We start from the raw sequence: 72089 nt of genomic DNA, 5'->3' as shown, positions 1-72089 counted from the left end.
AAGTTCAAGAACATTTGAGGACCCAAGTTTGGGAACTACTGTGCTAAAAGCTTTTTATTTTTGCAGAATTTTGAATTTCTGTTAAAATTCTCTTTTTGCTGTGCAGTAGAAGTACAAAGATCCACAGAGGAACTCCAAATTCCCCAACATCCACCCCTTTCTCATTAACTGGCACTTAAAGTCTCCGTCATTCACCCTGAGACATTTCTAAGAAAGAATTAAAAAATAATTCTTTACTTACAGTTGTGTGAAATTGCAGATTTGTGTGTGGTACTGTTTTTACTGCACTTAGCAACCAACTGACCAGATCAACAGCAAAGGAACAACTGACCCTAACAGATGAAAGAATGGGAAAAGAACACTCAGCGCAAAGGCTCTCTTTGGATTTAAAGGCTGGAAGGAACGATTGGCTAATGCGAGAGAGACAATCACCCTAGTCCGGAAAAGTCCCTCCCTGTCACACAAACTGCAGAGCACATGTGAACAAGACTCCAACATGTATTGTGCCCAGTTTTTAGGGTGGGTAAATGTCTGCTCTTCCACCTTTTGTGCTGAAATATTCTTTCCATGTCCTAGGTTTTATAATACATGGAACAGATCTTAACTTCTCTGCAACGCAAGAATCCAATTCTTCTCCCAGGAGGAGAAATAAATGCAAAGCCAATACTGGCAAAGGTAAGAAGCGGACTTTCTATGATCAGAGTGCAAATATTTAAGTTTTCCTCATCTTCCTCATCTTTACTTTCTCTCCCTTTAACTGTACAGCAAGGACATTTACCTCTACTCCCCCTTTCCCTGCCAGCATTTCTGTCTAATTTCCTTTTTCTCTCAGATATAAGGGTTTCTCTCCCTTCACCCAGGTGGTCCCCAAATCCTCAGGGACATCATATTTTGAGGTCCTGCAGGCTGCACCCTTAGCATTTTGTCTGTCACCAAGACAGAATGCTTGGGTGGGCGCCATATTTGTGCTTATCCTAAAAGTATTTAGTTTTTCTGATATGGGTGATGTGAACTGTCCTTGAAATGGGGAGAAGACAAGGCATGTAGACAAGGATTTGGCCAGCTTTTGCACAGACATCTGCCTTGTCGGGTGGAAATGCTATTTTCTGCTGCTCAGCAACATCTAAACTCCTTGTACATTTGGAAGATGCATAAAGCACTCTCAGATGCTGCTTCCCAATGATATTAAATTCTGAGCACTCATGGGAAGTTTGGCACACATGCTGAATTTAAAATCCAGGTATTTGAATGACGGTGTATATATTATCCTAAGCTTAGTTCTCATTTTTAGTAGCTTACAGATGATCTTTTTCATGCTCAGGAGATGAATACAGCAAACTAATTTAGACATAGTAATCAGCTTGCCTCATATTCAGTGTGTTACAACTCACGCAGTAGCAATACTCCCAATACTAGTATAAGTGTTTTATAGCAGCATGTACTTGCAACCCTTTGGGTTTTAAATTAACACAAGTTTATGTTTAGTACATGCAGTGCATAGTACTTCTTTCTACCAAACCCTTGTAAAATGTGAGGAGCAATTTAAAAAACCAAGCCTGTAATTATGTTTGGCTATGGCTTCAAGAACAGCTTTGCATGAACCAAAACCCCAAACAGCCCAATTAGTTCACTGCCACATCCTAATTATGCCATAGGACATTTTTGCAGGTTTTCATTTTGGCAGAGTTGGCATTGCCTTTTGGGCCAATCACTGGCAGTTTCTCTGGCTTGCCTCACAGATCTGTTGGGGTGATTAAAAAATGAAGGGGAGAACCATTTCCATCATTGTGGAAAAAGGACAGGAAAAATATAATCAGATAAAATAATGTTTTATGACTTCATCAGGCAGAAAAAAAGCAAACCAGTCTGTTTTTAAATTGGTAAATCTACCTCAGTTTCACTTGTGTAATTGTGCATTTGTAGGCACTTTCTAGGAGACACACTCAGAAAATTGGGGTCAAATTCATGCAGAGAATCTGGTGATAGCGCATAATAGTGGACCTTATGGTTTTTTTTCACTGCTGCTTCCAGAGTTACCAAACCACCACAGACAATGTCAATTCTGGCTGAAGGATTCTGAGCCTTGTAATCACAAGAAGCATTTTTCCCTGCTCTGGGAATGGTTCATTTGAGGGAACACCTATTTTGATGGTGAAGAACAGAAGTCTTCTAATACAAATTAATTGAAATAATATCAACTGTGGGTCCTGATGGCAATTTTTAAAGTATCTATTTAAATTGTATTTTGTTTTATCTTTTTATTGTATTTTAATTGTATTTTAATTGTTGTGAGCCACCCAGAGACCTTTGAGTAGAGTGGGCGGCATATAAGTTAAATGATAGATAGATAGATAGATAGATAGATAGATAGATAGATAGATAGATAGATAGATAGATAGATAGATAGATAGATAGATAGATAGATAGATAGATAGATAGATAGATAGATAGATAGATAGATAGATGGATGGATGGATGGATGGATGGATGGATGGATGGATGGATGGATGGATGGATGGATAGATGGATAGATAGATAGATAGATAGATAGATAGATAGATAGATAGATAGATAGATAGATAGATAGATAGATAGATAGATAGATAGATAGATAGATAGATAGATAGATAGATAGATAGATAGATAAGAACTGAGTGAAGTATCCTCTTCAAAGACATGTAAACCATTCCAAGTAACTTTTAAAAAATTCAGTGTACCAGTCAGATTGACATGATATTTTTGTCCATTTCAATTTTTTATTTTTTGCTTTAGTTACTGCTTTTATCTTTCTGCCTTTTAAAAATGATTTCCCCCTCTTTGCAGTCAAGAGGGAAAAATCTCACAGTCGCTCTTGCGTCGTGATTTTTCAGAAGCAATACTTAACTGGTGGTTGTTGTTGTTGTTGTTGTTGTTGTTGTTGTTGTTGTTGTTGTTGTTGTTGTTGTTGTTGTTGTTGTGTGCCATCAAGTCAGAATTGACTTTATAGTAACCCTTATAAGGCTTTCAAGGTAAGCGAAATGTTTAAGGAGTGGATTTACCAATTCCACACCCCCAATAAGTTTCGATGGCCAAGCAGGTATTGAGATCCAGGCCCTTTGAATCCTAGTCCATCCTTCTGTTCACTACACCACGCTGGGAATCCCAGCTGATTCAAACAGTTTTATTCAGAGTTCTACATACATAGAGAGGGGGAGAGTCATGAGCAAAACACTGAGCATATATATATGCTACAACTCTTCTCCTTTTCATCATATATATATATATGTGTGTGCCTGGCTAAAATGGCTAAAAGTACAAAGGAAAGGAATGATGAAAAGGAGAAGAGTTGTAGAAATATGTGCCACTGTTTTGATTTGTTTTTCAATTTTCTGTGCAATACAGTGGTGTAGTTCTGTTACTTCGATATATTCCACAAACTGAAAACTGGGCAAAACACCAAGACCTCTGGAGATACTTGTGAAGTCAATGTCTGGAATGAATTAATTACTTTAATTTTAATTGTAATGTTTCTGGGCCCCTCTCATGACAGCTAAGTCTCAGAGTGGTGTTCCTATTATTTATGTGACTATCAGGTGTGTCAGAAGGAGTTCAGCTGTTTCTGAACAATGCAGTATGCAATAGCAAATAGGAAAAATGAAGCTTTTGAACTATTTTTTATCCGTGTGCAAAACCTGGGAGTTAGTAAGAGTTATACTGTCAATATGCCATTCTTCATGGTAAATTCCCCAAACTTCCACCATACGTGCATTGTCAGATGAAAGATATAAAACGTGAGCAGGGAGAAGTAAGGAATACAGGTGGAAAACAAGGGATGAAACTAATAACAAGCTGCTAAAAAACAAAAATGTTTTGTGCCATATGTTCTTGCTAAACAACGCCTGTCACCTAGAGAGAATATTACTTCCCTATTAGTCATTTGGAGCAGGGCAGACTGTTACATGAAACTGGCAAAAAAATAAATTACAATCAAAATTTCTGAGTGTGAAAAGTGTCCCTTGGTGAAAATGGTAATTATCAGCGTCAATGGAAATAGCAGACACTCTGAGAGCACCAGGATTGCTTAGTGTTCAGAAAATAACAATCTTGCATGCAATTTAACATTGGGTTTCACAGACTATGGAAAGTGCCACTATCCAGTTAACAATGTTCTTTTTCCTTCCTCTGGCTTAGGCCTCTTTTCTTCCTATTTGTTTGCTCCACTTCAGTTTGTTTGCTTCCTTTTTCCTCTTCTTTGACCTATGACCAAGGCAGACATGTAATTCTCTGCTCCTGACCGCTAACCATGTGACTCAGTCTCCCACATGGCTGAGATTGAAATTTCTTCCTTTTTCCTTTCTTTATACTTCTGACTGGTAACTGAAGGTTGCAGATGTAAGTAAATATGCTTTTTTCCCCCTACTAAATATGTTTAGAGTGATTTTTATTATGCAAAGGGCTAGTTACTTTGAAGGGGATGGATGCTGAGAACATGGGCTACTTCTGTGTCATACAAATATTTTTCAGCTGCCATTGCTGCTGTTGCTTGGGTTCACCTTACACTGTGCTAACTAAACTTTAAAAAAGTGGGAATTACCAAATTCACACAACACTTAACAAGCACAGAAAGGATAGGAGAGGCATTTTTACTATTTCTAGATACAAGCTGTTAAAAGAGAGGAGGTGTTGGGTCCAGGGTTCCACTGAATGGAATTCTGTTCACGGACTGCTTGTGCTGGAAGAAAGGAAGATAATTTTTGTGGACCCAATCTGTCTGTGGTCTCCAAAAAGCTACTCTGAATTAACTTGGAAAGTGTAGAATGTGGTTTCAGAAAGATGCAGGAAAAAGAGGAGATTGGCAGCAGTCAAGTTCCTTCGTCTGGTATGAGTCTCAGATGGCATTCTGCTGCTTCTGCCGAAAGAAGGCGCTTGTTTAGATCTGTTTCCTGACATCTGATGTTTACAATCATGCTTCGCTATGTGAAAGTAACATATCTGCATTCAGACTTTTCCTCCCTCAAGTTTTACAGAAATATATAGAGTCTCTAGACTAGAAATATCCTTGAACATAATGCAGGGTGTTCAACTTTTCAGAAGTCTCACGCTGGGCATTCTGCCAAAGAGTGCAAATGATTTTTCAGTTAAAAAGAAACCTTTTTCATAAGAACTGCAAATATTCGCATGAAGAGTTGCAGGAATGGCACAGTTCTCCAAAATACAAAAGTGGGCACAGGCAATCTGTGGACCTCTGAAGGGTGCCCACCCCTACTTTAGATGGTACTATGCATTACCATGTTGTTATATGCTGTCAAAGTGCTTCTGACTTACATTGTCCCTATGAATTATAACCTTCAAACAATGTTCCCTTTTTCCTGTTGCCTTTCATGTTTCTTAACTGCACCACATTTTCCAGTGTGTCCTTTTTTCTCATGAGAACAATTGCCTCAGTTTACTCCTTTTCGTTTCTAGTGAAACTTCAGCTTAGTTTGATCTGCAGCCTGTTTATTTATCTTTATTGTGGTCCAAAAAGCTCACCCACCATATTCTGAATGAATCCATTTCCCCACTCTTTTTAGTTAGAATAATGGATTTGGAAGGGTCCTATAAGGCCATCAGTTCCAACCCCCTGCTCAGTGCACAAATACAAATGATATCTGCCTTTTGGTTGTCTAGGTTTCTCTTGAATGCCACCAGCCTTGGAGCAATCACCACCTCTTGAGGTAGTTGGTTCCATGCAGTTCTATCATAGCTGCTCTTCCAAATGTCAATTTCCATCTCATTTCTTGGCTGCACTCTCTATTTACATTGATGCTTGAACCACAGTACAGATAATCTTTAACAATTTTGATTTCTTGTCAGTCCTAAGGTTAGATGATTCCTCTGTAGTCATGACTTTCTTCTTAATGTTCAGCTGTAATTCTGCTTTTCTGTATATTACTTTGCTTATTTAAAAATATGGTAAACCAGCCTTGCTGAATTTGAGGAGTCCTTTTGCTCTTTCTGTGGATTGAGGACCTGAAGGTTTGATCTAGTTTCCTACCCTGACAAACCACACAGGAGAAAGAGATGCACCATCCACTGTGATATCAATCTCTCCGCATTGTGCCCATGATGTAATACCTCCAATACGGGATATAGAAGGAGCCTCCCCAAAGAGTGGGAAAGCATTGTGAGCACACTTGGGTGTCCCCTGGACAATGGTGGACAGCCAACCAATCCTTCACTTCTAGAAGTGTTGCACTGGAAGAGCACCAAACCCATGTACTTAATGGACACGAACTCCCTGGACGAAGAAAGTTGAAAATACATTTCTACACACATCTGAAGCACCAACCACAATAGTTTGATTCTCTTGACATTTCAACTGGTTTTTTTTATTTTGTGTCCATGATTTTGAATTGTGCAATGCTCTGATAGGAATAAAGAAAGAAAATAATACTTCCAATACAAACACAAAGAATTTCTATTCTTCTGCTGTGTCCAGTGTGCACAGAGCATGACAGGCTTTTTCTCAATCTTTTGGATCACATGCACATGATAGGAGCCAGACTTACTTCCCTGCCTCCCACATAAATCCTGCATGGTGCTGGAACTCCCGAGACAGCCCAGCAAGATTTTCAAGAGCAATAACCTTACTGTGCGCCATTTACTTGACCATCAAAGAGTTCATAAGCCATTGAAGATAAATCAAGTAACATTTCTCAAGCAATACATAAAGTTTCATTTGGTCACATCATGAGAAAGTAAGACTTAGAGGGAAAGACAATAATAATGGGGAAATTTATTGTTGTTTAGTCATTAAGTCGTGTCTGACTCTTTGTGACCCCATGGACCAGAGCACGTCAAGCCCTCCTGTCTTCCAATGCCTCACGGAGTTTGGTCAAATTCATGTTGGTAGCTTCGATGACACTGTCCAACCATCTTGTCCTCTGTTATCCTCCTTTCCTCTTGCCTTCACACTTTCCTAACATTAGGGTCATTTCCAGGGAGTCTTCTCTTCTTATGAGATGGCCAAAATACTGGAGTCTCAGCTTCAGGATCTGTCCTTCCAGTGAGCACTCAGGCTTGATTTCCTTTGGAATGGAGGGGAAAGTTATAGGCAATAGAAAAAGAGGAAAACTGAAATTGGAATATTGATTCAGTAAAGGATAAGGGACATCTTATTATTCAGAAGACCCAAGAAGGGCTAAATATCATAGGACATTTTGGGGGTCATTAAACCATAGATTTGCCATAAGTCAGAAGCAACCTGATGGCACATACCAACAACAGAACAATGCAGTTTAGTGAAAGGCCTTTAAAAGAAACCTTTTCTTTAACTTCATGGCAATTAAGGACAATCTTCAGCTGTAGCAGCATTGAAAGTAACTGATTTCAGCTATATAAGGTGCAATCAGTGACATCCAGTAACTGAACTATCAACTGTCAGAGACATGAGGGTGAAAATGGTCCTTGGTGACAGCATGAAAATCCAGATTGCAGGGTTTGAGACTAGCTAGGCACAAAGAATGAATTAGGGCCCGTCCAGACAGGGGGCCTTGAGTGGCCTGATTCATGGTTAAATGGTTCTTATCATAAATATATCTGGGACTTTGTTCCTGCATCTCTTCAAAGAGACTCCTGCTCTAGTGTTGGTGAAAAGAACTCTGTGGTGTATAAATTGTAGCATACAGTTTTGGGCTGTATGTATATCACTGTTGTTGTTTTGTAGTTTAAAAAAACATTTTTGTAAAGTTTGTGCTTGCAGTCTCTCTCTCTCTCTCTCACACACACACACACACACACACACACACACACTCATAGTCAGGGTTACAAAAAAGGAAGAAATGAAAAATGAAGCGTGAGATTCTAAAATAGTTTACTCGTTCTTGGGCATCTTTACTTAGTGTTAAGTAGTTATAACACTTTCTGCCATGTATTATGTATGCCCAAGGCTGCAGTAGATATGGACAAGACTGCATTTTTAGGCATGACTTTATTACCACACAAGATGAGAAAGTGGAATATCCTTGGTTTGTAAATTGATTTGAATGGTTCGCCTCAGAAAACTAACAACTGTTTTGCAAGGTCAATTTGAAGAAGAAAAATGGTGTTTGGGGAAAGAATGAATCTTCTCCCAACTACACTATCATGGTTTAGATCCAAACAAGAGGCTCTGTCAATAGCTTTGTTTGTCATTTTTAATCCTCATCCAAGCAGATGGGACATTTTGGTATGCTGGAGTCACATTTTGTAGCAGAATTTACACATAATAGACCTTGCAATGTAGGCATTTAATGATGTGGTGGCGCTATGGGCTAAACCGCAGAAGCCTGTGCTGCAGGGTCAGAAGACCAAGCAGTCGTAAGATCAAATCTACGCGACGGAGTGAGCGACCGTCGCTTGTCCCAGCTCCTGCCAACCTAGCGGTTCGAAAGCATGCAAATGCGAGTAGATTAATAGGGACCACCTCGGTGGGAAGGTAACAGCGTTCCGTGTCTAAGACACACTGGCCATGTGACCACGGAAGATTGTCTTTGGACAAAACGCTGGCTCTATGGCTTGGAAACGGGGATGAGCACCACCCCCTAGAGTTGAACACGACTGGACAAACATTGTCAAGGGGAACCTTTACCTTTACCTTTTACAACTATTAATAAGTTAATGTCTCCTTGTTGTTGCTGCTGCTGCTAAACACAGCCACTCTCAACCTTTTTTTTTTTTTTTGCCACAGCCATAAACACAATAGTAAAGGCATATAGTCCAAATCAGGCATGTATAAATCACAAAACAAACCTTATAAGGTGTTGTGTTCTGGTTTGTGGCCCCCTTCAAATGTGCCAGGACACCCCCTCCAGAAGGCCCATATGGCCACCATTGAGAATGACCGATCGAACAGACCAAAGCAAAGCAAAACAAACAGCTGAATAAAAAGTGTTTGAAGACGAATCTACTGAATGTTGACACTGGATAATCTTTTTTGTCCCAGCCAATGTAATATATTAGAACATTATTTATTCTATGTGGAACTATAAGATCATGTGTAAATATAAACAAATGAAATACAAATGATATAACTAGTAGGGGAAACATGCTGGCAAAATGATTAATTAATAAGACAATGATTTGTTGTTTCTATTTTAAAATGCATATTTTCCCTTGAAACCAGAGGGAGTTTATTTTTTAGCTTATTTGGTGGTTTTAATCCTGATATATCAGGATAGGGTATTTAAATTCCTCAAAGACCCACATTGCACAGCATTGTCACTTGAAGACTTGTAAGCAATGTCCTAATGTTTCAGACACTGGCTATGTACAGTTGGAGTTGTGCTTAACAAATAAATGCATAGGCTGAGACAATAATGGTCCCATCAAACCTGCTGTGTATGACCACTGGGATACTTTTTTGTACCATACAAATGCAAGAGTAGGCAATACTTTTATAGACCACTAAAAAACTAATCATATGATAGGTGAGCTTTTGTGGACCGGGACCACTTCATCAAGCATGTACCAGTGTGAAGGACTGAAAGTCCAAAAGTTCACGTTAACATGGAATTTGCCAGGCACATCTTTCTTAGATGTAAACCAGGAAAGACACAAGCTGCATTAGAAATGTTGCTTTAAAGTTACAACTGAGGCAGCTGTGAATTGATATCACACCCAAATTCTTCAAACAAACAGGCACAGGGCATGCATCCACAGACCTTCCCATTTGGCCTTTCTTCGAAACGGACATGTTTCTGATTGGCCAGGGAATGGATAGGGGGGCAGAAGAGAAAACCTGAGTCCTCCATCTGAGAATTGGGGAGTTAACTGAGTATACTCACTAGGTTTAGCCAACTGGGGTAGTATTAAAGGCAAAATAAAATTATCTAGTGATTGCTGCACTGATGTTGAGAGCCTATGTGTCTTCTTGTTGGTACAGGTGGAGCATTTATTTCTTGGTATCCCCATAATTCTGTTAATATAAAAGGGAGACATGTGGTCAGTTCAAAATACAAATGGAAGAGTAGGCGATATTTTTATAAATCACTAAAAAATCATCATACAATATGTTGGGTTTTTTTCCACCAGACAATGTAAAATATCTGGATGAAAAGATCCCATGGCTTTTTGGTGAGTTGTGGTTGGTTGGTTGGTTGGTTGGTTGGTTGGTTGGTTGGTTGGTTGGTTGGTCGGTCGGTCGGTCGGTCGGTCGGTTGGTTGGTTGGTTGGTTCGTTCGTTGGTTCGTTGGTTCATTCAGTTCATTTCATTTCTACAATGTCTGTTTCCCATAAAGGGACTCAAGGCATCTAACAATAATTTAATATTAAATTATTCAATTTTAAATCAATCAGTAATTTAATAATTTAAAAGTAATCATCTAAAAACAGAAGAACCTTAGAAACATACATAAAAGTACGATAACCATTATTTCAGGGAAACAATCACCTGAATGCTTTATGTAGCTATTGAAAGCCTGTTTTTAAAAAGGAATATCTTTACCTAACACTGGAAAGGAGGACATTCCACAACCTGGGAACAGCCACATAGACAAGGTCCTCTCTCATGTTACCACGAAACATGCCTGTGAGGGCATGTTTCGTGGGAACATGAGAAAGGGCATGTGAGGGCATGACTGAGAGCAGATTTTGGGAGAGAAAAGACTGATACAATATATAACACTGAGATCAGAAGTGACATATTCTGATTCTTAGTAGGTTGGTTCCAATCAAGGGAAGTACACAGGAATTCTCATTGGCTTAGGATAATACAAGACCTGCTAACACTCATCCTCACCCCCTTTCTAACCCTATCCTTATGCTTCTGCTTGCCGTCAATGCATCAGAATTCTGTGGTGCCGCAAAATACTCCAGAGATCAGTTGAGTTTTTCAACCTGCTTGGATGAGGGTTGAACAAATGATAAGAAATGCCATCATGGGGTTCCAGCCGTCTTGTCTAATTGCACTCATAGACATTTTCATTATTAGTTCACAAATAAAAGGCATGTTTTGCCCATTAAAGAAAATGAGAATAGTGCCTGCAGTCTCTTTCTAAGGTCGTGGCCATCTTTAAAGAAAATTAGCATATTTTTCTTTCTAATACCTATTAGCAGAATTAAATATTAAGTATTTAATATTTAAAAGGGGAACAGATCTGTGGATTAAGCCTGTATCTTCACATAATTGAGTCTTAAATTAAAGAATGTATTACTTAGAAATATAGGGAAAACCATTAAAAACAGCTGTGTAGTCATTCCTGCTTGAATATCAACCAATCAGATTAAGACGAAGCAAAAGAGAAAGCACATCTGACAGTATATCATATTTTTTGGCTCAGATTTCTGTCACAATTAATAAGTCACTGGGAACAAATGTAACTTTGGACCAAAAGGAAGAAGAAGAAAAAATTAACCACAGGTTTCCATCTTGTATTTTCCTGCATGCTAGGAGGTGTTAACTTATAATTTGAAGCTTCTGCGGATTAGTCTGCAGGAAATGTGCATAATCACCCTTCTACCAGCACGAAATAAAGTATATAATGGCAGGATTTTCACTCCTGTATATGAATGCCAAAATTATTTATGGTACATGAAACTAAAACAGTGTGCTTCAAGACACACACCATGTTGCAACTGTTAATGTTTGCACTAGGAACTTTACATTAATAGATACATGGTGGGGGGGGCAACATAATTATAACTATCCATCTGTTTAGAAAAGCTGCAGCGATACAAACGAGGGCTGTCAGCTGATATTTCACGTAAGACAAGGAACAATGTTTTATTCATACATGCTTCAGGGACTGCCTTCCACACAGCATCTGAAAAAATAAAAGGGGAATAACGTTTATGGGGTGGGAATGCAAGCTGTGATGATTATATTTGCTTAGTTGTATTTAGTTTTCTGTACCATCTTTCAGGGCAAAGCCTTCCAAGGCAGGTCACAATTATGAGGAAAAACAGAAGATACATCTAAAATAATCTCCTTACAATTGCAATGTAAAACAGTAGTCTAAAACAGTGCACAGCATAGCTCTCATATAAAATAAAATTTGCAAATGGCAACAAAATTAAATTTACCCTGTAAAACCATTAGGTTTGTTGTTGTTGTTGTTGTTGTTGTTGTTGTTGTTGTTGTTGTTGTTGTTGTTGTTGTTGTTGTTGTTGTTGTTGTTGTTTACCATAAAGTCAGAACTGAATTACATAACCCTAAGAGGGCTTTTAAGGAGATATATGAGTGGTTTTACCAGTTCCACTCCCCCAGTGGGTTTTCATGGCTGAGTGGGGATTCAAACCCTGGTCTCAAGAGTCCTAGTCTACCACCCTATCACTAAATCACATTGGATATCAAAATAATTAAATATGAAGCTCCAAATCTTAACTAAAACCACACTGAAATAGGAACAGAGTCACGGCTACTTTGAAAGCTAGTAAGGTTGGGCCTTGGCAAATATCCTTTGAGAGGAAGTTTCATAAATACAAGGCTGCCACCGAAAAATTTTGCACTGTGTCCAGCTGCTGCTTTTGGCCAGCACAAACTCACTGAATGAATGGGACGTGTCAAGTTCCTTATGTAAATTCCATTGATTAAATGAGGTTACACCACCAGAAAACTAACAATAGGATTTTGTCTGCTTTGAATTCTCAGCAGACTGATTAATCTTTATTGAAGCATCATGAGGGAAATTTTAATATATTTTGGACACAGATAGTGCAGTTGCTGAGCTTCAGCCAGACATCCTGGAGAGTGAAGTCAAGTGACAGATTTTTACCTTCTTGAGCTCCATGATCACTGCAGATGGTGACAGCAGCCACAAAATTAAAAGACGCCTGCTTCTTGGGAGGAAAGCAATGAGAAACCTAAACAGCATCTTAAAAAGCAGAGACATCACCTTGCCAACAAAAGTCTGAATAGTCAAAGCTATGGTTTTTCCAGTAGCGATGTATGGAAGTGAGAGCTGACCACTGAAGAATTGATGCATTTGAATTGTGGTGCTGGAGGAGATTCTTGAGAGTCCCCTGGACTACAAGGAGAACAAACCTATCCATTTTCAAGGAAATCAACCCTGAGTGCTCACTGGAAGGACAGATCCTGAAGCTGAGGCTCCAATACTTTGGCCATCTCATGAGAAGAGTAGACTCCTTGGAAAAGACCCTGATGTGGAGAAAGTGTGAAGGCAAGAGGAGAAGGGGACGACAGAGGGTGTGATGGTTGGACAGTGTTACCGAAGCTACCAACATGAATTTGACCAAACCCCTGGAGGCAGTGGAAGACAGGAGGCCCTGGCATGCTCTGGTCCATGGGGTCACGAAGTTAACTACTAAACAACAACAACATTCCTTTAAAAAGAGGGGGAAGACCTTGCTTTGGCACTTGGTTCTGAAAATGAGAACTCAATAGAGCTCAGAAACCTTCGACACAGAAATCTTTGATTACTCTCAAAGTTTCTTTGTGTTAAAAGTATCGTTTAGGGTAGTAAGTATGTCATTTTGTTATTGTAGTTGCTCAGCAACTGGAAGGCAAAAATCCTTGTTCTTCTGCTACAAATCACCCAGACATCTACCAGAAATTTAGCTGGCAAGTCAGTAACATTCCCTGAGATCCAGAGCCACAAATTAAGACCAGGTAAGGCGTCCTTGTGATGTCAGCAAGCAAGGGTCTCTAGAACTTCCTCTGGGCCAAGTGATTATGCAAAGGGTCATGAGGAGGATCTAGGAAAACTCAGCTAACCAGATAGTATCACAACCAGATATTAGGGGTGAAAATGGATGGCTGAGCAGAGGCCAAAGTGTGCACTGCAGCTCCAGTGGCTGCTGGTATTCCCATTAGAGCTTAAGTCCTCCACAAGCTTTCCTGCAGCACATTTGACATGAGGGTTGCTTTTCCAGATCCGACATGGTTGTGGGGCCTGTGGAAGGTAAACTCCCAGCCTCCGGAGTGTCTTCTCAGGCCCAGGGCCACTGCAGCTAGAGCTATCTAACAAGAAGGCTCAGAAGCTTCAGTGTCAGTGCTCCTCTCTCTGCCTCACTCCAAATGGCATGACTGGCCCCAGTGCATGCATCCAGTTGCTCTCTCTGCATGCCTCTCCACATTATTCCCTTAGGACCACAATATTGGGCAAGCACAGCATGGATCCACACGACGGAGTGAGCTCCCGTCGCTTTGTCCCAGCTCCTCACCAACCTAGCAGTTTGAAACATGTAAATCTGAGTAAATAAATAGGTACCACCTCGGTGGGAAGGTAAAACGGCGCTCCCTAGTCACGCTGGCCACGTGACAATGGAAGCTGTCTTTGGACAAGCGCTGGCTCTATGGCTTGAAAAACGGGATGAGCACTGCCCCCTATAGTCGGACATGACTGGACTAAAACTGTCAAGGGGAACCTTTACCTTTACTTTTTTACAGCATGCATGCAGAGCAATCAAGCCGTAGGAATTAGTGGAGATGCCTGCCAGGGCTTTTAAGTGAATTTCCAATTCATACAAAAATCATAGCACTTCCTCCTCCAGCACTGGTCACCCTGAAGTTTGTTCGCTGCCTGGAGACCTGGGGAGGCATGCCAGTTCCTTGAGAATTCAGCTGGTACCTGGAGATTAGCAAGCCTAACCAAAAGATCTACATTTCCCTCGTGCCTGCCCTGTTGTACAGCTCTAGATGTTATTCTTAGCTCTTGAAAACACTGTCACTTTTAATTCAGGATAGGTTCATTTCTCCAGTGATTGTGAGGATATGTGACCAACAGCCACACTGACATATGTAGCACAAGGGCAAAAATGGACCATTTGGTTCAGGGAGGGGAATATCACATTCAGCAGTAAACTCTAGTTTTAATCTGTGCAGCCTAAAGGCAAAGTAAGGGAAAGAAATCTCACAAACTGTTCTGTGACACCAATGTTAATCAAGCAAGTGGTGCATAAGATGGAAACCACATTTACTTGACAAGAGTTTTACTTGCAGGAACTAGTCAACCATATACATTAGAAAACTATTGATTTGGAACAGTGCAAAGGAATGGGGCAATTTCTCCCTGCCACAAAATGTTGTGGTTTTTTTACTAGCTAGATTGCCATCTTGGGCTTTATTAGCAAAGCAGTAATAGCCAGAGAAATGTTACAAGAGCAAGAAAAGAAATCTTAGAGATAAATAAAATTCCATTTATGAAATTTTCTAGAGTAGGTGCTACAAGAAATTTTACAATCTCAATAAATAATGATACTAGGTAAGAAAGAAATAAAGATGCTAGTAATGACATGAAATAAATAATAAATAAAAAGCTCAGTGAGAAACATTATTTCTTCCCATTGGGACCATAAGACAGGAAGAAAATGTGAAAATTGAAGCACAAATAACAAATGAGGGAAGACATAATTGCAAAAAGGCACATTAATAAAACAAAGCTGTTATATTTATTCTTCATTAGTTTTCCTTGACACTTACAGATGCAGAAAATGTCAACAGAACTTTGTGTGTTTTCTTTTATGAGGTATTGGAACACATTATCATGGTATTACTGTTTTGTCCCAGCTGATATTTGGCATTGGGACAATGAAATTTGCTATGCCATTTCCCCACAAATCATTATGCCAAAAAGCAAAAATAACATACTTTTCCAAGGAAGTGGACTTCCACAAAACTCACATTAAAATATAGCAGATAGTCTTTAAGGTGGCACAGTTTTCTCTTATTTTTTTATTTTTATATTTTGTCCAATATGCTTGCACAGACTAACACAGCTATTCCTTCAAACCTTGTAACATACTCTGATATTTAGTAGTTGGTCACATCCACAGAGATTGCCAGGAAATAACTCGCACTGCATTGTCTTCTGATTGCCAGAAATAACTTGCACAGCACTGTGACAAGAGCAGTCCAAAACGCAAGCTGGTTGCCTGATTGCACCCTCCCATTCACCTTCCTACACACAGATGTGTTTTCCATCTCACCTTTTCTCTTGTGATTTTTTTACTTTTTAAAGTTGTTGATTGCTCTGAGGACTTTGGGCCTTAGTTTGTCTTCTTCTCTTTGAGAGAAACCTCTGTTTTGGCAAGGGTTGGTTAACTCATTTCGGGGGTGGGGTGGGATTCAACATTTCCATAATCAGTTTTGCCTTCTGTGTTTCACAAAGAGCTACATTTTCATGGGCTAAATTTCTGGTCCGTGGACTACTCTAAGTGAACTTCGATTCTCTTGCTTGCTTCTTTTATTTATTCCCTCAGCACATAAGACACACACACCAGTGAGATCCAGCCTTCCCTAATTTATTATACACTTTTTCTTCTGCTTTTCTCATCTGAATTTTTCTGGATCAATTTTCCTGCACATTTCCCTGAGGCTTCAGGAACCTGTTCATCATACTAGGTTGCTGTATGTCATCTTTTCTCAGCATTAAGGCCACAGACTATTAAAAGCTGGGAACACAGGAAACTTTAACTAGAGGGCTTATGGGCGATTAGGTGCAAATGTAATGTTTTATAAATGGATGTGGCTTAATTTTGCATGTTGTAATTTAATTTGATACTTTAAATCTGGGTTGTTCTGCATTACACTTTTTATTTTATCTTTGTATCACATAGCATTAAAAATGTGTTGATTTTCCTCTGACATTTTAAATATTGTCCCTTCATTTCATGAATCTTACTCCCTGTTTATCTGCTGTGATTTAAATAAATCTTCAAAATAATTGCACCTATGAATAGCCTCAGATCATCTCAGGTTGCACTCTCTTGCCAACTGGAGCAAATATTGCCAGAATTCATATGCACACATGCACTCACACACAACTTTGCAACCTTATATAAGTATGTATTCTAAACTATATAAATAACATGCCAAGAAATAAAATCAACACCTGATTTAACACAGCAGAGTCTTCAGTATATTATTATCATAAAATCCAGCTTGGGTGAATATTTATATTTGATCTGGGATTATTTTAGTATTTCTGTCTTCTTGTGATATGCCCTCAAGTCACTTCTAATTTATGGCAACCCTCTGAATGAACTATCTCCAAAATGTAGTCTTCATAATTTCAAATATTAGGGCATTCAAGGAAGGACATGTTCCTGTAAAGGATGCTTGTCCTGGAATCTCGTCTCTCTAGGAGACATTTTATTTCTTCTAAAATAAAACCTAACCCTAATGTCAACTAGCTCTTCTTTTATTGCTGGAAGCAGAGCAAATCACCAGTACAGGACAAAACAGGGAGGTCTGGTCATTAAAAGCATGCCAATTTACTTTGTTCTGTAGAAGTTCAGATTAGGCAGTGAACAGATATTCCAGGCTTTGCATTCATTTAATTTACATTCTGTTCATAATCTGTCCCATTAATTTGATTGCAGTTCCTTTTGATGAGTAAATGCATTTTACCATATGGGGTGTATCTGACTGGGTGACAATATCCCACATAAATCTGACTGGAAACAGTGGTATACATGCTAAGCAAGGCAGTAAACTTGTATCCCATGGCTCCTGGATGTGTGAGATCTCCAGGGAATTTATTAAAAAAGATGTCTGCTAAAGGTTTTTACGTTCAGCAACAGAAGCAAAGCTGCTGCTTGCAAAAAGATAACAATCAATAATCCTTATTGAACATCCGCAGTGCCATTTGAAGCAACTGTCAACATTTGACTTTGATAATGCTAATGTTGTAGACAAGTTAAACAGATTTCTATCAAACTGAAAAGGGACATCTTCCGATGAAAGTTTAGGTTATGGATCAGCATGTCTACCCTTGTTTCTTTTATAATTTGCTGTGGAAAATATCAAATTTAGCCACTCTGGGTGGAATCTACCGCAAGGGGGAACTGGCCAAAGGTTCAACATCCAACCACTAGGTTTGGTCTCAGATGATTTTTCAAAAAAAAACCCAAAAACCTAGTGCAAGCTTGTGGTTTTGATGTCACTGGAGCAGTGAATCTGTATCAGGTTTCAGTCCAAAATCTTTTGGAATAGGGTCAGCATCTTAGATAGCTCCCCCTGTAAAGTTTGGAGTAAATTCCTAGTAAATCCACCAGGCCACTGCACTGAAGTTTCCTGCCCCCATTGAGTGCAGCCGCTACAATTCAGTCTCCAGCTTTGCTTCTATAAAGACTGTCAAACACAATATTGAGGGAAACCACATCACTGAATAAGCTGCCTAATAAGCAATGGTCAATGGCTCAAGGTTTTTATCCGGAGAAAAATATGGCTGATAACTATCTAGAGTGAGTTTCTCCTCTGTTTCATATCCTTTTTATGAGGAGGGGGGCATAGAAGACATGGAAATGTGCGTGAAAAAGAATGGGGAAATTATTTCATTAATTATCATTTCTCATCACAGAGAGGCTATGTTGTACAGTAGAACCTCTGTATCCACAGAGGAATGGCACCACAATCCATGGTGGATACCTGAAACTGTGGATATAAGAACTGTATATACATATAAAACATACAAAGAGGCAGGACAAAGGCCACCCTTGTCTGTTCTATATAGGGCTGTGGCAAACTGTGGGGAAATGAAATCATGGATGTGAGTCCTGCAGATGCCAGGGCCCTGCTGTGTAGTGGTTATGGTTAGAGTTTGGAGGGAGGGTTAGGGAGACCAAGGTTCATCTCAGTACAGTATACACCATGAAGTACACTCATTCCAAGAATGTTACACATGGCATCACAGGGCTGTTTACTTGTTCCTCTGCTTATGTGAACTATGCTATCCTTTGCCAACAGTGACCTTCTGCACTCTACATATGACAAACAGGACAATCTATGTGCAAAAGAATTAGTGGATATGAATCAGACATCAAGAATAGCAATACACAAAAACTGATTTCAGAACATTTTGGTCTACCTGGATACTATCTGAATGACTTGAAAGTTGGTGGGGTTTTTTTTGGGGGGGGGGAGCTACACACAAAACTCTTCTCTCTCCCTACCTCTCTCTATCCTCTCTCTTGATCTCTGCACCACCACCACCACTCCATCCGTCCGCACAGTCCTTGTCAGGACAGCAGGGCTGTTGATGGACCAAGTACTAAGCCGCTTGAAAGAAAAAGAAACGTGCCTATATCTCTGTGTATGTGTTAAACAGAATAGCAATACTTGCCTCTACAGAATGAAAGAAATTTTCCTTCACTGAATCTTAGATATCTGAGGCACAAATGATAGCAAGATTTTGATGAATTACAAAATACCATACTAGAGAGTCAGGTCTATTTTTCTGCAGCCCTGCTGCTCATTCATGCAAAATCTCACCTGCACAGCTGAAAGCCATGGATGTGTCCGCCAAGCAAACAAGGATGCTGTACTGAAAATCCTGGTGCATACAAAGTCTGGGCAGGCGTTGCTTCTCCAGTGTGTCTCTCTTTCCATAGAAACCACCGCCTTCTCCATAAAGGAAACACAAGATTCAATAATTATGAACAATAATTTGTTTTTACCCATTTTTCGGGTGATGGCACTGATGTGCTAATGTTGGCAATATATTACATGTGGCAAATTGGACTGAAAGGTAGACATTTTCATTATGTGTTATATGGTATTGTTAATACTTTATGAGACCATTGAGGAAGGCAAATTATCATGAAAACCCATTTTATTATTTGCTAGACATGAAGTAATTTGTATTCATTTGCAGATAAGTCGGTGCTTGCTTCAAATGAACAGATCCATATCTATTATCCAAAAGTGCCTATTAGACTGTTTGCTTTTTCATCTTTGTTGTTTTACATCAATGTGAATACTGTTGCCAGTGTTTTATTGAGCTTCTGCTCAGCAGAACACCCCACCAATGTAACAACGCAGGATCCTGTCCCTTGCACAAGCATTGCTGTGTGCAAGTGATAACTCCATTTTTAAAAACACCTCTCTGCTCACACAATGCCAAAATGTGTGCAAATGGTGAGATTCCATGTTACTACACAGGTGGGAATTTCACCACAGCAGAAATTCAGAGTATGTTCACTCTGCCATCTGAGCAGAAACCCTTTTACTTTAAATAAGGCAAAGGCTGCTTGAATAACAGCAAGCCAAAGTTGCAAGGGTATCCTCCGCCTTCAAGCCAGAAGAATGCAATATATTTGTATTATAATCATCAGTCTGTACTGCAGGCAGGATTAAACTGCAAGCACTTTGAGGCACATAGAATTAATGCAATAGCCATCTCCAAGGCTGTCACATGGAAGGTGGAACAGGCTTGTTTTTTTGCTTCTCCAGAGAGCAGAATCCAAAACAGTGGATTCAAAATCAAATTACAAGAAAAGAGATTGCAGCTGAACTTTAGGAACAACTTTCTGATAGAAAGAGCCATTTGACAGTGGAGTGGACTCCCTCAAAATGTGGTGGGCTCTTCGCTGGAGGGTGAGGCTGCAGTTACATAACAGGGGAAACATGGTTTGATTCGGTGTACGTTTGCAGTTTATGAAATCAGGTTTTCCCAGGTGAATTGCTGTAGCTGTCCAGACAACAATTTACAGAAGTCAACAAGGCAGAGGCAGGGAGCTCCGTTTGCATGGAGCTCCAACAGCAGAACCTGCCTTAAGGTGCTAACAAGATGTTAAGTGGTGATGTCAACCTCTCTTTATTTCACTTTCCCAAGTGTCCTAGCAATAGTGTATTCCAGCGTTGAATTGAAACTTTTTTAAAAAGGAGGAGCACTTGGTTGAGGGGATCTGATATGCCTGTGAGCACACTTTTCATGAGATCAAGTGATTGCACTGGTAGAAATCAGACAAAACTGGTGTTGACCCCATTGCAACAAATTTAAACCAGCCCTGCGGGCTGAACAAAAACAGATTATTCACTGTTCTAAAAATATAGAAAATCCACAACGGGCTTCCAGACATTGAACTTTATACTGTTTAATGACTGGGTTTTAATTCATATTTATCTGTGTCCAAGATAAATTGCAGGGTAAATGTAGTCAATCCCTGAGCTGCATGCACTCCTAATCAGTGCTGATTTGCCACTGATGATGACATCACCCCATTGCACATGCAGAGCTACACAAGAGGATTTCAGCCATTGCTTTCTAAGACTGCATTTTTTGAGATTTTCTGAAAGCTAGGAGGATAATGGTTATAAGCATTGTCCTAGAACTGGGTGAGCTGGTTCAAATCTCCAGTTGACCAGAAAGCATGCTGCCTTTTATTAGGCTATCCTTCCTTATAGGGTTTTTGTGAGGGTAAAATTGGGAGCAGGTTAGTAGGAAAGTCAGTATACAGTGGGGTCTTGACTTAAGAACGGCTTGAGTTAAGAACATTTTGACTTAAGAACCACTCTCATAGGAAAATATTGACTTGACTTACATACTTAGATTTGAGTTAAGAACTGAAAAAAACCCACATGGGAGGCAGGGAAAGTGCAAAATTTGAACTTTCAGTTAACTGTTGGCCAGTGAAAAGGGTGCCTGTCTGCTTCCTCACTCCTCCCAGTGTTTAGAGAGTGGATTGGGAGACAGTCTTCGGACTGCCTGGTACTGGACTGCCTGGACTGTATTTTCCCTGCCTTCCCTGAACCTTTCTTGACCTAAGAAAAAAAGAAACAAAATATCCCCCTCTAGTGGTCGAAGGCGGAATAGCAGCTTCCCATTAGTTTCTATGGACGGAAAAGAGCAGATACGGATCAAATGGTTTTCAATGCATTCCTATGGGAAATGCAGATTTGACCTGAGAACTTTTTGACTTGAGAACCGCCTTCCAATACGGATTAAGTTCTCAAGTCAAGACCCCACTGTAGTATCATTCCCAATCCTGATTTTTCAACTGTTGCAATAATTGGCTTCATATCATTTCCAAAAAGATTTCAAAATCATTGATAACAATGTTCTTATTGTTTCATAGACTGAGAACTAAAAGTAGATACAGCTAAATTTTCTTCTCCCAGCTTTTCATGTAAATATTGTCTTTGATGCAGACTGCATTTGCATTGCTGTCTCTTGAACAGCACTTTGTATTTTTGATAATAAAAGGGCTTAAAACTTCATCACTATGAATTCCCCTCTCAAAAACACAACACACACAAAAACAGATCATCATCACCTCCATTAGTATCAAAGGTGTGAAATGAAGTTGCTAAACAAGCAGTTCCTAAATAGAATGTTGTTTACTTCAGAGAGCATTTTTCAGAGGTCTGTGAAGTATCTGAACATGGGGAACCTACACATTTCTGCTGCAATACCAAAGTAAATAGCTGCACTTGAAACAGTTTCTTCCAGCACACCTATTAGAGGCAGTATGCAAGGTGGTAAAAACTCCAACAGCAACTTTGTAAAAACATTGCAGCATTTTAATGTTGCACCTATGAAGTCATACTAAAGATTACAACAGTACTGCTTACATGGCTGACCATATCATTACACAGAGGTAATGGGTTTTGGGAGCCATGAAAGGGCAACCAATGGTAAGTTCTTTAATAATGCCTGGATTCCAGTTTGTTGCAACATAAAGTTTCGTCAGCGTAACTTTTCTGGGTGTTGGTCTAGACAAACCAGATTAAGAAATTTGATATCATAATTGGTCACATGGTTCCAATTGTGACCAATTGTGCAATGCACTGGTGGAATTGCTTTATGGACTTCCACCTTGATGCGTTTGTAGATATACAATAGGACTCCAATCATCATTATATTATATTTTTATTGCCAAGGACAGACAAAGACATTTGTGATATTCCCTGTCTCAGGTTACCTGCTTTGAGTGCTATGTATCTTGATACAAAAAAAGGGAGTGGGCGAATTTGCCACACAGCCTCAGGCAAGAAAATATATTGGACAGGCCCTGGGGGTGGGGGTGGGGGACCCCATTCTGATGGTGGAGTCTAAAGTCAGGCACTTGTCTAAGTAAAATGGACATTTGGTAGGCTGCCACCAGACCAAACCATGGCCCTGCCTCCAACCCTATGTTCACCTGCCCTTGTGAATTCTTCCAGTATTCAGGAGACTCAGAGTGAAAGTGATATAAGTGTAGCATATCTCTCCGGTACTCTTATGGGAAGTGGCACAGCTCTCCCTGCTCTCACAGAAAACGAAAAAGCCTCTTATCTGAGTATATTACTTACAAGCATCTTATCCAGCACATTAAAGAAATCTGGAGCCAGCTCCAGTCCTTCTTTCCTTTCTTCCTCTGCATTGAGTATAAACAAAATGGTGGTTGGTGCATTTTCCCCTAGAGAGGAGAAGGAACTGTGAAAGTGTTCCTTGCTTGTCTTCCGACTCTGTAGAATTAAATTCATTTTGCCTTTGGTAAGCAATTTCTTGTATTGTTTCCAAACATGTCTGACAAGATGCAACATGGGAACAAAATAAATTTGTCTGCACATCAAAGGAAAGAGAGGGTGTGATAGGATGGTTTCTTCTTCCTTTAAGGATCAAGATTTGTTCCCAAATTGCAGGATAACTTATATGTTTACTGGCTGACAATAGGAGCTGTGCCCTTGGCAAGATGACGTTTTGTCAGTTCATGACTGGGTCACAGCTTGGAGCTCAAAGAAATCAGCAGGGAGGAGGTAGGATTGAGTTTTCTGAACTGATAAGCCTGAGGATACATTTAAGGGTTTTGATATTTATTACCTGCTTTGACATCTTTTTCTTCTTCAGTGGCATAAGGCTTTATCCAGGCCCTGCAATATAAAATAAAATAAAAGACAAAGATCTTTAAAGACTAACTGTTGAAGCCCACATTAACTTATAACAGTCTTTAAGGTGTCACAGATTATTATTAAGAATTATGAAAAAAACATTAAAAAACATCTTAAAATGAGGCACTGGGATGCATCTGGATGGAATCTTAGAAGGAAGGGCAAAGGGAACTTGCCAACGTTTACACTACAGAGTTAGAAGAGGTAGCTATATTAGTCTGTGCAAGCCTTTCAGGCAAAACCCAAAGGAAAAATAACAAATACATTTCCTTTGCATTTTGCCTGAAAAGCTTGCACAGACTAACATGGCTACCTCTTCTAACTCTGTAGTGTAAATGTTGGCAAGTTCCCTTTGTCCTTCATTCTAAGAATCTGTCCAGATGCATAGCAGTGCCTCATTTTAAGATGTCTGTAAAATGTTTTCTTTTTTAAAGTTTTTAATTGTGGTTTTTGATATTGTTCTAAGTTTAACTGTTTTCAGAGTTGTTTCTTATGGTGTTCTTAATAGTGGTTATTTTATAATTTTAATTGCCATTTACGTACCCTCAGTAACTGAAAGAAACCAAATAGGCAGGATTGGAGTGGATATATTGTGGCATAAATATCAAAGTATCATGCCCACATCCTCAAGGGTGGGCAAAAAGCAATCCCTGCCTGCCCAAAGGAGGATTTGAACACTTACACGCCTGACTTTGTTTCAACAAGGCAGACAAGGGTAGAACACATGCAGATGTTTTTCCAGGCTATATATTTACATCACCTTCTAGTGCCTAGAATTGTTAAAGAAGAAATTAGCACAGTTGAGGAAATGACATGGCATGAATTCCTGAGTTATTGTTCAAAAGTGGTGCAAGAAGTGGAACAGCCTTCACTGTCGCCCCCAAACCACCCAATTTTGAAAACTTTTTAAGCCTGCATGACCAATTGTCACTTTAAGGAGGAGCTATTTAAGATCATTTCCACCATCTATGTTGTTTAGGACATCAGTGGCTTTTGTTTTCAGCCAGTTCCTTCTGATTTTAAAATAAGGTTCCTACACACCTAATTAAGATAATCATAATCATGGTTAACCATCAAATCAATTCTGACTCATGGCAACCCTTTTCAGAAGGAGCCTTTTGGTGCAGTGGTTAAACTGCTATACTGCAGCCAATCCTCAGGTTCAGTCCTAAGCAGCCAGCTCAAGGTTCACTCAGCCTTCCATCCTTCTGAGGTTGTAAATTGAGTGCCCAGCTAACGGGAGTGGGGGTGGGTGGGGGAAAAATGTGTAGCCTTTATAATTAAATTGCAGTCCACCCAGAGAGAGCTTTATGTACTATGGGATGGTATATAGGCAGCACACACTGCTTTTTTTCAACATAGAGAGGGATATACAAGGGATAATAAAATGGCCTGAAATGTCCATTTATCCATATGAAAAAGCACAGTATGTCATTGCAAGCCTTTTTTTAAATAACTGAGGCTGCAGGTCACAGGAGAGTACAGTCTGCTGGAGTCCAGGGTGGTGGATACTATTCTTGGACCTTTGGAAGCTGCCGTCTCTGGTATGTACATATGAATTTTAAATGGAGCCAGTTTCAAAAATTTCTATGCACTTTCACTTCTTATTTGCTACATGGGTAATGAACTCTTTACTATGCAAAGGACTGGAAGGAATTAAATGTAGAGTTGAAGGAAATGGAGAAATTAAACACCAAAAGCAATTACGTTTTTCATAGCTCCTGCTACAAAAGCATTTCGGTGTTCATATCTGCTGCCACAGAGCAGATAAAAAGCACTTCAAAATGCAATGAAGTAAAACAGGTCATGAGATTCTAAAAGAAAATGTCTTGAGAGAAAGATGACACATCCTAAATTTGGCATTTGAGGATGAAAGACCCCCTAGTCAAGCCTCGACATGGCCTCTGACTTCTTTCACTGCCATCTTTCACAAGATCTATAATTATGGTGAGAACTAAAAATGGATGTCACAGACTCAGATTGATGGTTTTAGACAGAAAGATCAGAAAGTTTTAGGACCTTCGTGTCAAGAAGACTATTAATATAGACAGTCAGACTTTCTTTAGAGGCAAAGACATTTAGAATAGAATACACTTTTCTTGTAATTTCACAGGCCCTCTTCTCTGGGTGTATTCCCAGGTAGCCTTTACACCTAGTATCATAAGACTAGTTCTCCAAAGACATTAACAAGGACCTTTTGCATTCTGATCTAACTGACCCAAATGGTTGTTGCCCATATGCATATTATCTAGAAATAAAACAAGCAAAAGTATTAATGTCCACATTTATGAAGGTTCAGTCAAGTATTTATGCAGATTAAAACCAACTTCAACCAAAGTTATTAAAAATCAACGTAGAGGTAGGGTGACGATATACATTTTCACTTAGAAGTAAGCCCCATCGCATTACTGGCAGTTCAGTGTGTATACTCAGTGCGGTGTAGTGGATAGAGGGACAAACTAGGACTCAGGAGGCCTGGGTTCAAATCTTCACTCAGCCATGGAAACTCACTGGGAGTGTAGAATTGGTAAAACTGTCCCTTAAATACAGTATCTCACTTACCTTCAAAGCCCTGCTAGGGTTGCTATAAATTGGTTCCAACTTGATGGCACATAATCACAATAATAACAAGAAGTATATATGGTGTTGTATTCTTAATTAAGTGTGATTTTGTTAATCCAGTAAGAGACACACACTAAGACACATGGACCATGGTGAGCTAATGAGCTGTCTCTAAAGTTTGTGTAGAATGACTGGTTGGATTACTGAAAGAACTCCACTTTTGTTCTAATTCTACTTATTAGAATGTCACTATATGGTATATGCAATGAAAAATCTAATGGGGTAAAGTTTTCATCTTAACCAGAAGGTGAATTTCAAAACCCAAAACAAACTGTTATTTGACTGATTCAGTGTTTGAAATCTAGTTGTATGTTGCAACTACAGGAGGTGCACTGAAATAATGAGGATTTGGTGAGTCAATTCCTCTGTCAGTTCCACTGATTCAATGTTCATTATTCTAACTGTCAATTACTACTGGATTTCAGCCAATGGTTTTGTTTGGTGACCTTCTAGGATGTAAGACTGAAGTCTCCTGCTCTCGGATTGTTCAGACCAAGCCTTTCAAGCTACAAATAGACTTCTCTAAGATACAGGGGGAAAATCACTAGCATTAGATTCAGTCTCCCCTGGAATTATAATTGGAGACTGACAACAGTTTGTAGATCAGGAACGGAGGTTTGTTTGTTTGTTTGTTTGTTTTTAAAGTGACAACAATAATTCCAGGTATGATCCTGAGCTCCAGATAGAATGCATCTAGTTTTCTGTAGTACCATCTAGTATAAACAAGCCTACTATTTTTTTACACTTCTTTTTCCAAAGTTTTAGATCAAATTGCACCTTAATAAATGAATTTGTGTTTGATTCCAGCACCTATCCTATATTTTACAGGAGATTGTTGGAGTACTCAAAAGATTACAATAGCTCAATTTGTCACAGACAGAAGTTCAAAAATAATAAGACTGCACAATCGGTTCCTATTTCATGGATTCAGACATTTTCCCTGTTCCTTGTTTAAATGACTCTGTGTAGAAATAAATAATGCAGCATCATCTCTGTTTGAATTTGATGGAGCTAGGTGTCAAAAGGAAAGTTTTGGAGCTTTGCAGTCACACTTTGACATTCTGCATTGGCAGACAAGAGGGAGAAGAACAAAAGGAAGGAGGAGAGAGATTTACAAGTGATGGATTGAACCAGAGCTTGATCCAGAGCCTATCATTTCAGTAGGCACAGACCACAGAAGGGCAGCCTCCAGATGTTTTTGGTCTACAAATTCCATCAGCCCTACCAGAGAAGGATAATGGATGCTGCAGTCCAAAAACATGGAATGGCACAATGGCTCACCCTGGCTCAAACACATTGCAGTGTTCTCAGGGGCTGATGGGGCATTCTTTGTTACGCTGGAAATGGGTGTGCAGTTGTAAAGCAATATATAACAGCCGGCATACGAGTGAGGTGTATTAAAAGTAATATGAGTTTTCATTAACTTTTATGTGTTTTGTCTATCTATGCATAAAACAACTGGATGTCTTTATCAACATTCCAGGTAATCTTCACTGTAACTGCTTATGAACATGCTCTCTGGTATTCACTGTGATATATCTTTCATTATGTAAAAATATTCAGTTGACTTTGCAACTGTGGTTGGAACACATATTGAATGCACCCATTCCTTCCACTCTAAATGTTGGAGTACCAATAGGTTTTACGTACAAAATCCTCCAAGTGTTACGAGCAGAGTTCCTCATGGCATTCTCAAAACATCCATGAACTGTTCAATCATTGTATTCGCGAAGGCTTTCAAGCCCACCACAAAAACACAACAAATGTTATGGTCAGCAAAGGACAGAAGGGACCCCCTCACCACTGCAGGAGTATACCAGATACCTTGCAGTTGTGGCCAGGTATATATTGGAACCACAAAACAAAGCATCCACACCAGCATCAAACAACATGAGAGACACTGCAGACTAAAACAACCAGAAAAATCTGCAGTAGCTGAACATGCCCTAAAACAAACTGGACATGAAATTCTATTTCAAAATACTGAGGTACTGGACAACACCAGCAATCATTACGTCAGACTGCACAGGGAAGCCATTGAAATCCACAAGCACCAGCAGAACTTCAACAAAAAAGAGGAACGTGTGAAGCTCAACAAAACTTGGCTCCCAGCTCTCAAAAATACAGCGTCAACAAACTCTACCCAGCCACAAGGACAGGGGATCACTACACACAAAAGACCAGCTAATGACACCCATCAACCACAGTGACAGATAATCTCTTCTCCTTAGCACAACAATACACCCACCACAAGACACACTAATCACCCATCTAAAGAAAAAGACAAAAGCCTATCTCACAGCCATAAATACTGCACTCCCAAGCCTACACCAGAGCACAGGATGCTGTCCTCTGAAGATGCCAGCCAGGAAGAACAACCTTCAGAACATGGCCAAAGAGCCTGAAAAACCCACAACAACCATTGTTCAATCATTGTCTGCAAACTATGATGCAAAGCCCAGCACCAACAGTAAAATCAAATGTGAACTTTCTCTCTCTCTCTCTCTCAATCTCTCTCAAGCTTGTCATTATTGCCAATGATCTGGTATTGTATGTGTTCACCTAATATTCATTGGAAAGAGCTGGGACATCATAAGCTTTATAACCAGTGCTTCCATATCAATGGTACTTTACCAAAGGAGAGTAATATCACCTGAAATTCATCCTGTGTTGATTGCAGACAACAGAAATAGAGACATCTTATTGTAAAGTGTAGCAAACAGAAAAAAACATGTTATGTAAGCAAAAATGAAACAGAAAACGATTTGGAAGGAAAAGAATATATGGTGGCATTACTTTGAGATGATTTTGCAGTGCATTGACCTGCAGAGGAACTAACTGCATGCTCAGTCAGAAGTAAATCCGGCTGAGTTCAAAAGGACTTACTCTTAGGTAAATGAGCAGAGACTTGCAGCTACAACAAAGAAAGGAAAAGCAAAAAGAGAAAACTGGGGTAAAGGAGGAACAAGAAGGCAAAGAGTTTTGACCATTGTCATTGCATCCTCTCCTCTTTAAGCATCAGACCTCATCTCTGATACTGTATCATATATTGGCCAGAATCTTACTGGGATTCATTTAGAAGTAAGTGAAATCACACGTCACACTAGCATGTACAACATGTGCCAGTTGCATGCCTGGTCATGTGTCCAGTCAGGCATGGCCATGTGCCATTCAGTCACATGACTAGACAGACAAGCAGCATTTTGTTAAGAAGCTTCAGTTTGCCTCCACGACTTACAGATTTCATTTACTCCAGGATAAAATCTCAATAGCATTCTGGCCACTGTCTATGAAGATCCCTTGAGTTTCACAAGCAACTTGCCATGTGGCATGGGAGCCTCTATGAAGAAAAGCAAGCCTCCTTGGACAGATGCTGGACTAACCAAGCAGCTTTCGTGTTCTAACTGTTTGCCAGGTCATTGATTTTTGTCATTTAACTCTTCAGAGGCTTTTATCATATTTCAAATAGCTTTTGAAAACAGACAGCGAGTTCCCTACATGTTGTATGCGGTAGATAAGGCTATGCAGCACCTGAGCCACCACTCAAACTGCAGAAATGGCTGCAGCTTCTAGATGCATTCTCAAATTGAGCAATCCTGAAATGCGTTTCCCCTCCTCCCCACCTCTGCTTTTTTATGTTACCTGCCTAACCAAGTTTTGTCTTGACTGACCATTTCCACAATCGGATGGTTCAGCCGCAATTCTTTCCAAACACTTGCCCACCCCATCAAAAGGATCTGACTCTTTGCCTCATGTTTTGAACTCGAAATCCTAGGGAATGGGACACAGTTGACTTGGCAACCTTAGCTGGCAAGAAAGTGAACCTGCCTTGGAAGGTGGACTAAGGAAAATTCACTTAATCCAGAATCCATCTGCTAGCATGTTGAGAGAAGCTGGTAACTCCAATATGACAGTATCTGTGGTGCTTTCCTTTTTGTCTCCAGTTCATAATGTTGGTTCCAACTTTCAAAGTTCTAAAATGGTCTGGGCCAGTCATTAAAATACCTTTCAAATATAAAAGTTCAGTTAAGCTCTTCAGACCATTCTCGTGGCTTTCTGCTGCATAGTACCCAGGCTGGGCAACTTTCCTAAGAGAAAGCATAGCAGCAGTTGGTGATGTCGAGGTTTAAAATAGTGTGAGTAAGGGGGTGCATGATAAGAGTACAGTAGGACCCCCGTATCTGTGGGGAATCGGTTTCACCATCTATGTGGATAACTAAAACTGTGGATGTAGGAAACTTGTATATATAACATACAAGGAGGTGGGATAAAGGCCACATGAGTCATCCTTGTATGTTGTATATAGGGCTGCGATAAACCGCAGGAAGGTGAAACCACCAATAACAGCTCAGTAGATACAGGGGTCCTACTGTGTATAACATTACAGTATGTGTAGTGTGTTGAAAATGGGTAGGAGAAGCTTTTCACCCCATCTAGCAATACTGAAACTTGGTCTTATCCAGTAAAGATAAATTGTGGGAGTTTCAAGAGTGAAAAAAGAAGTACGTAATTCTTACAGAACACGTAACTAAATTGTGGGAATCGCTGACACATGATGTAGTGCAGGCCAGCACTCTAAATGACTTTAAAAAGTGATGGCGAGAATTTATAGAGAATGGAGCTATCAACCACTACTAGTGACATGATGTTCTGCTATATATAGGTTGCTGGGTAACATGAGCGAGAGGCTGCTGTTTCACCATCAGCATCTGTTTGGCCACTGTGCAATCAAAGCACAGAGCTAGATAGCTCTTCTTGTGTTCTTGCTCTTCTGTGGTGGTGCTCAGACCACGGGACACCCTTTGTAAGGCAAATACAAGAACAGGTGATACTTTTGTAAGGCAGCTCATCTCTCTTTGACAAACCTTTTGAAAATGTTTAGTTGACTAACTATCATTAAATGAGAGTAGGGACGTGAAAAATAGCTGCCAAATGTGCAAAACAGGTCCCTTCTCCCCTAAAGAGAAGAACTACAGCAGCATACAAAGCCTGTCCTAATGAGTACAACTTGCAGGTTCTTTGAGTTGCTCGTAGCAAAGTCCAACAGACTGTCAAGAGATGTTCTAATGATTATTGGCTTCAGCTCTGCTCTCAGATACAGATAGCAGCGGACACAGGTAACATCAAGGGAATGTATGATGATATCAAGCAGGCTTTAGGTCCAATACAGAAGAAATCTGCTCCTTTGAAGTCTGCGTGATCATCCAGGACCAAGCACAGCAGATGGAACGCTGGGTGCAGCACTACTCTGAGCTATATTTTAGAGAGAATGTAGTAACCGAAGAGGCACTAAATAACATCAGGTCCTGCCTGTCCTGGAAGAGTTGGACAGTGAACCAACTTTAGCAGAAATAAAAGTGGCCTTGGATTCCCTTGGATTCCAAGGCACCTGGGAAGAATAACATCCCTGTTGAAGTGCTGAAGTGCTGTAAAGAGACCATCACAAATGAGCTGAATGAAATCTTTTTTCTTTGCTGGAGGGAAGGTGGAATACCAAAGGACATGAAGGATGCAAACATTGTTACACTGTACAAGAACAAAGGCAATGGGGTGACTGCAATAACTATGGTTGCATCTCTCTTTTTAACATTGTAGGGAAGTTGCTTAACTGTGTTGTGCTGAATGGGCTCCAGGTGGTTGCAGACAGTCTATCCAGAATCACACTGTGGATTTCAAGCTAATAGATCCATCATTGACGTGGTATTTTCCCTCAGACAGTGGCAGAAGAAATGTAGGGAACAACGACAGCCACTCTTTGTGGCCTTCATGGATCTCACAAAGGGCTTTGATTTGGTTAGCAGGGGCAGCCTTTTTAAAACCCTTCCCAAGGTTGGATGTCCACCTCGACTCCTTAAAATCATCAGGTCCTTTATGAGGAAACAAAGGGTGCTGTAATTTTTGATGTCTCAACATCAGATCCCTTTGATATCCGAAGCGGAATGAAACAGGGTTTTGTCCTCACACTTATTCTTTTGGGGATCTTTTTTGCTGTCATGCTGAAGCATGCTTTAGGAACTTCTGCAACAGAAGGTGTCTATCTCTGGAGTAGATCAGATGGAAAACTATTTAATCTCTCTAGATTGAGAGCGAAGACCAAAGTCCGGGTGAAATGCATGCAGGACTTCCTCTTTGCAGATGATGCAGGTGTTTTTGCCAATTCTGCTGAAAACCTCCAACAACTCATGGATCTACGAACGGACAGATGGAGTGGCCATAGGGACCCCCTCAGCCCAGTTATAGCCAACTTCTACATGGAACAATTTGAAACACAGGCCCTGGCTTTGGCACCCTTCACACCCACAGTCTGGTTCCGATACGTGGATGACAGCTTCGCAATTTGGAACCACGGTGAAGAAAAACTGGAAGAATTTCTAAACCATCTAAACAGCATCCACCCAAATATTCAATTCACCATGGAAAAAGAAATAGAGAGCCAATTCCTGTTCTTAGATGTCATGGTCATACACAAAACTGACCTATTGGGACACAAGGTCTACAGAAAACCCACACAGACCAGTACCTACACAAAAACTCCAACCACCACCCACGACAGAGAAGAGGCATAATCAACCCACTGGTAGACCGTGCAAATCGGAACTTTGAAGCTCAATTTCTCAGCACCTAACTCAACCATCTGAATTGGGCCCTACAGGCAAATGGCTACTCCAAAAATGAAATCATAAGAGCCATCAAACCAAGAAAACAACACCAAACTGAAGAGGAAAAACAGCCAAGCACAAATAAAGTATTTCTGCCATACATCAAAGGGGTCATGGACCGCATGGGGAAACTTTTAAAAAAGTACAACCTACAAACAGTATTCAGACCCACCACAAAAATACAACAAATGTTACGGTCAGCAAAGGACAAAAGGGACCCTCTCACCAGTGCAGGAGTATACCGGATACCTTGCAGTTGTGGACAGATATATATTGGAACCACAAAACATAGCATTCACACCAGAATCAAAGAACATGAGAGACACTGCAGACTAAAACAACCAGAAAAATCTGCTGTAGCTGAACATGCCCTAAAACAAGCTGGACATGAAATTCTATTTCAAAATACTGAGGTACTGGACAACACCAGCAATCATTATGTTAGACTGCACAGGGAAGCCATTGAAACCCATAAATATCAACAGAACTTCAACAAAAAAGAAGGCCTAAAACTAAACAAGGCCTGGCTTCCAATACTGAGCAATACAGCCTGCAAAAGGTCAACAAACTCTACCCAGCCACAAGGAACAGGGATCATTACACACAAAAGACCAGCTGACAACACCCATCAGTCACAGTGACAGATAATCTCTTCCCCCCCTCCTTATCACAACAAAAACAGGCTGATCACCCTATCTCCTGAAAAGGACAAAAGCTGTTCCCACAGCTATAAATACTCAGCTATCCAACAAACAGCAACAGAGCATGGACAGAGTTCCTACTCCAGTCCTCTGAAGATGTCGGCCACAGAAACTGGCGAAACGTCAGGAAGAACAACCTTCAGAACACAGCCAAAAGCCCAAAAAACCCACAACAACCAATGTTATAGCTAGATTGGGTCCAAGACTCAAGCAGTACATATTTTGAGGCACTTTACATTCTCCTCAGGTTTGTAAATTATTAAGCACCATTTCAGCTGCCTGGTGCTTGGATTGTTACAATATTCATGGTCTGTGCAAGGATCAGTGCTTTTTGAAAAGAATGCAGTTATAAGTTAAAACCTTCTAAGCCGCAGCATTAGCCAAGTATTAGCAAAGGTCACAGATGGATAATTTACTATGAGGGTCCCATACCAAAAGGTATGCATTGTTAAATGGCATGTAAAATGGATGATTATTAGTACTGTACTGATGAAGTTCACAGTGTTTTGCTGCAAAATTGTTTGACCCTGTATTTCTCCAGGGCAACTGCAGTGAATCTTGTGAGCTTACTCAAACCTGTAAAGACTTAGGTACGCATGATCAAGCTGCTGAGGTATTTCAAGTGAGAGGTAATATCTTTCCATAACCGGCTGTAACAAATGCTATTCCTCTTTCTAGTGATTTGCTCATGATTAAAGTGGGAGGAGAGGAGCTCTTGCACAGATCCCAGTCACATCATTTTGTCTTTGCAAAACAGTGTCCTGATTTATGCCTGTGGAGTACACACCGGCAAAAGCAAGGCACTCATGGTCATGAATATTCACTAGAGGCTACAAAGTTTGCTGACCTACCGAATCCAGGAGCTACACTGAATTTATTGAGCATTCAGAACATTTCCACAGAACTCTAATATTCTGTAACAGGCACTGTGTGAATAATGATTTATCGACTACCCAGATATGTTCAGCAGTATAATCTTAATTCAGAATGTGTCCACAAGAAAAAGCGGAAGCATCTTCAACCAGCAAAGGCCCCCTTGTTGGCAAAAATTGTCTTATGCCGGTAGGAGCCTCTTCGGCTGGCCAGTCTCAGATATATACCAGCAGAGGAATCTGCCAGGAGAACTGCTGTACCATTTAAAATCTGCCAAGTGAAGAGCAAAAGGTTGTGGGCACAGAAGGGATTGAGAGAGCGATTATGCCCATCTTCCTCCAGCTCAGGGACACAGCCAGTATGCCCGGATTACAAACACTAAAAATAGTGTTCAACTTCGGAACAGGCAGGCTGTTTTTGGAATGATCTGGTTGGTTAAAAAATACATAGTCTGACATTTCTGCATACGGTTTAGGAATATTTGCTAGTATCATACTGAGCTTCTGCTCAATAGAAAGTCCCACCAATGCAGTAATGTAGGATTGTATTGTTTGCTTAACCATTCCTGTTGCACAAGCAGTGACTTACATGAAGCAATATCTACATCTACCTGCCAATGATAACACTTGTGCAAGCCAAGTGATTCCCTTCTTATTACAGTGGCAGGGCTTCCCACACACAGTAGAAAGTGACATCATTCACATTTGATCATGTGCACAATGAATTCTGAAATCATCAACAATTTTAACTGACTGGGATAAAGAATCAATTCCACACCAATTATTTCTGAGCTCTGCCTAACACACTTATTGATTATAATGTCCACCCAAGTTTGTGCTTCCTTCTGTTGTGCCTTTGTTGATTCTTTTGACATGTTGAACCAATTTAAAAAAAAAACAACAACAGTGTGAAGCTCATCCCCTCTCTTTTGAGACCAGAAAGTTGCCAGTCACTAGGAAATTTAAGCCCAGTGACTAGTGCAGGTAAAATGAAACCACATGCCTACTTTGGCTTACTCTTGGTCTGCTCTTGCTTAGCATGTTTCGATTTTGATGACTAGCAGGATGCAGTAGGACTTCCATGACACGTGTGTGTGTGTGTGTGTGTGCGCGCGCGCGCGCGCGCATTCAAAGCAATAAAAAACCAAACTAACTACTACAAAGCATTATTTTTGTGGCGGCTCACAAATTATGCATGATGTTTGCAGACAAATCTACAAATGGAGCATGGAATCACAGAATGCAAAAAGAATGATCTCTTGGATGTAATGTACCCTAATCACATCAGTACACAAAACTGCATGCTCAAATGAATTTTCAACATCTGATTGGCTCTCCATTAAGATACATTAAGATGAGTCAGATAATGAGAAACAAAATAGGCATTGATTACCTATTTTCTTATAGAGCAATATTCTAGAGCTGAGAATTAGACTAAATTGTTATTTGATCGTGGAGAGCTGTTCCTTGAATTTAAATTGATCTTAATGTTAATACTGGTGATGTTTTTAGTAGGGTTAAAGCTCCTTTGCAGAGCTTCTTTCATTGAAATCTATATAAAAAACTTGAGCATGAAGAGCCTGTAAATGGGAATAAAGAACTTGTTTACATGTGTTTGTGTGTGGGGTTTTTTTTGTTGTTTTTTGTTTGTTTGTTTGTTTCCTGACAAATGCAGACTATGTAAGTGCAGGTGTAAAAGCTACACATTGCTCAAAACTTTCAATTTGAAATATTCTGCTTTCTCAAGCATGGATATAACAGAACTGCCACTCCCAGAAATCTAAACAGGAGATGTTAATGTGCAATTTAGCAATATTAATGAAACATTCCGATATCAATTTAGCTTTTAAAATGTGGGTGAAAAGTATTTTTAAAAATAATTATACTGTTTACATATGAGTCTATTATAATAATAATAATTATTATTATAAATTAGTAATCATATAGAGGCATCATGTATGTGAACACTTACAAAGTAACATAAGCTTAAAAAATAGGTCCCTTCTCCATGTTGGCATGGTAACAATCTTGCATGCAGTAACACTGGGTTTTAGTAGGATGAGGAACTTCACAGCCTAACACAATTGTGCCTTGCCGCTAACAAATAAACAAAGTTATTTTTTTTCTTCCTCTGGCTTTTCCTCCATCTCTTCCTGTTGTTTTATTTGCTTCCTTTTGTTTGTGTCTTTTCTTCTTCCCTGACTACTCCCAAGAACAGAAACGTTTCTCTGCTTCTGACTATAGGACCAGGTGGTCACAGGGATCTCTCTCCTTCCAGATGGTTGAGAGATACAATGCCCGCTTTCATCCTTTTTCATACTCTTCTGATTGTAAGAGAAGATCAACTGTAAGTAAAGATGTTTGTTATTTTCTACTTAAGCTACTTGTACAGTGAATTATGTTATATCTAGAAATGGCTAGTGAGAACAAAAGGGCTGAGTGAAAGCTGGGTTTTTGTTTTTGTTGTTTGCTATTTTCTCCTATGTTTGCCCTTTGCTGCAGGAGGTGCTTTTTTATTTTTATGCTCTGCTAATTATAGAAGAGAATTTCAAATTTTCAGAAGACTCTAAGGATGTTATAATAAAAACTTTTACAATAAGGAGACAAGTAAGAGGAGGGGGGGAAAGGCAATATGTGGGATGAATGGCAACAAATACACTTAATGCATTTGGCAACACTGAGGAAGGCAATCATGTAAGTCAGTGGTTCTTAACCTTTGTTACTCGGATGCTTTTGAACTGCAACTCCCAGAAACCACAGTCAGGACAGCTAGTGGTGAAGGCTTCTGGGAGTTGCAGTCCAAAACTCCTGAGTAACCCAAGGTTATGAACCAGTGATTTAAGTCATGTTCTCCTAAGCTGCCCCTACCCTTAAAATGTCTTTGCTCTACTGCAGCGAGGCCTATAAATCCTCTGCTGACACCAACGGCAGCTATTTAAAAGTCTGATTACAGTACAAAGGGTTTTTTTAGGGAGGATTAGGTGGAGGGCGTAGGCCTTCTTCCCCTAGTAACTACTGCCCCCCCCCACAAAAATGCAGCAATTTAGCTTTAAATAAACTTAGTAGTTCTTCAATGTCATACGTGATCCCAGAAATAACTTTAATACAGTAATGGTTTACAGAAGCAGGACAATATTAAAGCATGGTTTATTATTCTGACCTGTTTTGTGAAACCAGGGAAATTTTTCAGGCTCTGGGTATAAGATGCTACACAACTGTAGTCCTGTAGACCTCTCAGATTACATTCACAGGAGTTTCTTATCTACTCCCAATAAAGTCATAAAAAACAATCCCAACAAAATTACACAAAGTCCTTAAATTAGAAGATCAATGATTGTTTAATAGAAGAAAGTAGAAAGGATATTATATCCAGGGAATACTCATCAAATTTGTAGGTGACACAAAATTGAGTGCAGTAGCCAATACTGGAAGACAGGAACAAAATTCAAAAAGATCTTGATAGGCTTGAGCACTGGGCTGAAAACAACAGAATAAAATTTATCAGGGATAAGTGCAAAGTTCTACACCTGGGGGGAGAAAGAAACAAAGGAAGAAACAAATGCACAGTCAAGAGATGGGGGATACCTCACTCTGTGAGAAGGGTCTTGGAATTGTTGTAGATCGAAAGCTGAATGTGAGTCAACAGTGTGATATGGCTGCAAAAAAAAGGGCAAATGTAATTTTAGGATGCATTAACGTAAGTATAGCCTCCAAATCTCATCTAGAGTACTGTGTCCAGTTCTGGACACCACATTTTAAGAAGGATGCCAACAAACTGGAACAAGTTCAGAGGAGGGCAACAAGAATGATCAGAGGACTGGAAACAAGCCCTATGAGGAAAGACTGAAGAACCAGGCCTTGAGAAAAGAAGACTGAGGGGAGGTATAGTACCACTTTTCAAATATTTGAAAGTTAGTCATATAGAGGAGTCCAGGGTCTGTTCTCAATCATGCCAGAGGGCAGGAAACATAAAAGTGGGTTCAAGCTACAGGAAGCCAGATTTCGACTAAATATCAGGAAAAACATTTTAATTGTTAAAGGCAGTACAAGAATGGAACCAATTACCTTGGGAACTCGTGAGCTCTCCAGTGCTGCAGGCATTCAAGAGAAAATTAGAAAACCATCTGTCTGATCTGCTTTGACTTTAATTCTTGCACTGAAGATGGGGTTGGTCTTGGTGGCCTTATAGGCCCCTTTCAACTAAACTATTCTATGATTCTGAGTCTATCTCCCTTAACCATCCATTTTTTCTTGGAAATTACCTAAAAAGCAACGCTTTTATGAATATTTGGAGTACGATATGAAATGTGCCAAACACCTACACCAAACCAATATTTCATTTCAGGTTGCAGACATTTATTGTTTTGAGAAATGCCATGAATATAAACCAAAATACTGAGGTAGTATATCAAAAAGATTTATGTATTCTCAAAGCTATTGCATAAAGTCACCTTTTCCTCTCTTTGAACTAAGACACTGGTCATTGAGAGAGGAGATCATGCATCAAATCTTGTTTTTAAAAAATCAAAGGCCTAACTGACCATTTAAAACAATGTCACTCCTTATTACTTCTGCATTATTTCAGCTTTCCCAATGGCCCTCAGAGCTGCTCTGATTCAGTTGAGATAAATCATGGAAAACCATAATGAGTGCAATTTTATGCCTGGCTATTTTGCAACAGTGTTTGAAAGACATGTTGTTAAATCACTTAATTAACTATGCTATTGTGAGTGGGCACAGCGAGAGATTAACGAAAATGTTAACATATGGTAATCATTTATTTAGCAAATGAACACACTCACAGAAAGAGAGAGAGAGAGAGAGAGAGAGAATTTTAATCCAGATAATATGTTTAGATGGGAAAACTGAATTAAATCATTCAGTGCACTGGAGATTGAATACATTTCATAGCCAACTCCAACATGTGGATAAAATAAACCTAGGCCTTTATATCACATTTGCTGGCATGTACTAAATGATACATCCAATCCCATATTGACTGACCTGAACATAAGCCACATCAAACTCAACAGACTTATTTCTGAATTTGTGCTGTCAAGTCAATTCTGACTTACAGTGACCTTTTCAGGATTTTCTAGCTTGAAGGTTCTCAGAGGCAGTTTGCTATTCCCTTCTTCTGCGGATATCCCGGGACTGTGCAGCTTTCCCAAGGTCACACACATTGACTTTTCTCAAATGCACAGTGGGGATTTGAACTCTCCAACTCTGGCTCCATAGTCACGTACCTAACTCACTAAAGTATCCAACCAGCTACTATTTCTGAATACACAGGTATAAAAAAATGCTGCATCCAATATTTGGAAAGAGCTTTGTTGCATTTGATAAACTCTTTCTTGTACAATTACATTTTGTATCGGCTTTCAGGAGATAATCCTTATTTTACTTTGAAAGACACTTCTTCCAATTTGTTACCCATATCAGTCAAAAAGGATGTTTTATTAAAACAGGAAGGAAAACATCTTAAACAGTAACTAAGCACACTATGAAAAAAATATTGGGCAAGTTCATTAAAAGTATAATCTGGGAAGCAAAGAAGGTGTGTCAATTTTCAGTTAACTGTGGGAAAAATTAAACAGGAAATGGTATTTTAAAATTAAAAATAGATTTAGAATGCCACTGGTATGGAGAAACCTAGGTGAATACATAAAGTTAAAAGTTAATTTCCCAACTTCTGCATAGCAGTTTCACTACATTTAGCAACATTCCTTCGGTTCACCTAGGCCAGAATCCTGCTGAAATTGCACCTCATACACTAAATCATGTAGATCATGTATGTACCATCCTGCCTGCTTGGACATGTCAGGGTTGCACACTTGGTTGCACACTTGGCCATGTGCCTAGGCATGTGATAAATCACAGGAAAACAGTTTAAAGCATGTGCATGGTTTGCCCTTAAATGCATGGTGTTTCATACTAAGATTTTGGCCCTAGTACACTGGAATATTCTTATAATTAAGATTCAATTTGGGGGTAAGTTCCTTGCTTTTATTTATGCATTCTTCTGCGTGAGGAGAAGCATTAGACAATAATAATCCATGTGCAGCCTTCCAACCTGTCTTTTAGAGCAGTGGTCCCCAACCTTGGGCCTCCAGATGTTCTTGGACTACAACTTCCAGAAGTCTTCACCACTACCTCTGCTGGCCAGGATTTCTGGGAGTTGAAGTCCAAGAACATCTGAAGGCCCAAGGTTGGGGACCATGGATTTAAGTACAGCAGACTGGTATCCATGTAATGGAAAGTGCTCTTGTGTGAGGAAGTAGTCAAGAGAAGGTATAAGGCAACTGCTGTGATGACTGTCTGGTTGTACATTCATGAAATTTAACACATTATTCTTACACTTCACCATGTTACGTTCTGGCTTTCCCTTAACAGCCAAAATCAGCCCTGATGAATACTGAATAATGTCCACATGGGAAAGTCCTTATCCACTGAAAGCTTGGAAAAGTTATTATGTTTGAGTTCAAGTCTCATAGCCCTCCTGCTAACACGGCTAGTGCTTTGTGTAATTCTGGGAGCTTTGGGGCCAAAAAAGTGACATGTTTAAAGCTCCAGTCCTCACAGTGTATGCATTCAGTGACATTTCGATTCACATATCCTGTGTGTTGGACCAGAGCAGGGAGGCATCCGTTGGCTTGCTATTGTTATGCAAGAATGGGTCAGTACTGTCAGGATGGGCTTTTAAACAGAGTCATGTGGATAAAGATTTCCTTTGAGGTCTGTATTATGTACAGTAAAGGCTTTTTAATGCATACCTTCAACTTTTGTTTAAGAATAGATACCATCAAGCTGACAAGAGCAGGAACACAGAGAGTATCTGTTCACACTCATATCTGTTTGTAGTTGTGATTTCCAAAATACAACACCAACACATATTCCTTTAATTTTTTCATACCCCACTGCTGCCATAATTCATCTTCTTCATTCTGGTTGAGCAGAGATGTCCAAAAGAAGATTTCCCGTTCCATTGTGTTATCTAGCTTAGACAGGGCCTTCTCTGTAGCTGTTCCCAGGTTGTAGAATGCTTTCCCTCAGGAGGTTAGGCTGCCCCCCCCCCTTTCATCCTTCTACTGGAAGTTGAAGACCCACTTCTTCAGGTAGGCTTTTAATATCTATGATGAGTCCCTGGATGCTGTTTCTTTTTCTCTCTCTGATTTTTAAATGTTAAATTGCTTCTGGGATTTGCCCTTACATGGCGTTGCTTTGTGAATGTAGTGAGCACAAGAGGATATCCTGTAGACCATCTTGACTGTTCCCACTGGTATTGTCAACATTCCAGGCTGCCTTTTACTATGTAAAACCTGGCATCCTTTTGCAGGCATAATATTGTGAAGCAATATTGGGCTATTTCATGGTGTTTTGAATCCTGGATACAGGAGCACAATATCCTACATTCACAAACTGGGTTGTTTAAAAAATAAAAGAATTGAATTCTTCATATGATGACAATTCCAGGTAATGGCTTTTGCATAGGGAAGGCCCAAGATATTTTGTTTCCAAATGCAGAACAGCAAATGGGTACATAGGTATAAAAACTTAGAAGTGCTTCTCTCCATCCCTGGCAGTAGAATAATTAACAATTCATTAGTCTTTTAGAATATTCTCTGCCCCATTCAGCACATAAGCTGCCTCGTATCCAACTTTGGAGTGATCAAAGGATGTGAGTGTGCATGTAAACACACACACACATACAGAAATTTACACAGTTCTAGTCACTGTTCTTCAAAAAAGATATTGTGGGGTTGAAAAACATGTAGGAAAGAGCAACCAAAATGATCAAGAGATATAACAAAATTATATTATTTAATATATCATTATGAGGCTTTAAGTATCTGGACTAGGAGCATGGATAGCACACAAGAGATGAGCTTCCATGCCATCTCCCACAAAGCATCTGCTGGCAGCACACACAGCATTTATAGCTCCCAGCCCACCTTTCGCTATCCAGCTGTTTCCAATTTGCACTCAGACAGCCTTGAAATGCTAGGTATGCTTTGACTCTAATCCCTTCAACCTGTGCCTCTCCCTGGGACAAAAAGGCCTCAAATCTTTTACATTCTCTCCATCTATTGATGCTTCCTTGTCCTTGATGCTGCTTCCCAAAGCTTCTGGAAAATCGCTGACTTTTGTGGCCCTGAATTCCCCTGCCAGTGAGATCTTCCCTCTCCTCTGGAGCTGAGCCAGTAAGGTGAGGCATGACAAAATGTTATGGCTAGTATCCTGTTGCCTAAACACAGAGTAGAAGTGAAACTATGTAAACATTCCCCTCACCCTGGCAGCCTTCTGGTTGCATATCCAGTCTTGCACTAGTTGTGAGATAAATCCCAGAATTTCTCACTGCCAGTTAAAGAGTAGCATGAATGCTATTTCCTTTCTGCCCCACATTTAAGGAACAGTATGTTGTGTTGCTTCTCCACAAACACCTCACCAATCAACAGAGAGTTGCCTTTTAAAGAAGTAAAGAACAGACAACTATTTTGGACTAGTATTTGTAATAAAGCAACAATAATAGTCTGTAGCTGCCTCACAAAAATAAGTTCAGGATGCAGAGAAATGACTTTAGCTTTCCATTAACATAACCTTGTGGCGGCTGCTATCATCAAATTCACTGACCTCAGTAAAAACTTTTCCAGCTTACAGAGAATGGAACTGAACTGTAATATCTAATTTTCTGTCATTGATCATAAGTCAGTACTGACTATACTTTGTAATTTATTTGTACAGTCACTGATTATTCATTTCTAAGACATTAAGTGCTTTTCCCAGCCTGTGCTTGGCATGACAATGAGCAGCCAAGAAAAAGAATATTCCTATTGCTGTATAATGACACAGCATACCATACCGCTCTAGTCTGCATGTACACACTCATATATAGCAACAACAATCTTAAGAAGCAGGCTGGTCTTACCATTTGGCAAAGTGATGGTATTGCTAACAGACTAGATGCTGGGAGGTAGGGAGACATGTTGAGACACTGGAGAAGAAGATCTGTATGTGCCATGTGACTAGTGTTGCATCAGTTTAACTATACCGCTTTCCCCAGGTACACTGGAGGATGCTGTTCCATTGTCAGATTCAAATGCCAGTCTGGGTATGGGAAGGGTAACCTTAGGTACAGTAAAGGCTGGTGATTCTGATGTTGTGGGAGTGGTGAATCTGATCAAGGTTTTAACCCAAACTTCACCGGAGCTATCCAAAATGCCAAACACTATCTCCAGAATAGGGATGCACCTTGGAGAACTTCTTTACAGTCCGTAATAAAATCCAGAGCAGATTCACCACCTTGTGATGTCAGATTCGCCAGCCTTGTCTACTTAGGCAGCAAAATGTCTTGAGTATCTCTGTGTAAAAGGCAGTTCCCAGGCAAACATATTGCATTAATGTTCAAACTCTACAAGAAATATCAGGAATAGTTATTAAATAATTCAAAGGTGAGTTTTTGTTTTTTTCACATTTGTCGGGAAGTTTAACAGACACTCTACTTGAATAATATATGATGAAACTGAAACTGACTGCTTGGTTTGAAATGACCAACTAAAATATAAATCTATCAAAATGCCGTGGTAAAACTAAAGGAATGCAAAGAGCCAATTCCTGCAGTAAGAAGAAAAGAAAAGCCTAGCTGAACGAAGAAAGAAAACTTAAATTATAAAGGACAGTCAACAAGCAAAAAATAAAAGGTGACAGAAATAGGGTCAGAACCCTGAATGCTATTCAGTGGCTATCACACAGAGACAAAGACAACTACAGTATTTAAATGGCCAGTGCAAAGAAATAGAGGAGAACAAGAAAGGGGGGGAAACAAGAGACGCCTCCCAGAAGATCCAATAAATCAAAGAGAAATTTAAGCTTAGATTAGGAATGCTAAAAGACCAATAGAAAAGTGCACTATCTGATTAGGATCAAAGAAAGAGAAAGGGAAAACAGCATACTGAAGACAGAAGAGGAATCTGAAGTGCTGTCTGAATCCTTTTTGCAGGAGAAGGAATTATTCCCATGTGTATGCAAAGATCACTCAAGTGTGAGATAAAATAGATCATACAAAGATGAGCCTCATGACATGGATCACTCCAAACTCCACCATCTACTTGCATCCCAGTTGCACCAAAAAGGTCACTTTGCAGGAAGCAATCTCTCTTAAAGTGAGCTTTCCATCTGCTGGGGAAGCACTTTAGCCCAGAACCAAAATGTAACAGCCCTACAGCTGGACCAAAATGGTCCAGCTTGGACACAGATCAAGGTCAGGCTGGAGTGAATTTCCCTGTACACTGTATAGTCATTGGTAAATAGATTACACTGGCTCACTCCATAAGTGGTCCAAAATGCAGTCTGTTCCCCATGTGATCATATCTCCAGGCTTGCCTGCTATCTTCGCTTATCAATTTATAATAAATAAACAATATGAGGAGTCCTACTGCTGGTTTCCAAAGGGGGATTAGACAAAGTCACTGACAGGACTATTAATGGTCTCCAACACATCAAAAATGAAGATACAGAGGAAGAAGCGCCATCTCTAATTCTTTTCCTCTGGCAGCACAATGTCTTAAGACAGCAAGGTTTCTATTTTGCTTTGTCTTTGCAAAGAAGAAAATCAAGACAGTAGAGACTACTTGTTTTGCCTGATTTCATGCTATTTTAAGGCACCACTGACAATCTTAACAAAGTAACTGTTAAAATATCTTTTTTATTTTAAATATAGATTTATCCAAGCTGTGCAACTCCGACAAGTTACATATTATTATGCTTCAAACTGTGGAATACGGCCATTCTGAACAGAGTCTGGATTTACAATTCAAAAAATGGAAAAAGGGGGAATACAAACCCAAGCCCTACTGATATCAATATATATATTTTGCTACCCCCCAAAAAGCCCTCAGGGAAATTGATGTTCATCAGATAGGAAGACAATAAAAGGACTAGCTGATAGGCACTCCCAAGCATTAAGAGTGTAAATTCCATGAAAACTTCTAGGCAAGCTCATTGTTCATTCTAATAGCAAGCTCAACAGGTGAGTGCTGGCAGAACTGTAGCTGAAACAGGGCCACTTGTTTTCTTTCGACAGTTTGATGCACAGCAGGGTTGGGTTCATCTAATCTGAAAGGCAAAATAAATTGAGGGATAGATATAAATATGTCAGCGAAAGAGATAGGCTGGATGATATTTCAGAAAATAATAGCAATGCTCACTTGGAGGTAGCAACGTGAAGTAGTGTGTGACCCAACCCTTCCAATGCCAAGCTCCCAGCAGCCAAAGGGGAAGCAGGTTTTGTTTTCCCTTCTCCTGAAGTTCTTTCTTCTTACCCACTTACTCTAAATTGGTTTCTCTGTGGGGAAATTACCTGCACCAGCTCCTAGTTGACATACTTCAGTAGCTCGGTCCTGGACCGCCAGTCGCTTGCCATGCCTGGGGCCTATTGCCAATGAGAACACAAGTGCAAGTATTAATACATATGCACAACTTTCTGCATAACCGCAGCCCTTGGAGTGGACAAACACCCTGCTTGCCAGCAAGAGAAGCAGTTCCACTCTGTCCTAACCCCCTTTCAAAGCAGCAGATTTATGGACTAGATTCCCATGCTCACTGGTTTCTAACATTTCATCTTTAAGTTCAGTTGTAAAATCCAATAAATGTGTTAGGTAGAAAATGGTAAACGATTAAAGCATTAGGAGAAAGAGGGGGAAATCTATAGATTTAAAGACAATGTTTCAGAATCAAAATTGGTTTGGAGAGGCGAAGGTGTCAGGAGACCCAAATGATAGGCAACATATTCATAAATGGTCAATTGAATGGCTTCAGCACCCAACAATTTATTTAGTTAACATTTTTGTTACCATCTCTGTAGGCATTCAGTGACTTTGAACTGGCCCAGTAAAAAGAGAGGTAAAGGCAGTCTAACCCAGCAACTGTTATGTACAAGTGCAAATGCAGTAGAATCAAATACCATTTCTAAATAAATCCTTGCTTTATTTAAATCAGAGTCTGTTAGATGTAGAGAATATCTGAGAATAAGAAGGAAAATTTCACATTCTCCGTGCCAGGTTTAAAATATACCCTATGTATTAATGTTGCATGAGCTATTATTAAAGGTCACAGAGACTGAACTAGACAATACGATGTTGTCAGAGCCTGTTCCTGCCAGTTTAGTAGTTGCATTAGCTGATACAACCTAGCAGGATTCACCACCCTTGAATGTCAGTCTTCCAATGAAGTCACACATGGCAGAACTAAAAAGAAAGGGTTTCCAAATTAGGACAAAAGTCACAAGCAAACAGGAAATAGAAAAACGGAGAATAACTGGGGACAAAGAGTGAGCTTCAAGCTGCTGGAACTGACAATGTCCAAACATCCATGGTATATCAAGAGCTTATCTTACAGTATCAAGAGTTTGGCAACAAGAGTTTTAAACTCCTAGCAAGAGCCTTGAGAAAATGTGTGGATTATAGAGGCTGAATGAGTCAGGTACCTGGCTTGAAATTGTGACCATAAATCATCATTGACTTAATGTCATGTAATTATTATTAATAAATGTTTCCTAATCATTATACAGAGTATTGGACTCATCGAATAAAAGCTTTCAAAGGCTTTTATGAGCAATTATTCTCAGCTACCAATCTAAACACAATGGAGAAAAAAACCCAACAACTATGAAATCATTAGGAGATCCTCAACTTATGTCAGTAAGAGGACACAACAGCAGTAACAGAAAAATTAAAAATGGTGGAGGGACTCAATGGTTTTGCAGCATAATTTTATGAACCATTCCATGACACTCTAATAAGATGTATGAAGCAATCATTTAGCATAAAGCTAGATGGCAGGAGACTAGTAGAATCATGGGAGCAGATTCCATTCATTGCCATTTCTAAACCTGGGAGCATCCACGCTATTATGAGCTCTTTCGCTCTTGCAGGACCAAGAGACTATGGCAGGAGTGGGCAACTCTGGAGAATGTAGAGCCCACAAAGGACACCAGAAATTCCAGGAAACATACAAAAAATGGAACCATAAGTGGCTAGAATTCCATTTAGAGTTTGGGTAAAAGAGTTTATTAGGGCATTAGGCAAGGACCTATGTGAATCACTACTCATGAAAGCTTCCCAGAGCCACCATTTTTCTTTTATTTGTTGTGCTCTTTTACTGGAGAAAGGAGGGCCAAAAGGATCGCTTGGGGGTTACAGAAGCAGGTTTGGAGAATGCATGCAATCCCAGGGCTGCACTTTGCTCCTCTCAGTATCTGGATTTTCAAACACATTCTTGCACATATAGTAAATAGCTTTGTAATACAGTATCTCCAACCTATTAAATAGGTTTTATGCCGGGGCAGACAAAGAACTCATATATCAATGCAATATATCATGACAAGATCTGAAATATTTTGGTTGTAAAGCTGCCACGAAATCCTTTTACAGTGCAATTCTAAGACAAAGTTGTGCCAGCTGTACTCAGTATAGAATGGACAGGAGCCTCTTGTGCTGGCTCAGCTGCCCTTGTGCTGCCTGTTCTCAGAGATCCCACTGTGCTGTCTGTTGCAGAGTTTTGAATTTTTGGTTAAATTTCTTTTGCTGCACAGCAGAACTGCAGGGATTCACAGAGCAGAATAGGCTCAAGTTCCCCAGATTAATCCACCCCTCTCTCATTAACTGGCACTTACAGTCTCACCAACTCACTCTGAGACATTTGTAAGAAGAAAGAATAAAAACATTCCATTTACTTACAATGAACAGATTAGATGGCCTTCAGCAACAGACTTCAACAGAACCTAGGGAGGGAAAAAGCAGAGAGGCAGGATTTTCTTTGAAAGCAGAGGCAGGCGAGAACTATTGGTTAGCAGTGGATAGATTGACAGTCACCACACTCCAGAAAGGTCCCCCCCAGCCAAACCTGCTAAAGACAGCATGCAAGATTGCAAAAACTCAGAATACTGTTGTTCAAACTAATACAAAACATTCTGGCACATTTTACTTACTGAGAGAAAAGTACGGTAGTCAAGTTCCCTATATTCTGTGGCAGACTGAATATGGTCTTTACTAGGGAATATAGAAAGCAGTATTGTGTGCAGTTGATATACAACTTAGGACATCCAATCCTAATGAAGCTACTCAGGTTCTTTTTAGTAGGATATGAAAAGATAGTGTGGTTGAAGATTAACTGCCAGAAATTCAAATTCATGAGTCTTAATATTCCACTGGAAGAACTCTAAGCACTAAATTACTGTAACTTTAAGCTGTAAAAAACTCAAAAAGATTTAAAGCAGCTAAGAAAAAAGAAACTTTCACCCACAAATTAACAAGCTGAAAGAAGAATTTGGAACATGAAACATCTATACTTGTTGTGGCTTGAATGAATGGCCTCAGTTAAAATTATGTTTCTTTCAATGTGTGCTGTTTGCTCCTAAATTCTTCCAACAGAGATATCTAATTCTAATTTTAAAAATAGTAATGGAGACTTTCAGTAATGGAAGAAAGAAGTGAATTTGCTGAAACAGAATTCACTCACGAGGTGACTACATTGACCATTTACAGGAAACAATCCCGGATTCGGATGGTCAGATTCATATTATTTTCCATTGACCACACAACGTACAAAAAAATCTGAATCAGCCTGGAGTTTTTCTGCTCTAATCTGTACATTTTTTTCCTTTGCCATTGTGACAAAATGGGTGGGCAAAAGCTGGCTCTCTCAACTTCCTACTTCAAGGGAATTGTTTCATTAACCATTTCATTATTCATTCACTATTCATGCAATTTTGTCACAGCACTGAGGATGACCTCCTTCCTACTGTCTTCCTCTAAAAAGAAAGGCAAGGTAAGCAATGGCAGTAACTCTCTGAAGTAAGGAAATGTGCTTGGGTTTTTTTATATACAAATATTGACAGTTTCACAATGAATATTTCCTGTGCCAGAAGAAGAAAAGTAATTTATTAAATTTGTGTCAAGTTGTCTTCGTCATTTAAAGGGTTATTGGTGATCGTTGGGGAAGTGAGAGAGAAAGCAAAAGGACACTAATGGTGTTAATTTCTCTCAGCAGAGCACTTTTCATCTACTCTTTTTTTCTTTCTTAAAGGCATGTTGCCAGCACTGGAACAAAATTGCCCTAAAACACCGAGAGAAGACGGGGGTGGGGGGGGTGGGGAGAGAGAGAGGAATTCAGCATCAGCCTTTGTTTGCAACTTAAGGCAACTTCTGCTGTAGCCATACATCTTGCAAATATGAACAGCTACAGCAGAAGCTGCCTTAACAAGCTGAAACAAAGGCAGATTGGGAAGTCCCCACCCCCTTTCTGCTGACTCCTCTCTGGTCAGCTAAAGTGAATTCATCCCCAGAAAACCTGACTTCCTGGGTGAAAATTCACAATGGATCAATGTGCACTTTTCTTGCTGTGTAGTTGCGCTGTAATACTCAAAAGAAGCAAGGAAAAAACTTTGCAGCCCATGAAACTGAATATCACCTACAGAAATATAAACCACTGTATTTTGCAGACGAATTGGACATATGATGTGAACAAGCATCCGTATATATGTTTTAATGATATTGGCATTCATTCATTATTTGCATTCTTTGATTAAAAACCTAAATAATAATTTGAGGTTATTTTACTTATTTACCTATCTATTTTTCATTGTGTTTAAAGTTCAAGTAATACTGGGGTATATTCCACATCATAATAGAATCTTCAGCTTAGAGCTGAATTGGACTAAAAATTCCACTCTCTTAATCTACTTAACATACTGATCTTGTCTTAATTTTCTAAAAAAAAATAGCAAAGGTTTTCTTTGCCAGTTTGCCATAGTAGTAGATTAGTCAGAAGTTGTTGTATTGGGGTTTTTTAGGTCAAGGTTCAGTTCTGACATGTCTTTGTTATTTAATAAATCCACATGCAATATTGGTTAGGATCATGCAGGTGACATTTGCTGGCTGAAATCATGTTGCTTCATATAAGAAGTGGCACTAGAGTAGGCACGCTAAATCAGTGGGGATTTGGTGAGCCAATTCCTCCGTAAGTCCCATTGATTCAAATAGCCCTACTCTAGTTGTGGCTACTCTCAAGCAAGTAACAACTAGAGTATGTCCACTGAATCAATGGAACTTACAGAGGAGTAGATTCCCCCAAATCCCCATTGATTCAATGTACTGATGCTAATGTGACTTAACTGCAAGTTATTTGCCAAAGAGTAGAGCCCATGAGGCTAATTCCCATCTCTGTACAAAACTCCTCAACCATTAGACAGCAATGCTGAAACATAGCAAAGAAACCAGCAACAGTTACCACAGTCTCACTTCCTGTTCCATAGTGCATGCTATAGAAGATCTGTCATTTTAACAGCAAACATTAATTCATTTGAGAAAATACTACTGAAAAACATTATTCAAAATGTTCTCCAAAACACCTACACTTTTCACAAGTTTCCAAATACATGAGCACTTTTGTCACTAAATGCCTTCTTTTAAATTGCACTATTTAGCGATGAATACTGCTACATCAAAGGTAGGAGGAATGCTAAGAAAAATATGTTCTGAGAAAATATTTGTTTGTTAGAACATTATACTAACATATAGCACTCTGCTGAGGAATGGACCATGGCAAAATGTTTCAGAGTAGGGGAGAGGGCCAGACGTTTATATGTATGCACTCATGAAAAATACTACACATCAAGCAACTGTTCAATAGAATGGTAGTATGCATTACAATCTTATCCACATTGCCTCATAATGAGTACATGGGATTTTAGCCTGAGTAATTAATAGAGGGTTGAGGTCAAACTCTCCCCCACTTCTCCCACCCCCAACAGAAACATACATATATACACACAGGTTGTTTTGACCACTGTGGCTGACGTGGATTGTCTCTAATTTCAAGTGTCAATAACAATGCCTTGCAGGATTTGGAAGTGACAGCAGTAATTTCATGAGCAATATGAAGTACATTTTTCCCCTCTCATTTTCAACTGTATTTATTCTGCTAAGTGAACAACAGCACATATAGAATAAAAAGCTTCTCTCTCACTAATATGCATTCTCCCATAATGAATGACTCTCTGAATCATACACCACACCTGGGGCTGCATGTGTCCACCCAGGTTGATGACAAAGCCTCACCACCATCACTACACACCCCTCTCCACTTAAATCAATACGTAATATTGCCAGCAATAATCTCCAGTAGTTGACATTCATCATTCAAAAATATTGCAGACCACAATCCAGCATTGTTTAACACTGAAAAATACCCAGCTTTTATAAGTGAAAGTGGGCTTCTTGCCAATTCCAATGGTCTCTCTCTCTCTCTTTGTTTGGAGGCAGTTTTTGTGCTTTTTGCAGCCCCCAGAAGACCCTCAGGGCAGAACATAGTCTGCAAACCCAGCCTAAGTTGCGTGCCCTCTGTCTAGCCCAGACCTGGGTAAAGTGCGGCCCTCCAGATGTTCCTGAACCGCAAATCCCAACATTCCTCACTGTGTGGGCTAGGCCCAACTCTCCTCACTATTGGCTGTGTGGGCTAGGCCCAAATCTTTTCACTATTGGCTGTGTGGGCTAGGAATTATGGGAGCTGCAGTTCAGCAACATCTGGAGGGCCACATTTTGCCCACTCCTGGCTCTAGCCAAAGACTCTCCTTATGTTATATACTATGACATACAGCAGACTTTATATTGCTCCTAGGATTACCAGCAAGAAACATCTGGACATGCTCTGGCCTACAAAAAACTAGGGATCAGAAATTTCTGCTGCCAATCATCTCAGTACATGGTTGAGCCAAATATCCCTTTTGCATAAGTCTTCTTTGTTGCAAAATAACTTGTTCTCTGAGAGATTCATCAGTATGCTTTCGGCCTCAGCAGACAGGACTTCGCATTCTTCTAGAGTCTGGACCCATCCCTAACTTTCTGCTGACATTACTGTCCAATTGTTACCTTTGTGAAGACAACTGACTAATGAACTTTTTCTGGTTTGGGATTCATGGTGGACTAAAGTTTTCTACCATCATCTTAATTCCCAGGCAGGGAGCGGACCTCTGGCTTGACGCTGTGACGGGACAGCAGGAAGAGGATGGAGCTCCATCCCCTGGGCTGAATTCCAACCTGTTTGGGACCCCCCAGAGGGTTAAAACCACCCCAGAGGTGGTGAAATGGGGGAGGAGCCTGTTGATCACAGGCGGGACAGCGGTTACCCCTGTTTGATCTGAGAAATTCCCCAATCAACTAGCGGGTGGAAACAAGCAGCTGAATAGCTCACTTGCAAGTTGTCAGCAGCCAGCAATAGAGAAGCGATAAATCAGCTGATTAACATTGTCGTTACCACTGGGCTAACAACTGAGCTCTGATCAAAGACAATTCATCTTGGAATATATATCTGGCTAATGTGGACATATGTCGTCCAGTGACAACATTTGGATGTATCCTGGGTTCTGAACCTGACTGGAGCACAGGCAGAACTAATACTGGAATGGACTGCTTCTGGGGCTGGATTATAAAAGACATCAGGCCACGAATACAAAGATTGAGTGAAATGGAATGTGATATTTGATGAACAATGTCCTTGAACCTCTAAGGCAGGCTTGTCCAACATGCGGCCCAAGGGCCACATGCGGCCCAGGTCAGCTCGTAATGCGGCCCAGTGCAATTTTTTATTTTTAAAGAAATTCCAAAGTTTGAAGTTGCACTGCCAGCGCTTGCGGCCGGAATGTAGCTGGAGCACGTCACAATAGTAGAGGGGGAGAGAGGGAAGGAAGGAAGGAGTGGGACGGGAGGGGACAGGGGGGCTGCGTGACTGCATTGCGCTGTCCCTGTCAATAGGTGGATCCCTCCTGGCCTCATAAAGCTGCCAGAGTCAAAGCTGGCAGCCTCTGCTGTCTGAGATCGCAGCTGCCGGTAAGTGCGCTTGGAGTGGGGCTGCGGAGGACGGCTAGGGCTGCCCCCCCATGCGGCCCAAACCAAATGTATGTGCAACCCAAACCAAATTTTCACCTTCTAATGTGGCCCAGGGAAAGTGAAAGGTTGGACACCCCTGCTCTAAGGGGAGGAAAACATTTCACATCTGAGATGGGGCTCAAATTTAACCATAAAGATGATCAAGCTATTAAAGTGAATTTATTCAAGCAATTATTGATGGAATTGGTCTGATTACTTTAAACAATTGGACTAGTTTTACTTGGAATACAATCATCTGATATCTTGGGACATAATGTTACAACAAGGAAAATTTTGGGATGAAACAAAATTACATCAAGCAATTTTAGAAATACAGTGGTGCCTCGCTTAGCGATGTTAATTTGTTCTGAAAAAATCGCTGCTAAGTGATTTCATCGCTAAGCGAAATGCGGTTTCTCATTGAAATGCATTGAAAACTGGATAATCCGTTCCAATAGGAACGAATTGCCATCCTTAAGCAAAAATCGCCATAGGAAACATCGCTAAGCGAAACAGGGTTCCCCAATTGAAATGCATTGAAACCTATTCAGTGCATCTCAATGGGGGAAAAATACAACAACAAATTAAAAAAGAGTCAGAACAAAGTCAAATTTGGTTAACAAAGGGTTTATAAGTGCACTTTATGATTTCAAACATGTTAAACAGTAAACTTTAACTTTATAAATAACAGAAAAACATTTAAAAAAACAGCAAACATGAGGCTGTTTAAACCATTGTTAAGCGAAACAGGGGACCCAAAATTTAATCGCTATGTGAAGCATGGTCCCAACCATCGCTAAGCGAAAATCACCCATAGCGACCATCGCTAAACGAAGCGCAAAAACGCTCTGAAAAAGTCATCGCTAAGCGATTCCATCGCCTAATGGAGCGCCTGTTAAGAGAGGCAGCACTGTAGTGAGATCCCACAACCAAAAGACTCTTGTCCAGCAGAATGAAGCAAAGAGGCAGTCATGAAAGCAGCAAAATCAGGGAGCTAGATGGGGTACAGATGGTATTTGTCTTCAGTGTGGAAGGGATTGTCACTCTTGAATTGGCCTTCTCAGCCACACTCAACGCTGTTCTAAATCCTCCATACAGAGCATGCTACCATAGTCTCTTGAGACTGGAGGACACCTAATCTAATCTAACAACGAAGAGGCAAAATTATTCAATGAGCAGTTAAGGAAGAACTATATTCAACAGGAGACAGGGAATAATGAATAAGAAAATGTCAGGGTGGTGGATAATGTATGCCGACCAAAGGAGGGGCTGGAGGAAATCGGAGGAGAAAATTTAGGAGATCTAATTCTAACCCTGGGATCAAAGGGGTTTTTAGGTGTGCTAAGGGAAGATAAGGGGAGAGAATCAGCAGATTTAAATAAAAACAGCCTGGAAGATATATTGGCGATAGATAAAGTGCATAGAATGATCTCAGACGGTACAAGAGATGGCAGAATTTTTAGAAACATAGGAATAAGGATTGGGAAAAGGCAAATTAGAGAAGGAGTTACTTAGAAAGATGTAAAGGAAAAAATTTTAAGGGGCCCTCAACGTTGGAAGCATGTATACACCTAACTTCTGGAATTGTTAGGGGACATATCTTATATATTAGAAAGAGAATTAATTTGAAATAAGGGATCACTAATCAGCGTATAGGCATAACAAAGTGGCTCCTAAGCTAAATTGATGCTAGATATAAGAAAGGGGTAAAATAAATAGTACTTAATATATATTAGATATGATATTGATATAGACATGACAGAAGTTGTGGAGACAGAAATGGTGAAAGAATTATATAAAGAGAATGTATATTAAATGCTTTAGACAATATTATGTGTTAGAAACCTATTTAGTTATTATTGGTACAAAATACAAATTTGGCCAGTTAAATTACCTCAAATTATATAGATTTGAAACCAGAATTGTTTTTTATTAGGTATTTTATTGGAGGATTTTGAGAACATTGTATATTATAAGAGCAATATTATGATAGTAGTGTGACGGCTGCAATGACGTCAACTGCCTATCATGGTTATGCTGGAACCCATCTGCCTATAGCAGAGCAGGAGGTGGGACTCCAGGAGGTGGAGCTGTGTATATAAAGGGGGGGAGTGAATGATGTGAGTCAGTTAGGAGTTAAGAGTTATGGAGAGTTAGAGTTAGAGTTGAGAGTTATGAAGAGTTAAGGTCTGAGTGATAGTGTGTATGAGGGGATACTTTATTATTACTGATTGCCTTTTTATTTTAGTTGATAAAGTGATTTACCATTCCTTCTGTTGTTATCAATAAAATACAAGTTTTTATTTTTAAAATCATACATTTGTCTGAAGAGTCTTATGAAGGAGTGGTTGGTGGCAGCGTAAATAAAGTGTGAATGAGAGAGTGTCATGACCGTTGTGACGTGAAAGAGGAACGTCACAGTAGTCAACATTATACACTAAAATACAGACATGGTTGGTTCAAATGCTTTAAAAATGTATAGATTTTGAAGAGACAACTAAGACGACACCAAGACGCAAAAATAATTATTAGCAACCCATGTAACAGGATGTTTAACAAGCACAAATTGAATGTAGATATAGTGAAAACTAAAAAAAAAAACATTAATTTAAAAAAATTCCTAGGCAGAGAGCATGAAACTAGTGGACCACACCACTCAAGATGAACTTGGGAGTAATTTCTGATGGAAAGGGATTTAAACCAGGAATATCAAAGGCACTGGTTGATTGCCAGCTATTTCTTTATTCTGTTTGTCCCTCTTCTCCCACTTTTTTGACACTTTAGTTCTGCTACCACCCACCTACCACATGTTCTTAGACACCCTACATGATCAAAGATCACATTGCTCTTGTAGCTTTGAAAAAATAAAGAATAACTCTTCAAAATCTACTATTTTTCCCCTCAGGCTTTTCTTCCTTGTTAAATCTCAGGAAACCACAATGTTTGCCATTGTCTCAACAGGCAACATGCCTTCTAAAAGCTGTTCAATATTCTTTGTTGCTTGCAGCCAAGTCAACTGGGAGACCAGACTTTGGTTTGAACCTAGATGAATGCACCCTAAAAGCATTGTTTTGGCATCCATTTCCATTTCATAAACTTCTCAAAGCCTAGGAAAGGAGTGGGGTGGGATAGGCAATGATAGACATGCAGGTTGAGAATCCACAGGAGACATGAAAATGCCAAGCAGAGTGAAGCATCCTTCCAACTGATCAAAGAGGAGTCCAGAAAGGGAAACGTTGAAAAACAGAAGGAATACCCAGGAGGAATTGTCCTCCATTTTAGAAAGAGAATGCAATAGTTTTGAAACTTCAGCATACTGCTGTCATGTTGTCTATAAACAGCGGGTTATATCACTTCAAGCAAAAAGTATCATCTTGGGGGTGAAAGACAGCTTGATTTGCAGTACTTTCCCAGTTGGCTCCTAGCAAATCCCAGGAGGCTTAATAGATTGGAAGCATTTTTGTGATAGTAACTTTGCCTTCAGTCATGTTTTTCAAAGTTTGATTCCCAAAAAGTGGGACTGAAAAAGACTCAGCTCAAATTTCCACAACTAGTTCCCAGATAAAAGAGATAGCATAATATCACACACACTCAGATATCACCACCCAGGGCCAACCATAAGATTAAGAAGAGTGAGGCAGCTATCCTAGAAGGCAGATGTCGGAGTGGGAGGCAGAAACAGTCCCCGTTGCTCTGAGTGCCCTAGGTTAGCCTGCTTTGCTCTCCTTAAGGTCAGCTATTGTTCTCAGATGTCCTCGAGGATACCCTCTCATCACTAGTGTTGATGTAAAAGTCAACAGCTAGTCTGGATTCTCTACATGGAATGGGGAGACATCATCTCATCCTTTGTCTCAGGCAGCAAAATGTCATGGACTAGCAGTGTCAACATCTAATAAGCTCCTTCATTCTTTCACACTTACAGCATGTCATTAAAGTTCTTCTCTGGGTTTCAGTAAAGGCTTCTAACACTGACCTAGTAGGACAGAAACATCCACAGGTTTTTAGTCTATGTTTTTTACAAGGTAGATAATTTAGAATAAGGTCCTCCCCATTCACACCATTTATATCTAAAAGAAGTTACTTCAGGACAAAAAAATTAGATATCAAGTCCACTGTTTTGGGAGAGGTGTGTAGAGGAGTACCTACTAAGAGCTTCACTTCACTATCTATCTATCTATCTATCTATCTATCTATCTATCTATCTATCTATCTATCTATCTATCTATCTATCTATCTATCTATCTATCTATCTATCTATCTATCTATCTATCTATCTATTTATTTATTTATTTATTTATTTATTTATTTATTTTTGCATTCATTCATTCATTCATTCATTCATTCATTCATTTATTCATTTATTTATTTATTTATTTATTTATTTATTTATTTATTTATTTATTTATTTATTTATTTATTTAATACCCCGCCTATCTGGACTACTAGACCACTCTAGGACTTTTGCTTAATGTCCTCAGTCCTACATCTACGATTCATTTGAGAAAAGCAAAAGGATCAGGACAGAAAAGCTGTTCCATTCCATCGCAATTGTACATTTCCTCTTTCCAGGTGGAAAGTGAACATACAGGGCTGTCTTCCCCATCAATGAGGCCCTGCAGTGCTGGAATAAGTAATAGGTTTTTTTAAAGGGAAAAAATATCATCTGTTTGGAAAAATAGATGATACTTTTTCCAAAACCCTGTTTTCTTCAGAGGATCCCAGTGAAGCAAACAAGCAATTAAGCCTGGGGCAAACACTTTGCCAGTTTCACCATTACAGCAAAATATTTCTAGTAGATTTCTACAATTCCTAGTAGAAATCAACTTCAATAGGCCAAATAGACAAGATTATATGTAATCACCTCCCATCCTTCACCAGACACATGTGATGAAAAAGCCAATTGAATTAAAGGCACAATCCTAACCAGCCAATGTGGCTGAGGGTCAGCTGAGCTGAAACTAGACTAGCTGTTCTTGTTGTTTAGTCATTTAGTCGTGTCTGACTCTTCATGACCCCATGGACCAGATATTTCTGCTTTTTAAGATGCTGCCGAGGTTTGTCATCACTTTCCTCCCAAGAAGCAGGAGTCTTTTAATTTTGCGGCTGTTGTCACCATCTCCAGTGATCATGGAGCCAAAGAAAGTAAAATCTGTCACTGCCTCCATATCTTTCCCTTCTATTTGCCAGGAGGTGATGGGACCAGTGGCTATGATCTCAGGGGTTTTTTTATGCTGAGCTTCAGAAAAATTTTTGCGCTCTCCTCTTTCACCCTTATTAAGAGATTCTTTAATTCCTCCTCACTTTCTGCCATCAGAGTGGTATCATCTGCATGTTGGACGCTGTTGATATTTCTTCTGGCAATCTTAATTCCGGCTTGCGATTCATCCAGTCCAGCCTTTCGCATGATGTATTCTGCATATAAGTTAAATAAGCCGGGGGACAATATACAGCCTTGTCGTACTCCTTTTCCAGTTTTGAACCAATCAGTTGTTCCATATCCAGTTCTAACTGTTGCTTCCTGTCCCACATATAGATTTCTCAGGAGATAGACAAGGTGGTCAGGCACTCCCGTTTCTTTAAGGACTTGCCATAGTTTGCTGTGGTCAAAGGCTTTTGCATAGTCTATGAAGCAGAAGTAGATGTTTTTCTGGAACTCTCTGCCTTTCTCCATAATCCAGTGCATGTTAGCAATTTGGTCTCTAGTTCCTCTGCCCCTTTGAAATCCACCTTGTACTTCTGGGAGTTCTCGGTCCACATTCTGCTGAAACCTGCCTTGTAGGATTTTGAGCATAACCTTGCTAGCGTGTGAAAGGAGTGCAATTGTACAGTAGTTGGGAGCATTCTTTGGCACTTCTGTTAGGTCCCTACCATTTTTGTCCTTTATCATGACTATCTTTGCACAAAATGTTCCTTTAATATTTCCAATTTTCTTGACTAGATCTCTGGTTTTTCCCTTTCTATTCTTTTCCTCTATTTCTTTGCTCTGTTAATTTAAGAAGGCTTTCTTGTCTCTCCTTGATATTCTTTGGAAATCTGCATTCAATTTTCTGTAGCTTTCCCTATATCCCTTGCATTTTGTTTCCCTTCTCTTCTCTGCTATTTGTAAGGCCTCGTTGGACCGCCACTTTGCTTTCTTGCATTTCCTTTTCTTCGGGATGGTTTTTGATGCTGCCTCCTGTACAATGTTACGAGCCTCCATCCATAGTTCTTCAGGCACCAACTCTAGTTCCTTAAATCTGTTCTTTACTTCCACTGTGTATTCATAAGGGATTTGGTTTAGATTATACCTGAGTGGCCCAGTGGTTTTTCCTAATCTCTTCAGTCTAAGCTTGAATTTTGCTATGAGAAGCTGATGATCAGAACCGCAGTCAGCTCCAGGTCTTGTTTTTGCTGACTGTATAGAGCTTCTCCATCTTTGGCTGCAGAGAATATAATCAATCTGATTTCGATATTGCCCATCTGGTGATTTCCATGTATAGAGTCACCTCTTGTGTTGTTGGAAAAGAGTGTTTGTGATGACCAGCTTGTTCTCTTGACAAAACTCTATTGATCTTTGCCCTGCTTTATTTTGAACTCCAAAGCCAAACTTACCTGTTGTTCCCTTTATCTCTTGACTCCCTACTTTAGCATTCCAGTCCCCTATAATGAGAAGAACATCTATCTTTGGTGTCAGTTCTAGAAGGTGTTGTAGGTCTTCATAGAATTGGTTAATTTCAGCGTCTTCAGCATCGGTGGTTGGTGCATAAACATGTATGACTGTGATGTTGAAAGGTTTGCCTTGGATTCGTATTGAAATCATTCTATCATTTTTGAGATTGTATCCCAGTAAAACTTTTCCCACTCCTTTGTTGACTATGAGCGCTACTCCATTTCTTCTACAGGATTCTTGCCCACAATAGTAGATATGGTAATAATCTGAATTCAATTTGCCCATTTCCGTTCATTTTAGTTCACTGACGCCCAGGATGTCAATGTTTATTCTTGCCATCTCCAGCTTACCAAGGTTCATAGATCTTACATTCCAGGTTCCTATGCTGTATTTTTCTTTGCAGCATCGGACTTTCCTTTCACTTCCAGGCATGTCCATCTCTGAGCATCCTTTCGGCTTTGGCCCAACCACTTCATTAGCTCTGGAGCTACTTGTACTTGTCTTTTGCTCTTCCTCAGTAGCATGTTGGACGCCTTCCGATCTGAGGGGCTCATTTTCTAGCGTCATATCTTTTAGCCTTTTGTTTCTGCTGACGGGGTTTTCTTGGCAAAGATACTGGAGTGGCTTGCCAGTTCCTGCTCCAGGTGGATCGCGTCTAGTCAGAACTCTCCACTCTGACCTGTCCGTCTTGGGTATCCCTGCACGGCATAGCCCATAGCTTCTCTGAATTATTCAAGCCTTTTCGCCAGGACAAGGCAGCAATCCGTGAAGGGAAGCTGAAGCTATGCAGAATCCACTCCTCTCGCCTTGATGTAAATTTGTGCCAGCGGAGTCATTGTGTCCCTGGGATGGAGGAGGTTTAGATTAGTATAAAATAATACCTGCCTTCCCTCACCTCTTCTCCACCCACCTTTTGGTTCTTCTCCTGGCTGATCTTTGAGAACACCAAGGGCAAGAGTAGCTGCAACAGCAGGAGAGACGTATGCCCAAGCCTTCGAGTTGCACTGTAGAGCTGCAGAATTTCTTTGCCAGGCAACCCCCTCCTGTCAAACAAGGGAAATCTACACAAGGAAGGACTCCATCCTAACTTATCATCTTTTTTTTTAAATTGTAGCGGATTGAGCTGCAATTGTGGTAGAAGTTGTTTTTAAAATGCAGTATGTCAGACCTTGTAGGTGGCAGTGGATGGGACGGGGAAAGGGAGCAGAAAACATAATAATGAAGGTCACATGGATTCTCAGAAGTACTGTACATATAAGCAACAGTGTGAATATCAGAGAAAATGGCTGGTGAGGTAGCAATCTGCAGATTGTTTTTTGCTTAATATTTTAATGATGTCCTATCTAAAGGCTATGAAGTACTGCTGTGAAGCAAGGCATTAAGCTGCCTTACTTCATGGCCTTTCCGTGCCCCCTTTCAACTGCCTGCTGATACCAGAAGTGTGTGTTGTCTGCTTTCCCTGTGATATAACAGCTGAAGTCCCATTTGTGAAGTTGTTGCCATTACCACGAGAGCTTCGATTCAGGTAGAACTGCAAGTAGAACAGAGAAGGAGGGAGGGAGGAAAAGTGAATCCCACACATACGTTACACACAGCTTCAATTTCTAAGCAACAGGTTGGCTGCCTCTCCTATGATCATTCCAGCAGAAGAGGAACAGCCCACCTGCAGAGAAATCTGTTTTCTATCTCAAGCTGAATACCAGATAGGCTCCCACTTTCACAGACAGTTGGAAGTGCACTAAGGCAAAGTGTTTTGAGTACTTCTGCTGTGTGTGTTTGCTTTTAAACTGAGACACTGAGTGTGCAGTGAAATACTGGAGAAAAAAATACACTCATTATGCCAATGTTCTTATCTTGCCAGATGCTACTTTTGCCATTTGAGGGGGAGATGGCTATAGAACTGGAAAAAAAACAATTAATGGAGATTGTCCCACATTGCTGTTGATCCATGAAACAAAAGATTGAACAAATAGGAACAGCAATGTATGCTTTACACCCAATAATACATTCAAGAAAATAATCTGTTATTCATTCATGGGTTGTAATCTGAACATCTCAATTGAACCTAATGGCAGTGGCCAAATAACTTTTTAAATGAAATTTGGTTTTAAAAAATGCCACAGCTGAAATAGCTTGCTGTGGTTAAGAGCTATATTTCATTTTAAATTGTAAGGAAAGTATACGCTTTTCATACCAACTTTACTATAAACAAAGTACTGTACAATATATTACATATCTAATAGCCCTTCCATCAGTGTGAGTTGGGATGAGACACATTTCTTAGATCAGGAGCTGAATTCCAATTTTGAAAGGGTCTGGAGACTCACATGCCAGCAGTGCATGGAACTAAATCAAAATGGGCTCGGCCAGATGTAATTTGGATCCATTTGGATATTTTTCCCACTAAGCACACAAAGCAAAACCCAAGTCTATACATGCCTGTTCTGAAGCTCTGGCTGCTAAAGGATCTTAATTAATGCCTGGAATTACAGATCCAGAGCACAGCCATTAAAGAAGCTTTTAAGGGGGGGGAGGCTTAAAAAATCCATGAGACTTCAGAATACTTAGGAATCTTATGTTTTCAAAGTTCAACCCAAAACACATCCCCCTCCATTCCAGATCTCCATGGAAAGATTCCTTCCACACTAGGGAGATAAATGTTTGTTTGCCTCCGTTTCACCTGTGGGGAAAGCGGATGTTGTAAGAATTCCTCGCTTGCAAGATGGTGAGATGTTCTTTGTCATTCTCAGTGAACAGTGTTTCTCTTTACACGTACTATGGTTTTACACATATTATGCAATTACACACAACTATGATAACTGCTGCCTGGTCGCATGGCTGTCTGTTGTCTAGTTGCTTGGGCTTTTAAAACCTAGAAGTGTTGAATAAGCTGTTTGCATTTGTTTATTCCATCTACAGATCCTTCTGTGCCAGCTGTATGAGTGCTTTGCTTCATTAAGGGGTAACAGGCTAGGCTTGTACAGAGACAATACTGTATATGCGAAATGGAGAAACTTCAATAGAGAAAAAGGGTGTATTATCTTGCAGAGGGTAGCAGTTGTGATGTGTCAGAGGCAAGATGTTGTGATGTGTCAGGATAATCATCTCAGCTGTGAGTAAGAAATTTAGAGAGAATTCTTAACATCCCTAAGCTACACATGAAGTAAGGCTGTTGCGAACCTGAGTGCACACTGTAGTCTTCTACTAGGGGAAAGAGTATTTTGTATACCTCAATGGCTAGTAGTAGTTGTATGATTAGTAATCATGAACGACAAGGCTGGGATTTTTAGCAACTTGGCTGCAAGTTCAGACCGGGCAGAATATAAGCGTTGAAGCAAAGCTATATTCAGTGGAGTAATATCCTGAGGAAATAGCCTTGTTTTGTTTTGTTTTTTGTTTGTTTGTTTGTTTGTTTGTTTTTTGGTATTTACAGTTCCATTTGGGAATATTCTTTCTGGGGCTTTAACATCTGAGAGTATACAGTATGCATTTCTTGTGCCCTTCCAGTAAACTCTAGAAAAAAACAGAACAAAATTGCTGTTAATCCTGGTCAGTCTTTTGAATCTCTTCCCCTAACTTTATCATCATGAGACTGGAATAAAAGACAGTTTATCTAAATGAAAGCAAAGTACCTCACTGATTGTTTATTTGTTTATTTATGGAATTTCTATCCCATCTTTCAGCAGAATCAAATAGGAAGAATGACTTTTTTTAAAAGTCATTCTTGCTATTTGTTACAGTGCTTGATTTTGTTGTGTTGTCTTATTTGGTGTGTTCCTCGTTACCTTCCCTTTACAGGGTGGGGGACAGGTATTGGAAGATAACAGCAAAAAGCATTGTGGAATTATTCTGCTTTTTCCTCCTCCAATTTTCTATGATGAGAAAAAAAAACCTCAACAGAAACAGTGGCGAATCTCTACTTGCATATGGAAGGTGATCACAATGTCTGCATCAGCTGTGAAACCGAAGCAGGACAATTACCAGACAAAATTATGTGGAAGTAGAGATGGTTCATTTACCACCACAGCAGATGTTCAGCAGTTGGGCACCCTACCCTCTCTGGCAGGTGCTCACTCAGAAGCAGTGTCTTGACTTCCCTGCCCCACTTTCTCTGGGTGCTGTCTCTGAGTGGATGCCTGCTAGTCGGGGTGGGGCAATGGACCACCAAACACCTCTTGCAGCAGTAAACAAACTGGGCTGAATCACTGAACTGTCAGTTTATGCCCATCTTTGTCTGGAAGCAAACAAGCTCAGGCTCAACACAGCAGCATCTTCACAATGTCGTTGCCGAAGATAGTTTAGAGCCACTGAGAGTTATAGAAGTTTTCCATTCAGATAATTTGTACCTGTACAGTGGTGCCTCGCAAGACGAATTTAATTTGTTCTACAGTTAATGTCTTATGAAAAATTCGTCTTGTGAAATGCGTTTTCCCATAGGAATGCATTGAAATCTAATTAATGCATTCCTATGGGCAAAAAAAGTCAGAACAAAGTCAAATTTGGTTTACAAAGGGTTTATTAAGTGCTCTTTAAAGCCATACATATTGTGCAGATGATTAAAAAAATTTCAATCAAAAAACTTTAACATTTAAACATCATAGAAAAACATTTAAAAATCAGCAAACATGAGGCAGGAACAACAAACAGAAAACATTCATCTTGCGAAGCACAGCCATAGGAACATTTGTCTTGCGAGTCATCAACCCCATTGCCAAAACCATTTGTCTTAAGAGTTTTTTGTCCTGCGAGGCATTTGTCTTGGGAGGCACCACTGTATTTGTAATCATATGTTTCACTTCCTTTTATGTTGCTTACTGATGGACGTTCACATTCTAGTGGAGGATGGTAGAGCACTAAACTACTTTACTCCTTTAGCATTCTCTTCATGTGTTTGTCCAGCAATTGCCCACTGTTGTTAAATGCACTTCACATGTGCGCTGTATTGGCTATCCCTATTATGCATTAGCACTGAAATGATTAGCAACTTCTCTAGCAGAGGCAAAAAACAATTATTTCACTTGACCCCCTCTCCACATAGGAGCAGGGAAAGTGTTTAATTTGCCAATATACTGAAGTGTCTCATTGAGTCACTTCACGATAGTAGAAATAGGGTGGCTTGGGGCTGATAAGCTATTCCAACAGGAGGATCACACCAAATGGCATAACACTCCTCCCCCCAGACCTTAAGTGACACTGTTTAGATCACACCAGCCCACACCAAAAGGACCAGTGCAGTCACACCCGAAGGAAAATAACAGGAACATCACTGGGACATGCAGAAACATTCCAATAAGTTCAGTGCAGAACCTGGAATAAATAGCACTACAAATGCTCTGTCTGAAAAACCCTTCAGAACATCTGGATTCACCAGGGGTTCCCTGACTATAAACCTCAAACTATTGGTCTGTCTGGCTAGAGATGATGGGAGTGGAAGTCTGCCATCTGGGACCTGAAGCTGGGAATCACTTAAGAACTCCTGCAAGCAGGCATTTCACTAAAGTGGATTAGTTCTGTGAAGATCTCTGAAAATTTGGTAGAGACACTTTCTATGAGCACAGGCCTTCCGCTCACAGAAGGCAGATTCTAGATCCAACCCATTGTGTTTGGGAATCTTTAAAAACTATATCTAAAGCTTTGTTAGGTTGAGGGGTTGTTTCCTTTAATATAAGGATGCACGGAGTTAATTGGATGCTAATGATAATTTTATCTGTAGAGGATGATAAGCTGGAATCTTCAGACTGGCAAATTTTGCATTTTTCATAAAGAGGCTATTAATTAACCTCCCAGACATTTGTTACCTTGTGCTCTGCCTGCAAAATAGGGAATGCCTGAGAGAATCAAAAGAAACTTAATTAGATGAAGGATCAATAAAACTACCTTGGGTGAGCAATTGGATATCAGAAAGATAATCTGCTCTTTGTGAAGGATCCTCTCTTGCCAAATCAGCTTGTTTCATGCAAATATCTTTCCCACTGGTGGTGGTGGGGACATAATATCCAGTTCCCTTCATGTTCCTTCTGGGGTGGGTACCCATGTTAGTCGATGGCAATAGAAACAATAAATTTTGTGACATCTTAAAGACTAAAAAAGGGGGTTTTATAGCATCCCTTTTTTCTACCTGGAGTTCCTTTCATTGATAACATTGATCCTAGTCCATGAAAGCTTATACCTGAATCAATGTGTTTATGCTGAAAATGTCTTCCATGAAAATTTCAACTATTCCATTAAAATTTACTACCCTATTTCCCTGAAAATAAGCCCTAGTATGATTTTTCAGGATGCTTGTAATATAAGCCCTACCCCAAAAATAAGCCCTAGTTAAGTGAAGCCCGCCTTCCACCATTGTGCAGCAACCAGAAGAAGATGGCATGACTGCATTTGAATAAACATAGATTGTACATGAAAAAATTAAGCATCCCCTGAAAATAAGCCCTAATGCGTTTTTGGAGCAAAAATTAATATAAGACCCCATTTTATTTTCGGGGAAACATGGTAGGAAAGAAATTACCCTGGGAATTAGAAAAAGGCAAAAATTTGGAGAAATCCTTATAGGGAAAATTTCCTTAATTCAGAGTGGCTCTGTCTGTCTGTCTGTCTGTCTGTCTGTCTATCTATCTAGTGTGTATCTATTTATTTTATTCGTGAAGGCTTTCGCGGCCGGGATCTAATGGTTGTTGTGGGTTTTTCGGGCTCTTTGGCCGTGTTCTGAAGGTTGTTCTTCCTGACGTTTCGCCAGTCTCTGTGGCCATGGGCATCTTCAGAGGACAGGTGAGCACAGGTTGCTGTCCTCTGAAGATGCCGGCCACAGAGACTGGCGAAACATCAGGAAGAACAACCTTCAGAACATGGCCAAAGAGCCTGAAAAACCCAGAACAACTATTTATTTATTTATTTAATTTCAGAAATGTATAGACTGCTTGACTAAACATTACTCTAAGTGCTTCATAAACCCCACCAAGACCAATATTCACACCCACAAATAAAATGTACATCATATTAGAACCCAAATAATGGCAGAAACAGGAAACACAAATATAAATTAACTTAAACAAGGATGTCCTTAAATGCTTTTCAAAAGAGAACAGTCTTTAACATCCTCTTAAGATAGGAGTGAGGGGGGCCTGACATACCTCTAGCAGGAGCCCATTCCATAATTATGGTCATGACTGAGAAGACACAATTTCTTGTAACAGGCTTCTTTGCCTCTCTTGACATGGCAACCCAAAGAAGCAAAGCCTGTGAAGAACAAGTGGCATGGGCTGATGTTCTGAGGGACAGACGTTCCAACAGATAATGCAGCCGCAAACCATTAAGGGTTTTATAAGCTGGAACTAGAGCCTTGAACCTGTCCCAGAAAACAACAGGAAGCTTCACAAGCTTCCTTCACTTGAAGCCAAGGGGAATTCTCCCACAGGGTTTTTAAAATCAGGAGTTGTGAACAGCCAAGGAAGCTACAGATTGCAGAGAAAATGAGCAACAGAAAAAGAGATGGGCAACAGAAGACAACTATTATAACAACAAATGCAGCACCTTCAGTCACTTTGCAATATTATGGTAAACTGAAATATATCACTTGCACACAAACACACAAAAATGTCTAAGAAAAATGGAAGGCACTTCTATGAGGGGGAAAAACTTTGAGGAATTGGAGGATAAATGTTGGCACAGACTTGTTAAAAGGGTTAGGGTCATGTCACTTTTATGGCACAAAGAAGATGATATGGTGGCAACTTACAAACAAGTCTCTGTTTTATCAAGGTATTACAAGAATTCAGAGCTGTAACCAGCATTGAGCAACTGAAACTTTGCCCCAGGGCACCAAAATTTAGAGGGCACTGAAATTTGCAACTGAATGTACTGGTCAGTGTTAGGAAAATAAAGGACAACATCTTCTGGACTTCTGTATTTTCCTTTTCTTGAAAGCACAAAAGTAATTCTTCTTTTGCAGGGATAGTCTCCTCCCCATTTTTTTTTGTTTTTGTTTCAGGGGGCTGATACCCATGCCCTATGGAAGAGTGGGTGAGAGAGATGCAACTTCTTTAAGTGTTCCTCAGTTGTGTTTCCCACTGGGTCTCCACCTCAACTCCCTAGTGGAGTTCCTAACAGCTGACTTGTTTTGGACAACTGCCTAGAGCTACAGAGCTGACAACAGTAGAAACATGCAGAAGTCAAACATTCACACATTCTATTTTTAAGTGTGCTCTAAAAGGTTTTCATGGGCATATATGAAGAACACATGTGGCCCACCCCCAGACTGTGTAGCATCAAACACTGCTGGGACACAACCGGTCCCTGCTTCAAAAAGAAATAAATGCCTGGATACTGATAGTGCTATTTTAAAAATGCACCCCAAATGTTTTGCATAATACCCATCCAAAATTCAGTACACAAATGCTTCTCTGTACTTCCAAGCTTCAGTAACAGTGAGCTCAACAAAAGTTGTCATCGTGAAGAGGCCCAGAGAATCAGCTGTAATGAGCCACTGTCCTGGAATCAAATTCTATCTCTGCAATGACAATGACTTCTACACAATGAGTAATATTACCTTCTATTCTCCTATCAGCTTCTCTTGTATGAGTGCCTGCCAGATTCGTGCATCCACTACTGAGCTGAGGATTTGTCAAGATAGTAATTATGACTTTTATAATAGCCTTTTTTTAAAAAAAGGAGCTGGAGAGTTCTAAAATGAAAGGGCTGAGAAGAAAGGTGAAGACAGCTGCTCCTTTCAACAGATCACCAGCTCTGCTTTTTGCTTGTGAGTTATAAAACTCAAGAATGCCCGTCTCTTTCTTTTGTATTTTTAATATCAGGACTGGAACACAGGAAAAGCAGAGGTCAGAATATTCTGGGTGTCCAGGGCATAATTTTGGACCATAGAATACACTGCTGGCTGCACCAGTCCCTGGAAATGTGCCCCCAAATATGAAAACTGAAAATAGAAGTGACCAGAAGCCCACTTCCAGTGTTGAAGCACCTTCCTCATGAAGGCTGGCTGGAGAACAAGACAAAATGCAGGGGTGTTTTTGAAGAGAATTGCTGCTTCCTGGGGCTTACAGGAGCAAACAAAACCAAAAAGGGGGTGGGAGGGACCAAGGGGGCCACAAAACCTCCCCTGAATCCTGCATATAGCCCAGTAGCTGTTCTTTGCTTACTCTGATCTAGAGGAATGAATGCAGAGGCAATGCAGTCAACTGACTGACATGCTGGTGCCTGTCCCTTTTAAAGCTTCATTTGTGAATACAGTACTACTGCCCCTTACCTTACTTATCAGCAAGATTTTAGGACTCGACCAAGCATAGTTTGTTATTCAAATATCTGATAGAGCAGGTTTGTAACAAACACACTGCAAAGAGGATGTACAAGGTGGAGGATGGATGGACATCCTTATCGCTCTCATCCTTGCATGAGGATGAATAACCATAACATTAATTCTCCTCCACCCACAAAAGTAAGCTTTTTATTTCCAATTTTGTGACACTCCTGACAAGAAAAGACAATGAAAATGACATTTTGTGCAGAATAAATCAATTTGTACAAGTAATGATTCCACTCAAATTGATGCAAATTGCAGAAAATGCCAGTGGCTGATACTTTGTTCCAAGGACTTTTAAAGATTAGATGAGTTGTTTGCATGTCTTTGTGTTGTTGGGTTTTTTGCTTGCATGTGTGTACAATTTTTTTATTTTTTGTGATCAGCCAGTTGTTTTGTGCTTGCTGCTTTCCATCTCAAAAGCTTTGTTTACTTTGTTTATTGCTATGGCTCTATCTACCTGTTACATGGGGTCTCAGATAATAATACCGTCACTTCAAATTAATTGCAACTTACAACAACCCATCCATTGTTTCCTAAAGTCCTTAGAAGTGGTTTACCAGTTTCTCCTTCTAGGGGCACTCTGGGACCACAGAGATTGCCCAAAGGTTGATGACAGGCTTCCATGTTAATCTCCCCCGTTGAAAAGAATAGTGGGTGCTGCTGGATTGATAAGGGATAAGTAAGTGATCAAAAAAAAGTGAGAATGAATACTAGGGTGGAGAGAATTTAGAAACAAAAAAGGTGACAGGGGAGAAAAGAAAGGCTAGTAATCTCTGTGGATGATAGGTGGGGGATCTCTGGACCTCCACAAGTTTTGACTACCCCTCCCGTTACTGAATTTGAAAGGCTGAGATTTTTTGTGTGTCTTTTTTTGTAACTTCACTCCTCGTTACCGCTAGACAGACAGACAGACAGACAGACAGACAGACAGACAGACAGACAGACAGACAGGCTGTGGTAATGAAGAGTGAAGTTTTGTTTTGGAAGGCTTGTGTGCTCTGTTCATTCAAAAAGACACAAAAAACCCTGAAAATTGTAAATTGTGTTGTAGCAAAACGAGAAAGAAAAAAGGGGTGTTGTAATCCAAAGAGCCAATGTTGAAAGTCACCCTAAGAACATTGGTGTTAGATCAATGATTTAATTTATAGCCAGAAAATGCATTGCCCAAGAAACATTTCACACAGTGCCTCTTTTCCTCCATTGTGAAACACTCAGAAACATGCTGGGCATGTCCTGCTGAGAAACAAAATTCATTGCTGACTGCTGAGGTGTGAACTTTCTGTCTTGCTAGCCCATATTAAGTTCAGGAACCAGAATCATTCCCAAGAAGGGAGAACAGGCAAGAATGTATATAGAGACATGCTTGGACATGTTCTGATCATGTGCCACTCTTTCTGTTGCTTGTCTTTGAGTCCTCTCACAGTGAAAAATCAAACAGAGACTCTCATATAACAATTGAAATGGCTGAAAATTCCACTCAGGGTAGAATAAAAGTTCAAGGAGAAGGAGAATCTGACCTATTCAATTATTGTCTATATTAGAGGCTATGTTACCACTCACAGTAAAGTCTATTAGGCTGAGATGTCCTGGGTGTGATAAAGCATCTTGCTGGAGTCACAATGCAGAGCACGTTTTTCTCCCACATTGCCTCCTCAATACAACAATTAGTGGAATGCTTGAAGAGTCAGAATTCCACAGTGCAACGTGCTGCAAAAGAGCTCCGTGGGCACGCGCTGTTTTTAACCAGCCATTAAAAAAAAAAAGAAGATAGCAAAAGGTGCTAAGGTACAGAGGCATCTAGTCAACCGTTAGGGACTCTATACATATCCTGTGCAGAGGTCAGGGCTTGGAAATGTCATCGTTGGGCTTCAGTTCCAGAATACTAGATTTTGGGATTTGTAGCTTTAAAAAACCCTTTCCAACTTCTGATAAAGCTAAAATAATCTAGAGGACATGAAGTAAATGAACACAATGATCTCCATTATTTGCATTCAAGGGTATATCCTGTAGCGTGCCCAACAGCATTTCCAGAATATAGGATTGCTCTGTTCAGCTGGAATCCTAAACATATTGTCTCTCTTGTCTTTTCCAGGTAACCACAACATGCTACTATGGATATTGCCTTGCTCGGGCTTTGTTTCCTCCTCCTTACTAGGAATCAGTATAATTCTCCTTCATTTTTTAGAGAGAGAATACATGGAATATCTCCAATTGTGAGTGCTGGAGTATCCATGTATGCATAGAAGTCAACATTAGGGGTCTCTGTAGCCAAATTTAGTCCTCTTTGCTCCTGCATTACTTATGAACAGATTTCCTGGAGCAACCAATATCTGCTTCCAATTTTTAACCAATTACAAGCTTCTAGAATAGTTAACAAATAGCTACAAGCTCAGAACTAGTATGATGCTCACTTGGTACATCAAACATTCTTAAAATTAACAGAGTAGATGATGCTACTGCTGGTGGTGGTGATAACAATGATGTTTTGTCACTTAGGCACATAGCACTGTACATAAAATGATATGGCAACTCCCTGCTCTAAATTATCTGATCTAATAGCTGAGACAAATGAAGTGAAAGAGAAGGGAGGAAGAAAAAGAGAGGCAGGGGAAGATGTCTTCCTCTAAACAGCCTTCAAACATCATGGCTTCACAATAGTCCTGTTAGTTAATCTGAAAAGATGTTTTAGGATAAGGCTCTCAATATTCTCCTCCTGGACCCATTGCCCAAACCAGGGATGGGGTATGGGGTGTGTGGTTTGCCTAAGCTTTGGGGCCAGGTTATGGGAGGGGACCACCTCCT

The 72089-nt window shown here is 40.0% G+C and overlaps 1 long non-coding RNA gene across 1 annotated transcript; it reads right to left on the bottom strand.

Moving 5' to 3' along the window:
- Positions 1-22901: 22901 nt before the first annotated feature.
- On the bottom strand, positions 22902-45840 carry LOC110072793 (uncharacterized). The gene is made up of 2 exons (XR_013545894.1): positions 45762-45840; positions 22902-45517 (listed from the first exon to the last, which is right to left on the bottom strand). It is a non-coding gene; the product is annotated as an uncharacterized LOC110072793 (long non-coding RNA).
- Positions 45841-72089: the final 26249 nt, after the last annotated feature.

This window comes from Pogona vitticeps, chromosome 5, assembly GCF_051106095.1.
Source record: "Pogona vitticeps strain Pit_001003342236 chromosome 5, PviZW2.1, whole genome shotgun sequence".
Taxonomy (NCBI): domain Eukaryota; kingdom Metazoa; phylum Chordata; class Lepidosauria; order Squamata; family Agamidae; genus Pogona; species Pogona vitticeps.
This window is presented reverse-complemented; position numbering and strand designations above follow the sequence as displayed.